Source organism: Gopherus evgoodei, unplaced genomic scaffold (assembly GCF_007399415.2).
Source record: "Gopherus evgoodei ecotype Sinaloan lineage unplaced genomic scaffold, rGopEvg1_v1.p scaffold_33_arrow_ctg1, whole genome shotgun sequence".
Lineage (NCBI taxonomy): Eukaryota > Metazoa > Chordata > Testudines > Testudinidae > Gopherus > Gopherus evgoodei.
This window is the reverse complement of record NW_022060005.1, coordinates 952,039-1,024,127: the sequence shown is the minus strand read 5'-3', so window position 1 is coordinate 1,024,127 and position 72,089 is coordinate 952,039. Positions and strand designations below refer to the sequence as shown.

The 72,089-nt window shown below is 44.4% G+C and overlaps 1 protein-coding gene and 5 pseudogenes across 1 annotated transcript; 2 read left to right on the top strand and 4 right to left on the bottom strand.

Annotated features, from left to right (window-relative positions):
• Positions 1-16,006: 16,006 nt before the first annotated feature.
• On the top strand, positions 16,007-17,945 carry LOC115641217 (annotated as a pseudogene).
• Positions 17,946-35,168: 17,223 nt separating this feature from the next.
• LOC115641225 (olfactory receptor 5V1-like) lies at positions 35,169-36,098 on the bottom strand. Its single transcript, XM_030544291.1, has one exon. The coding sequence runs from the start codon at positions 36,096-36,098 to the stop codon at positions 35,169-35,171; it is 930 nt and encodes a 309-aa protein (XP_030400151.1).
• Positions 36,099-43,675: 7,577 nt separating this feature from the next.
• Positions 43,676-44,830, bottom strand: LOC115641220 (annotated as a pseudogene).
• A 4,765-nt stretch (positions 44,831-49,595) lies between these two features.
• Positions 49,596-50,840, bottom strand: LOC115641219 (annotated as a pseudogene).
• LOC115641081 lies at positions 50,812-57,152 on the top strand (annotated as a pseudogene).
• A 1,332-nt stretch (positions 57,153-58,484) lies between these two features.
• On the bottom strand, positions 58,485-59,059 carry LOC115641079 (annotated as a pseudogene).
• Between the last annotated feature and the right edge of the window lie 13,030 nt (positions 59,060-72,089).

The following is a 72,089-nucleotide window of genomic DNA, read 5'->3' as shown; positions in this document are numbered from 1 at the left end:
TCCGTTCAGCCTGGACTCAGGCACCCAACTGCCTGCGAGGGATGGGGCTCAGGACACACTCCTCTCCTCAGCATCTCCCATTGGCTAGCTTAGGCAAGCAGCCGCTTATCTCATCTCTCCCCTTCCATTGCATAGGGAACCTGGGCGCCAAACTCCAGGTTTGCAAATCCAAGTGATTCTCTCTGCCTAAGCCTTAGATGTGGTGATGCAGAGCATTGCAATGCCCAAGTCCCTGTGTGAATCTAGCCCCCAGACCAAGTAATGCACAGCCCATTAGTGCACTTTAGAAATCACACCCCCTTAGAGCAAATTATTTCTCAGTGTAGACCAGTTCTCCAGCACCTAAGAACGGGATTCCCACAAGCCAGTACGCTGAGCGGGAGCCAGTCCATTAGCCAGTAGGAAATGATGAGCAGAGGGTGTGATCCCTGCACTCAGGATTCTCTGTCCTGAACACTCTGCTGTAGCTAGGCACCAAAGTCTCTCCTACCAGCCATTTTGTGGGGAGTTAGGTGTACACTACTACCATTCACCTCCTCACTTACACCAACTGAGTGAGAGGCGCATCAGGGCCTGTGACTTCAATGGGGTCACAGTGGTGCATTGGAAACTGTGTTAAAATTGGGAAGTGTAGGGGACAATTTCCTGGTGCAAGTGCTGGAGGAACCAACTAGGGGCAGAGCTCTTCTTGATCTGCTGCTCACAAGCCGGAAAGAATTAGTAGGGGAAGCAAAAGTGGATGGACTTTGACTCCCTCAGGGAACTGATAGGCAGAATCCCCTGGGATAATAATATGAGGGGGAAAGGAGTCCAGGAGAGCTGGCTGTATTTTAAGGAATTGTTATTGAGGTTGCAGGAACAAACCATCCTGATGTGTAGAAAAAAAGAGTAAATATGGCGGGCGACCAGCTTGGCTTAACAGTGAAATCCTTGCTGATCTTAAACTAAAAAAGGAAGCTTACAAGAAGTGGAAGTTTGGATAAATGACCAGGAGGGGTATAAAAGTATTGCTCAGGCATGCAGGAATGAAATCAGGAAGGCCAAATCACAACTGGAGTTGCAGCTAGCAAGGGCTGTTAAGAGTAACAAGAAGGGTTTCTAAAGGTATGTTAGCAATAAGAAGAAAGTGAAGGAAAGTGTGGGCCCCTTACTGAATGAGGGAGGCAACCTAGTGACAGAGGATATGGAAAAAGCTAATGTACTCAATGATTTTTTTGCCTCTGTCTTCACTAACAAGGTCAGGTCCCAGACTGCTGCACTGGGCAGCACAGCATGGGGAGGAGGTGACCAGCCCTCTGTGGAGAAAGAAGTGGTTCAGGCCTATTTGGAAAAGCTGGATGACCACAAGTCAATGGGGCCAGATACACTGCATCCAAAGATGCTAAGTGAGTTGGTGGATGTGATTGCAGATCCATTGAACATTATCTTTGAAAACTCATGGCAATCGGGGGAGTTTCTGGATGACTGGTAAAAGACTAATGTAGTGCTCATCTTTAAAAAAGGGAAGATGGAAAATCTGGGGAACTACAGGCCAGTCAGCCTCACCTCAGTCCCTGGAAAAATGATGAAACAGGTCCTTAAAGAATCAATTCTGAAGCACTTAGAGGAGAAAAAAGTGATCAGGAACAGTCAGCATGGATTCACCATGGGCAAGTCATGCCTGAGTAACCTAATTGCCTTCTATAACAAGATACTGGCTCTGTGGATGAGGCGAGAGCAGTGGACATGTTATTCCTTGACTTTAGCAAAACTTTTGATACAGTCTCCCACGGTATTCTTGCTAACAAATTAAAGAAGTATGGACTGTATGAAAGGACTATAAGGTGGAAGGAAAGCTGGCTAGATCATCGGGCTCAGTGAGTAGTGATCAATGGCTCCATGTCTTGTTGGCAGCCCATATCAAGCAGACTGCCCCAAGGGTCGGTCTTGGGGCCAGTTTTGTTCAATATATTCATTAATGATCTAGAGGATGGCATGGACTGCACTCTCAGCAAGTTTGCAGATGACACTAAACTGGGAGGAGTGGTAGATACGCTGGAGGGTAGGGATAGGATACAGAGGGACCTAGACAAATTAGAGGATTGGGCCAGAAGAAGTCTGATGAGGTTCAATAAGGACAAGTGCAGAGTCCTGCACTTAGGGCAGAAGAATCCGAGGCACTGCTACAGACTAGGGACCGAATGGCTAGGCAGCAGTTCTGCACAAAAGGACCTAGGGGTTACAGTGGATGAGAAGCTGGATATGAGTCAACAGTGTGCCCTTGTTGCCAAGAAGGCTAACAGCATTTTGGGCTGTATAAGTAGGGCATTGGCAGCATATTGAGGGAAGTGATCATTCCTCTCTAATTGGCATTGGTGAGGCCTCATCTGGAGTACTGTGTCCAGTTTTGGACCTCAGACAACAAGAAGGATGTGGAAAAATTGGAAAGAGCAGAGGGCAACAAAAATGATTAGAGGGCTGGAGCACATGACTTATGAGGAGAAGCTAAGGGAACTGGGATTGTTTAATCTGTAGAAGAGAAGAATGAGGGGGGATTTGAGAGCTGCTTTCAACTACCTGAAAGGGGATTCCAAAGAGGATGGATTTAGACTGTTTTCAATGGCACCAGATGACAGAACAAGGAGTAATTGTCTCAAGTTGAAGTGGGGGAGGTTTAGGTTGGATATTATGAAAAACTTTTTCACTAGTAGGGTGGTGAAGCACTGGAATGGGTTCCCTAGGGAGGTGATGGAATCTCCTTTCTTAGAGGTTTTTAAGGTCAGGCTTGACAAAGCCTTGGCTGGGATGATTTAGTTGGGGGTTGGTCCTGCTTTTGAGCACAAGGTTGGACTAGATGACCTCCTGAGGTCCCTTCCAACCATGATATTCTATGATTCCATGATTCTATGATATAATTGTTCCCCAACACAGCGGAAGATGTGCACTCGCTTATTTTAGCTAGATGACTACAAATTCACCACATAACACTGTGTGGAGCTCAGTGAAGGGAAGCTTATAGTCTGGGGAAGCTGGGAGGGAGGCTGCTTGGGGCAGAACCTGAACGCTGTTGGAGGGTTAGCTTGGGAAGTCGGTGAGGGTCACGGCACAGGACCATGAAGGAGGGCTATGGAGTCCTCTCCCAAGGGAAGCTGGGCACTGGGGCAAGGCCTGACAGAAGCGAAGCATAGTCCTAGGACAGAAGATTGGGATCACCCTGTCCCAAGGAAGCCAGAAGGAGGGCAGCAAATATAGGTAGAGGCCTTGGGGAGGAGAACTGGATCAGCTTGTGGCTACAGTGGGAGACAGTTCCTTTCCCAGGACCAGGGCCCATAGCAGAGGGTAGTGTTGAAGATTGGCCCAGGCACTCCCTTTCAGCCACTCACTGCCAGTGTGCCCTAAATCCCTGAGTGATTTAAGCTTTCAGAGCCTGAACAGAGTCCAGTCAGTGCCCCTATCATGTGAGTGTGGGTTTCCTCATGCTACCACCCTTGTAGAGGGTGCAGCAGCCCCTAATATTAAGGGGAGGAAGAGGGGATTAACCAGAACCCAGGAGGGCTGGAAGCTGAGACCAGGAAGAGATGGGCCAAAGGCTGTTGTGGGCCCATCACAGATTTAGGATTGAAGATTACTGTTTTCCTTTGGACTTTGATTGCATCAGAAGGGATGGGGCAGAAGGTTTAGCTAGAGGGGTGAGTCACCTCTGTAACTGAACTGTGCTAAAAGATGAGAGAATCATTGAAAACCCAGGAGGGAAACTGAGGCAGGTTGACTTCAGTGCCACACCATGAGGGGATGTGCTGCAGGACTGCACCCTGCTACAGGTCTCCTTGAGAATCCCAGTCTTGATGCCTACTCCATTCTTTGAACTTCAGAATAAATGCTACCTCGTATCAGGTAAGAAGGAAACAGACACCACAATAAAAGAGTTAGCTAAATAGGCAGACCTATAGACGGGGATCTGATCTCAAGCCATTGTCACGTATTGGATGTTGCAGTAAGTGCCCAATGGCTTTATAAACAAGAGGAGTGGAGCCCATCCCTAAGCCTTGCCTAGCGGATGACAGCAAACTCTGCCCCTATGGCCCTGAAATAAGGAAGGAATGCAAGTGACACTGCTTTGCCCAACAAAACGTATCACTTACCGGTCTGAACCTTCATACAGCTGTGTGACATGTGATACTTGTACCATGGGTGCTGCTGTCATATAAAGGCACCTCTTCAGCAGTGGGAATGGGGCAGTGAGTCCCAGTGGATGAGAAAAGGGGGGCTATACCATTTAATGGGCATTAGAGCCAGCAGTGGGTGAGGGATGGGGAAGTAAGTTAATTTATTTTGGTTTATACCTGCTCAAGTTCTGGTGATATACTTGAAAATACGGGAACTGGGACTGCTTGACATAAAACAGGAGGAATTCCATTGATGCCCATACGTTTACACTTGACTGTCTTGTAAATTAAATTGAATGGAAAATTAAATCCTAAAATTACATATGTGAATTAATGGGAATGTATGGGCGGGGAAATAAATGACCTCACATGTTTCAGTGGAAGGACAGGTGAAATGAAGTGTGTGAACCAGGGAATGATTGTTTTATTTGGTGGTGTACGTGCAAGGCCCTTTGTTTTCATATTTTAAAAAAATATATTGTTAAGCCTTTCCTGGAAATTTATCCGTTTATTATAAAAATTTAAAAAAGCAGCTGAAAAATCAATGCAAATAAATTAACCTCACAGTTTCTGGGTAAACATTGAGGTTAATATTGGAAGGTGGGAGAACTGAGAAAAACAACAAATAGAAGGTAAAAGCAGTTTAATGCTGTGATTTATTTCATGAACAGTACATACACAAATGCACATGCATGTTTTTGTGTGTGTGGATCTTCTACTACATTGCCGTAATTTAACAGAAACTAATGTATTATTAACATAAACATCTACCTGATGTAATGTACTAGAGTTTCTTGACATAATCAGTATTTTCACGTACTTGAGAGGTGCAAAATTCAGGTGAAAATTGGTAAAAAAAATAGTTTTTGGAAAATCTGGGAAATTTTCAGTAAAAATTGGTAAAAACTGAAAAAGAAGGCCCTCTGCATGTGTTAGAGTGATACTGTGTGTGGGGATCCTTATATGTGCACCTCTTTATGTGGATCGTGCGTGTGTGTGTGTGTGTATGTGCATGCTTATGTGTATTTCTGTATGTGTGTGTATCTCTGTGTCTCCCCCTGTGCCTGCATGTGTATCAGTGTGTGCGTGTTGGGAAACAAATGCTTGGTTAGTATTCATGTGTGACTGCTCTGTGCATGTGAATTGTGATTTGCTGTGTAACAAGCAGCTGAAGCCAGATTCTCAGCTGGTGTCAATGAATGTAGCTACACTGAGGACACCCAAGTTAGCTGGTGAAAATGAGTGTGATGATCTAGCCTGAAGTTCCAATGTCTCCTTGATTGTCTCCCCTGTACCTCTAATATCCAGGCACAATTGTGCTCCACAGTGCAGTAACTGCAACTGGCTGATGCTAAATGCACCTCTGCCTGATATATCCAGGGAGTCATCTGCATCACTGGCAGCAGCTGTGCATTGCCACTGTCTTAGAGCTCTGTCCAGGCCTCTCTGTGAATCACTTGGTGGTCTCAGTTTAATTCATAGCAGCAATGGGCCTGAATGAAGCTTCCTGGACTTCAGGAAGTGAGACAAAAGAAGCTTAGATCCAAACACCCCCAATAAAGGTGGGGAGTTTCAGAAACCAGAACTGAATTTCACAGCCCTGGTCATTCACTTGTCATTAGTTGGACAAGCAGTCACATGAAAACCACAATCCTGTGGACCAGTGGTTCTCAAACTACGGCTGCCGCTTGTTCAGGAAAAGCTCCTGGCAGGCCGGGCCGGTTTGTTTACCTGCTGTGTCCACAGGTTTGGCCGATTGCAGCTCCCAGTGGCCACGCAGCTCCAGGCCAATGGGGCCTGCGGAAAGCAGCGTGGGCCGATGGACATACTGGCCACTACTTCCAAAAGCTCCCATTGGCCTGGAGCGGTGAACTGCAGGCAGTGGGAGCCGCGATCGGCCAAACCTGCAGACGCGGCAGGTAAACAAACTGGCCCAGTCCACCAGGGGCTTTCTCTGAATAAGTGGCAGCTCTAATTTGAGAACCACTGTTGTGGACCACACCAACTGGCCTCCTTAATGGGAGGCTCACAAGCCACGTTAAGGGACAATAGGCATGGAGTGTGAGCAAACTTTTGGGTTCTGACCTATAGAAATGATCAACTCAGGGCACTTACGCAGCACACTGCATAACTGGGGAGGGCAGAGGTGAGGCCAGCGGGAGAGAACATTTGTACATGTATCCCCATTGATCTATCTAATCATCTCTTTATCTAACTATCCATCCATCCATCTGTATAATCATCTTTCCATCCATCTAATTGTCTTTTTTGCTGCCTATCTGTCCATCAAGATGCCTGTCCATTTTTTTCTCCTGCTCTTTGTCCATCCAGTTATCTACCCATTGGTCTGGCCAATTGTCTGTCTTCACTTCTGTGACTCTGCCTTGCACGCTGCTCATTTGTCTAATCATCTCTCCAGCCATCTGGCTAGTAGTGTTTACATTCCTCTTATCTAATCTACCACTAATAGACCCATCCTCATGGAAAGTGGACTTCAGTGGGCAGGGGCTGCTGAATGGGGACATGTCACAGTCAAAGGCATTACATTAAATTGAAAAATGTAGCCTGATTTTTGGTAACTAAGGAACATTCCTTCTCACTCTGTGCAGCTAATTTCACAGTCAAAGCAGGTGGGAATTGGAAGCGATGAGCCACGCAGTGTGACTAACTAAGGGCAGCAGTGACAAGGGGATAGACTTTAACAAGTGCTCTGTTGGTCCCTTGTGACTGATCAGAGAAGTAGCAATAAACAGTCTGTCCATGGTGCATAAGGTGCTTGACCTTAACGATGCAGCTGTTTTTATAGGTCTGCTCACAGATCTGTGACAGATGCCCCATTTGCAGGACCCCTGATCAATTTCACTTGGAACAAGTTAATTTCACCGATGCTTTGCTCAGATAAAAATAATAGAAAAAAAATAAAAGCTACTTCATTGTGTGCTTGTTAAAACCACCCCGATTAGCAACACACCTACTAAAAAGAAATCTCTCCAATTAGGCATGCAGCAGCTGTGACTCTATAGAGATGTACAGGGGGACACACAGGTCATTAAAACTTCACTTGCCTTAATCAAGCACTCTGAGGAATGTTAAACCCAGCTGAGAGCTGGGTACTGGCTGGAGATTTAACAAACCTCTCAAGGAATTATGAGCTAGTGGCAGAAACCAAGTTACTCATTATTTTAATGGGTCCCATCGAGGGCCATTAGAATGGAAAAGCTGCCGGGAAATGCAGGTCTCAGTGGAAGTCCGGTCGCGGCTGATTAGAAAAGAAAGTCAGAGGCATTGATTGAAGTTAGACAAAGGAAGGAATGGGTCTGTTCCCATGTCAAGTAGCCCCCGATGGTTAAAGTGAAAGGGGTCAAGCTGTTCATTCCCAGCCCCTGTGAACAGTGATCCCTTCCTTTGTAAATTCCATCAGGCCCTCAGGTAGTGAGGGAATGTAAGGGGGAGGGATGACTGCAATGAAACTGACATGTAAACAAACCTCAGATTCCCACTAGGTTAGCGAAGACAGCCTGGCCCAGGTGTGGTGAGCAAAAGGCAATTCCAGGTTTCTAGGTCTCAGTGACAGAGCTCAGGCAATGTACCTGGGTTGTGACAGGCATTGCTGTCCTGCCATGAACCCCAGCTCTGCCGATGCCCTGAATCCTAACCCACAGCCCCCTCCATTGTTCCATCTCTGGGTTGTCACACACACACAGGTCTGGTGATGCACCTCAATCCCAGCCTGCAGCTCCTTGTTATCCCAGCCCTGGGTTCCCCCCTGACACAACTGTACTCATGCACTTCAATCCTGATCTGCAGCACCCCGAGCTCCCCCCATCCATGCACAGTTCTGTCATTGTCCCTGAGTCCTGATCTGCAGCCCCTGTTATCCCAGCTTTGGTCTCTCACCCCTGCCCCCACATCTCTGCTGAAGTCCATTAGTCCTGACCCACAATCCCTCTGCTATCCCAGGATTGGCTCCTTTCACAGCTTTGGTGACATGCCTCAGTCCTGACTTGCATTACCCCTATTATTCCTGTCCCAAGCTCCCCAGCTTAGTCAATACATCACAGTAACGAGCGACAACCCTTCTGTCATGGCTGTCCTACCCCAAACACACACCTCTGACAATGCTCCTCAGTCCTGGCCCTCTGCTAGTAAAGTTCACACCATCCACACACCCCTCTTTGAATGCCGCAATCCTGAGCCTTGCAAGCCCAGGCCTGCCATCTTCAGAGCTCTGGTATTTCTACTAATTCTGTCCTGCCAGCCCAGTCCTGGGACAGAGCTGAGCTGTCTCAGTGCATCACAAAGCAGCTTACACTTTCCATCCCCTATGCACAAACACACACAAAACCTACTTCCCCCAACACATCAGTAACAGACAGACACACATGCACTCTGAAACACTCATTCCATGCAGCAGGAACACACACACAGGGAGAGAGAGAACAGGGCTGGTTACCACCATCAGGGCATAACACTGACACTCAGCGATTCCTGCACAGAGACGAAGGCTGATCTTGGGTTAAAGGCACTTGACTGGCCCTCAGAACCCTTAGCTCAGTTCCTGGCTTTGCCCCTGGCATTGCATGTGGCACTGAGACAGTGACCGAAGTTGAAGTTTACAAACCAAACATAATGGGACTTGTATCTCCAAACTCCACAAGCAGGCTAGGAAAACCTCAGTCTTAAATAGCATGGACCAGACTTTCAGCTGGTAGAAAATGAACATAGCTCCATCGGAGTCAATGGGGCCAGATCCCTGCTGGTGTCAATGGGCTGTAGCTCGACTGAAGTCAAACTCCTTGTGTGATTTACGTAAATCAATCAGCCCGTGCCTCAGTTTCCCCACTGGTAAAAAAGGGATAATTGCACTTCTCGCCCTCACAAGGGTGTTATGACATTAAAGTCTGTTCATGACTGTGAGATGTGCAGACACCACGAGGATAAGGCCTATGTAAATACCTAGAACATATAGCTCGGTGGATTTGCAGTATCTGAAGATCCAGTCTTCTGTGCCTCAGTTCCTCTCCCTTTAACATAGGGATAATTCCATCTCCCTACCCCACATGAATGATGGGAGGTTACATTTATCATTGGTTGTGGAGTGCTCCGAGTCTACCATGCTTGGAGGCATTTAGCTACCTACATAGATATTGTAGTCCGAAACAATGAGCCCCAACCCTACTGAGATCAAAGACCAAGCTCCCATTGTCCTCAGTGTTACCAGGACTGGGGCCTATGTGTGATACTTGCTGAGGAATTAACAATACAGAGGCAAATCTCTGTGGGTGCATGAAGCACTGCAATCTCATCCACATTTCAAGTGCCCCCAATATGGCTAACGAGCTGTTTTGGTTTAGCAATTTGACTCCTACTTTAGGGCCAGAAGGGCCCATCATGATCACCTAGTCTGACCTCCTGCACATAACAGGCCACAGAACCTCCCCTTTCCCCTCCTGTAATAGATCCATAACCTCTGGCTGAGTTACTAAAGTCCTCAATTCTTGATTTAAAGACTTCAAGTTACAGAGAATCCATCGTTTACTGTAGTCCAAATCAGCAAGAGACTCATGGAAGGAAGACGAAAGTGAGTGAGACCCACCCAGCTATAAGAATTCTTTGTAGCACTCTTCATCTAGTGTCCCATCTCCGGCCATTGGCGCTATTTGCTAATAGCAGTCACAGATGGGCCATATGCCATTCTGACCGATAGACAGGAAGCATTTGGAAATGGATCGTGACAGAAAAGTAAAAAGGAGACTGAGAGTTCGGCTTATATCAAAGAGATTCTGTTTGCTTTATATGATTGCTAGAGAGCGGCACAGGGTCAGAAATGAGAAGGAAACAGCATTATAGGAAATGGATGGAAGGAGACAATAATTGATAGGTTTTAAGGCCAAATGGGACCACTGTGATAGTCTAGATACCCACCTGTTTAAAACAGGCCGTAGGACTTCTGTGAATAAATTCCTGCTTCAAATACAATAGTTGTGATTGAACTAGAGCAGATCTTACAAAAATAAATTCAGAAAGAGGCAGATTGTCTGTGAAATGACAAAGATGAATATGAATAAAATACATTGAACATCACATTACTATTGTTAAAACAATGAGGAGTCCTTCTGGCACCTTAGAGACTAACAAATTTATTTGGGCATAAGCTTTCGTGGGCTAGAACCCACTTCATTAGATGCATGGAGTGGAAAATACAGGAACAGGGCCAAACTGGGCAGTCTCTATGCAAAAGAATAAATGGACACAAATCTGACATCAGGAATCATAACGTTCAAAAACCAGTAGGAGAACACTTCAAACTCCCTGGTCACTCAATAACAGACCTAAAAGTGGCAATTCTTCAACAAAAAAACCTTCAAAAATAGACTCCAACTGATTTGAAATTGCAGAACTGGAATTAATTTGCAAACTAGACACCATGAGATTAGGCCTGAATAAAGACTGGAAGTGGTTGGGTCATTACAAAACCTAAACCTAATTTCCCCAATACCAATTTCCCCCAATACTAATTTTCCCCTACTGTTAACTCACACTTTCTTGTCAACTTTTTGAAATGGGCCACTCTCATTACCACTACAAAAGTTATTTGTCCTCCCTTGGTATACTGCTGTTAATTGAATTGTCTCATTAGACTGACCTCATACTTGGTAAGGCATCTCCCATCTTTTCATGTATTTATAGCTGCTCCACTCCATGCATCTGATGAAGTGGGTTCTAGCCCATGAAAACTTATGCCTAAATAAATTTGTTAAGTCTCTAAGGTGCCACAAGGACTCCTCATTGTTTTTGCTGATACAGACTAACCCGGCTACCACTCTGAACCTGATTATTATTGTTGTTATGACCACTTTCTGCTCTTGATAGTCATCTAGTGAGTGATTTTCAATATTATAGTACCCAGAGGCCATAACTAAGATCTGGGCACAGTGAAACAGAGTTAGAGACAGTCCCTGCACTAAAAGGCTTACAGACTAAATAGAGAAAGCAGACAAATGGAAGGGAAGGGAAACTGAGGCACAGAGGAGGGAAGTGACTTGCCCAAGGTCACACAACCTGTCAGTGGCAGAGCCAAGAATAAAATCCAGGGTTCAAGTTTTAGTAGAGAAAAGTTTAGAATATAATTCATTTGAACATTATGGTATTGGACTGAAAATTAATAGGCGTGTTTATATTATCATTATCATCTTGCCTTATTATAGCCCCCAGATGCTCCAGTCAAGACTGAGGCCCCGTTGTGCTGGGTGCTGTACAAACACATAGTGAAAAACAGTCCATGCCCAAAAGAGGTTATGATTAGGCCCAAAAGGATTAGATTTTTATTAGTAATGTCGATAAATGTCAGTTTCACCGGACACACACAAATGGACAAAATATTTCCAGTTATAATAATCAACATTTGCAGATAGGCAAAATAAGAAAAATGCTCTTTGAGAACTTATTAGAGTTTAATTTAAGGCTATTTACTTTGTATAGTTTGACATGATTTCTTTACAATTTGTGTTGTAATGGTTATAAAGTTTTAACTTTTTGAATCTCAACGTCTAGGGTTGCTAAATAATTATTGTCTGACACCCCCCCAATGTGTGACCTCCCCATATAGTTTCCCTCAACTGTGACAATGTAAAATCAATAAAAACTGAAAAAAAAAAGCTTTAAAATAAGCATCGATATTTTCAGCCGAAGTTATTGAATAATCAAATTGTGCTAAGTCTACTTATGGTGGAAATAGACAAGACAGACAAAGGTGGGAAGGAAACAAAGGCCCAGAGAAGTTAATTTAATGAAGACATTTAAATACATGAGGAGTGATGGGAAATTTTATACTTTCATAGTTTCATAGTGTTTAAGGCCAGAAGAGAGAACTAAATCATCTAGTCCAGTGTTTCTCAAACTGGGGGTCCCAACCCAAAAGGAGGTCGCAAACCTATTATAGGGAGGTCACGAGAGCGGCGGCTGCTGGCCGGGCACCCAGCTCTGAAGGCAGCACCGCTGCCAGCAGCAGCACAGAAGTAAGGGTGGCATGGGCTGGCGGGGTCATCACTTTTGCAGGGGGGTCATCACCGCCTGAAATATTTAAAAAAAAAATCTACTCGGGTCATTGGAGATGAGAGTTTTAAATGACTTTATTCTTTCATGCAAATTGATGATGATCTTCATCAACACTATCTCTAGGCTAGCACTTTTCATCAGGGGACATCGAGGTGTCTGAAGAAACAGGGTAAATATCACCATCCCTCAATTTACAAATGGGGACTGTGAGGTTCAGAGAGGGAAAAGTGATCCATCAGACCAATGGAAAAGCCAAGATTGGAACCCACACACCTGGTCCCAGACTCCAATAGCTCATTAGTAAAATGTCTTTGAACAAGGAAAAGAGTTCAGCTGATTAAAAGAATTCAAAGTCACCTGGACTCTATGTGAGAATTGGTGCAGATGTGAAGTTATCAGCCTGATCTGTAGCTTTTAGACTCATATAAGTAGAAGCATACTCTGTCTCACAAGTCCATTGTGAAAGGACACTGAATGAGCATAACCCTGGATGAGCGAATCACTGAAGGGATATCAGCGATGGTAGACCTAATGTTTGCAAAGCCCTGATATGCCTACCCTAGGTAAGAGATTAAGAAACTCCCTTTATCTCATTGAAAGATGTGCAATTTATACCAAATAATGTCTGAGATAATCCCTGGGTTCCTTTGGGCATAGGTCCCTGAAAGTCTCTCATGTGTCACACTTATTTTCACTCAATAATTAATTAAAACATTTAACCTCATACACTTTTCAGGCCTAAGTAAAGCTCTAGGAAAGACATTATTTTATTTTATTTATACATAGATATCAGTGCTCAGATCCCCAGAGGGAGAAAATCAGTGTAGCCCCATTGACTTTGTTCTCTCCATGGCAGTCTGCTCCCAACTTAAACTTACCCATCTCTTGGTTTCACCATGTACACTTTACTGTGGTGTTTGCTGGTGTCTCTGTGTTCTGGGGATGTGAGAACTTCCTTGACACTGTTGGTTTTCTATATAGTGTTATGTCTACTCTTCCCCACAGGCATTAGGCACATGGATGCCACACAGTTGAAGGCTGTTGTATTCTCTGCTCATGACACTCATAGATTTATACTGTCTCCTATCTATGTTGTATATCAGGTCAGCTGAGAACGGGGACACCAGTGGACCAGGTCACAAGAGCATTTCTCAATATGGGACCATGCAAAGCAGTATTGTTAGTGGGTCTGTGTGTGTCAGCCTGTCACAGGGAATGGTTTCTCTCCTGCCTTCTTCCCTGCAGAAACTGAACAGAGTCAACTGGTTGCGCCTTCACCGGACCCTGTTATTTTAAGTTCCCTTCACCATTTCCACAACCACCCTAATGCATCAATCTATTTACAGCACATACAGCACTTTTTGGGCCTCTCCCCAGGACCTGAGATCTCCCTCCCTTGAGGCCTCCATGTAACTGAGCTCAGCCAACCCTGGCCTCTGCTCACTCTTCCTGTTTTGAACTTTCTTCCTGCCTTTTTATCAGCCTTGGACTGATGGGCTAATTGGCTCCTTATCCCATCCAGCCGGCCAGCGTGATTGTCTAATTACCCCCTCAGCTTTCTCAAGGGGAACTAATTAACATCCAACTGATCAGAGTGCAGGCTTACCTGTTCGCTTGCTGCACTCTGGTCACTCAACCCCCATCTTGCTGCCAGAAGAGATGGAACCTGAGACTTCCACAAGGAACACCAGAGTCAGTACAACCTTAGCTAAAGATACTAACCTAAATATATAACACTTTCTTCATCCTTTACAGACTGGACGCAGAGGAGAGGCATGTAATATAGACTGATAAGGGGCTTATAGACTTCATCTGAGCAAAGGAAGATCAACCGAGCCCCTGAAGACCACAACACTTCAAATCCCCACTTGGGTGATAAATGCCATTTGTGTGACACACCAGGGATTGAACTAGGGGCCTCCAGAGCTAAAAAGCAAAAGTTGCTATTGCTTGAGCGCCATGACCTGCAGCAGACCCATGCCTTCTGTAGATCAGGAGACACCTTGGCTGGAGTTATAGTCCTAGTAGCTTCTCAGCCCAAGTTTCCATAGGCATTAGGTGGCAGCTGGGATGTGGGCATTGTCTGTGGACTCCCAGGCCTGGGTTCAAGACCTGGGACATCATATAGGCTTCCTTAAGTTCTTTAGGAAAAATTCACAGATTCCATTTGTGAGACTTTTCAAAAGAACCTAAGGAAGTTAGGCATCTAACTCCTATTGAAGTCCAATGGGAATTTGATACCTAAGACCCCTTTGAAAACCCCCTCCAAGGACAACTAACTTGGAAAATGACCATGGATGTGATTAGGGGGAAGGGACTGCAGACAATGAAGGGTGATTCAATCCTACTAAAAATAAAGTACTCCCATTAGAGGAAATGGACAGCATCCCTTCCCTCAGTTACAGTAAAACCCTATTGCAATTCTCATCTAGAAAATACACAAAATCATCAGACTTCGTATGAAATGGTTGGCTGAGTGAATTTTGTATTGTTTTGGCCTAATTACTTCAAGGCAGTATTGTTCGTCCTCACAGGAATATCATAAGAATGTTCCTTCAGGGATTACATCCCAAAAGCCAGTGGATGGAATAAATACACCTCTCTTTCCTTCCACACATGCCAGGTACTTCAGAGGGAATGAACAGAACAGCACAATTACCTAGTGATCCATCCCCTGTCGTCCAGTCTCAGCTTCTGGCAGTCAGAGGCTTAGGGACACTCAGATCCTGGGGTTGTATCCCTGACCATCTTGACTAATAGCCATGGATGGACCTTGAACTTATCTAATTCTATTTTGAACCCAGTTATACTTTTGACTTCACAACAACTTTTCCAAGTCTTCCTATTTGGTCAAAATCTTCCCATTTGCCTTAAATCGTTCTATATAATGCACTTTGCACAGTGGGCCATCACTGTTTGCTTAGATTGTTTGATTTCCTTTTCTCTATTTGATTTCCAGTGTGTGTGTGTGTCCTGTTGCCTGCTGCTAGAAGGGATGAGCCCTGCTCTGTGTGTGTGAGAGAGACCCTGTTGCCCATCGATGGAGAGAAAGAGCCCTGGTCTCTCTCTCTCTCTCGCTCTCTCTCTCTCTCTCTCTCTGTGCGTGTGTGTGTGTGTGTGTTTTTCCCTGCTGCAGGGGATGTGCCCTTCCTTGTGTGTGTCTATGTGTGTTGAATATCCACGAGAATGGTCCTGTGGTCATGGCATATTTTTAGGTGTCAGAAGACCTCAGTTCCATTTCTGGGGATGCTGACTCACTGTGACCTTGCCCAAGTCCCTTTACCTTCTGACCCCCACTTTCTTCCTTAGTAGCTCACTACTGTTAGATGCGTTGCTTTGTGACCGAGACATTGAAGATGCTAAGGATAATTATCAATATTTTTTTATTTCAATTTTGCCTTTTCACTGTAATGTCCATTAGTATGAAATTCCTTCTCAATAAATAATCCTGAAGTAAATGTCTGCAGAAAAAGTATTTTCTTAAATTGTCAGATCTTTCTTATTGCAAGCTCCTTATAGCAAGGGTTTGAGACAAACATCCTCCATTGGTGTAAATCATCATGGTTCTACTGATATCAATGGAGCCATGAGGGTTTACAGCTGCTGAGGAACTGACCCTAGGTCTTCTTTTGTATAATGAGAGAACAAGGCAGTTAGGATGCTCTTGTGATAATGGCAGCAATGATTTAAATTCTTCTTTAATATTTAGGGAAGAATAATATATTTAGCACACCAAGGGCCAAAATCCTCCATTGATTTCAATATTCTTATATCTGAGATGCAGTTGACCCATAATGCTTTTAATACTTCCAAGGGCTTTAAACACAGTCCTTACTTATGTGAGTTACGACCTCAGTGGGAATACTTACATGAGTTTAACTCTTGTCATGATGAAGGCATGGATGAGATCAGAATTTTGCCTGCATTTTGGAAATTCTATTTAGTAAACATGGTTGTAGATAAAATATTCCCAAAGGCAAAAAGACTGGTCCCATTTTGAATTCTCATGTAGATGGATGGGGGGGGGAGATGGTAAATGCTCTGAGGCATAAGAATTAGATCCCCAGCTAGTGTAAATCAGTGTAACATCATTGCTGTCAGTGGGCTAGATCCTCAGCCAATGTACATTAGCATACTTTTATTGATTTCAATAGATCAATACCAAAGTTATTATTTCCTGATAATGAGGCTCAGTTGCATATTTATATACATAATGGCAGCAGCTTTTCGGTTGAAGGATTCCAACAGATGGGAAACTAGTACTAGTTGTATAGTTAACATTCATTTGAGGTTCTTCAGGTTCAGCTCCAGAATCTGTTTGTTACCCCAAAAGGGGACCCATTCTGAGAGAGACCCTGGCCAGAACCAGACCATCCTTGGTGGGGTTTTTGTACCTTGCTGAGCTGCATATTCTTCTATTTGTGGTGTTTCTAACTACCTACACCTCATCTTTCTGGTGGGAAATTTGTTCACTATCCTCCTGATAAAACTCAACCCACCTCTTCACACCCCCATGTATTTCCTCCTTGTGAACCTATCCTTCTTGGAAATAGAACAGGGGTAGGCAACCTATGGCATGTGTGCTGAAGGCGGCATGCAAGCTGATTTTCAGTGGCACTCACACTGCCTGGGTCCTAGCCACCAGTCTGAGAGGGCTCTGCATTTTAATTTAATTTTAAATGAATCTTCTTAAACATGTAAAAAACCTTATTTATTTTACATACAATAATAGTTTAGTTATATATTATAGACTGATAGAAAGAGACCTTCTAAAAACGTTAAAGTGTTTTACTGGCATGCAAAACCTGATATTAGAGTGAATAAATGAAGACTCAGCACACCACTTCTGAAAGGTTCCCAACCCCTGAAATAGAATATCAGGCTTGGAAGGAACCCCAGGAGGTCATCTAGTCCAACCCTCTGCTCAAAGCAGGATGAGTCCCCAACTGGCCCCCTCAAGGATTGAACTCAAAATCTTGGGTTTAGCAGGCTAATGTTCAAACCACTGAGCTAGCCCTCAGATTCTGAGTCACTGCCTGGTGGAGCATAAGAGCATTTCCATGGCAGGCTGCACAGCCCAGATGTATGTTTTCACCATCCTGGGCCTCACTGAATGCTGCCTCCTAGCAGCCATGGCGTATGATCATTATGTGGCCATATGCCACCCCTTGCACTACACAGCCATCATGAGTAGTTGGGTGTGCAGGCAGCTAGCAGCCACCTCATGGGTCATCAGCATCTTGGTGGAAGTGGTTCAGAGCAGGAGGATCTTCAATCAGTCCTTCTGCGGCTCCAACCGCATCCACCATTTCTTCTGTGACATCCCACCAATGATGAAGATGGTGTGCACAGACATGTCCAAGATCAAGATTGTTTTCTTGGCCATGCCAGTGCTGTTCATCATGAGACCTTTCCTGTTGATAATCCTGTCCTACATCGATAAAGATTTCTCCACCTTCTCCTCCCATCTCATAGTGGTGACTTTATTCTATGGAACGGCCCTAATTTCCTACATAAAGCCCAAGTCCAGCTACAGCCCAGAGAGTGATCAGATGATTTCCCTCATGTACAAGGTTGTGACGCCAGTATTTAACCCAATAATATACACACTGAGGAACAAAGAGGTGAAGGAAGCCTTTAGTAAAACAATAGAGAAGAGCATCTTTTCACACAACTGGAGAAATTAGAGAAAAAAAAAGGAGAGTTAGTCAAAATGGGAAGAATAAGAGAAATCCAGCAGCATTTTCCTGAATTTCTCCCCCCTTGCCTTCTTTTCTTCATTGACATTTGGCTATGGGGGAGGGGAATGACCTGTTCTATACCTGGAGGGAAAACGGGTAGGGAAAATTGTGCTTTTTTCAAAAATCCACTATTTTAATCAAAAATTTAAGGATTTTTTTATCCAACTTCTGAAATTCAAAATTTTGACCAGATTGCAAGTTGATTGAAAAACAAAAGAGAATATTTAGTAAAAGTGCTGTCTCCAAATTCTATCTTCAAAATTTGAAATGTTAGAGGAAAAAATATACATGTGGTTGAAAAGGTGAAATATTTCATAACATTTCCACCTTGTGTGTGTAAACCTAACAATTTTCATCAAAATTTCAATAATGTAAAAAATCCCACCAGTTCTACAGTGAAGTGCAATCGGCTGCCTCTTTTCCTGCTCTATCACTCTAGTGCAAACATGTTTGGCTGTCTCTTGAATGCATTTCCCCAGACTCCCTGACCTATTTTCAAATAACAATTCTCAGCACTTGTGAATGACTTTCTGTTGAATACTCTGATAGAGCTTTACAAACCTACATTGCGTTTGCCACACAACGGCTCTGTGAGGAAGATCTTAACTTCTATTATGTTCTGTGCAGGTGCAGGTGTCTATGCTAGGAGCACTGATTATAGCGTCAGGATGTATATCATATATTCCTTGATTTTTAAGGCCATAGGAGACCATTATGATAATCTAGTCTAACCTCCTGCTGAGCACAGGCCAGCGAATTCAGTCCAGTAATTCCTGCACTAAGTGTGCACCAAATATACTATATATTAGATATGTAAAATAATAACTGTGTTAAATATTCTTCTATAACAACTTGAGGGTCCGAGTATAACAATATTGACTAAATAACTGTGTACATTGTACATATTTCTATAATAATTATCTCTGTGTATTCTGATGTAGATATACTCTTTTGAGGGCTTGTCTACCTATGTTACCACCTACATGTAACAAATATACATTTAAAACCTATGTACCTCACTGAGCATTCATGTGTATCCCTAAAATGAATTCATAAGCAGCTTAAAACATACACCCACATGAACAAACTGAGGTGAATTGGTATTAAGTATATGATTTTTTTTGTATTACTTGTGGCAGAGCTCTGACCTTGCCCCCATGGATCCTGCACTTCTAAGCAGTTTATGCTAGCCTCAGTGGCTCACTGTGACCCTCCATGTAGCCCTTCTCTCTCTAGGGCCAGCATTACAGTCTACTGAACCCTTTTCATCATAGGCCAGCAAGGAGGTTGGTGAGAGAACTCCCACAGTCTCTGTTGCCCCTGGGGGTTTATTTCAGAACAGTTTAGCCTCCTGTCCTGACAGGGGCCTGACTTCCCCTCCCAGGAGATGTTCCTGTAGTGGTGGGTTGGTGGGAACCCAGGCCCACCCTCTAGTCCGGGTTCCAGCCCAGGGATCCTAATGGTAGCAGCTGTTGGCAGCCAACCTTTCACTATCAGAGTTGCTACATTTCCCTGGGCCACTTCCCCACAGCTCTCCTGCTTCTCCCTTCTTCACCATTACCTTAGAGCTCTCTTAACAATGGTTTGAGGATGTCTTCATTAACCAGCCACACTTCTTCTCCACTGGATCTCCTCTGTCTGACTGGAATGAGTCCTTTTTATAGTATCAGTGGGGTCTTAATTAGAGTCAGGTGGTCACATTAGCTTAACAGCCTCACCTAACTCTTTGCAGGTTAATTAAAGTCAAGTGTTCTCATTAGCTTGGAGCAGCCCCTGCTCTGGTCAGTCAGGGAACAGAAAACTGTTAATCCAGTGGCCAGTATATTTGCCTTTTGCTATTCTGCTGTACCCAGCTGGTCTGGGTCTATCACATACTATACACTGAAACAAGATAGTTTGAGGCAGAATTATTAGTCTATTTGAAATTCTAAAAGAAAAATAAATAAATATTTATAATAAAAAGCTATAATAAGAAAATTAATATAAAATACTTGGGTGCCTTCAATTCCCATTGAAGTAGATATATAGATAGATAGTGTGTATAGTGATGGACAGACTGATAGAGTGAGAATTTCAAAGGCACCTATGGGAGTTAGGCACCCAAGTAATATGAAAGTCCACAAAGGGGTCTTAGACTCATCATTGCAATGCTTAATGTTTAGGCACCCTGCTGCCTAATGGATACCACAACCCTGAGTGAGGTGCTCAGGCTTCCTATACAATGCAAGGGGAGAGTTAGGTGCCTAAAAAGGGGATCTTCTAAAGTCCGCCAGATGAGTCGGGAGCTGTGACCCAGGGAGTCCTTAGATTCATAGCTATGAGCCTTTCCTGGAATTAGTCCCTTCTCACAAAAGAACAGAGGAAATGCATTCCTGAGCTTTACATGAATAAATTGTAACTAGTAAAGATTTCTGAACTTGGCTCAAGAATAGAAATAAATTGTGAGCCACCGGGCCAAATGTTGAGGTGCTTACTCAGTCCCTACTCATAGAAACTGATGCAGGAGAAGGAGTAAGACCTGTGTTTGAGGAAGCACTGTGCAACCAATGAGGATTAGGCCTTCATCTGGTATATATTAACTTGACTCACATAGACTAGTTCAGGATTGTCCCTACCTGCGGGTATATGGGATCTTGGGGAGCAATTATCACACAGGTGGGGTGCCAATTAATTTCTTTATTAAAGGAAAAAGGAAGTGGTGGGAATTTAAGAATGAAATACGATGGGATGGGGTGTATAGGGTGTTTACAATAGACAATGATGGGGGGGTTCTTCTTATTGAACAGTGTAGGGAGTTCTAACAGTGGGGTACAGTAAGTGGGGTTCAGCACAATGGTATACAGTACAGTCAATAAGCGTATCAAAAAAAATGCAAAATAAAATGGTAGCTTCTATATAGAATGGTCAACAATCTTAGATAGAATGTATTAAGTGGTTGGTGGCCTTATACACAATGTAACACAATGGTACCAATGCAAATACGACGTATGTTAGAAAAGTGGAAGCAACCAAAGGGGTGTTATAATTACAAGTAAAATGTGAATATAAGTGAACTTATGCAATGTAACGGTATAAAAGAAAAGTAATGACTTAATTTGTGAGGCTAGGATAGCAGATAATCTGTCAAGGAACAGGAGAGGGGAGGGGAATGAATGATTAGTGGCAACTGATGAGAGGAGAGTGCGGCTGGAAGCAGCAGAAAGACTCTGAAGCCCTGCAGGGTAAGGACAATGGAGCAGCGTGATGGTGATCTTTGGTAGGGGAGGGGCAGCGGAGAAGTGTAAAGAAGGGCTGGAAAGAGGTTTAAGCAACAAGCGGACACCAAAAACAAAGGAGAAAAAAATAGCAAAGGGTTTGGGAAGTTTCACAGGGGGAGAAGCAGCAAGGGGTTAGGGGAGTTCGGAGGGTGATGCAGATGCGGGGGGGGAGCAGCAAGGAGTTGGGAGGTTCGGAGAGAGTGCAGATGCGGGGAAAAAAGCAGCAAAGGGTTTGGGAAGTTTATACAGGGGGAGAAGCAGCAAGGGGTTTGGGAAGTTCGGAGGGAGTGCAGACGCGGGGTGGGGGCAGCAAGGAGTTATAACAGGGAGACACGGAGAAGCACACAGAGGGGGAGATTGGAGAGGGGGAGAAACAGACACGGGAAAGTTCAGGGAGAGATCGGGACAGCAGGAAGGCGAATTTAAAGCAGCAAAAACCTTATCTATCTTAACCAACGACTAGGCAAAACAACAAATATCACAATTCTAAGCAAAAACTATAACAAGCAACTATTTGGAGCAACAAAACAGTAAACTATAACAAGGCAGGTGAAGTTACAAGCTTTACAATCTTAACAAACTATGACTTATTAAACTAAAAAAAAAAAACTATGATGCACCTTATGCTATGGGAAAGTCACAGAGGGCAGAGTGGTATATGCCCAGGATACAGCTCCCAAGGAAGCCAAGGGATGGTGGCTGAAGCCAAGGGATACAGCTGAAAGCAGAGAGCCCCAAGGCAAAGCCAACAGGAGCAGAGCTGAGCAGTGGCACAAACTTATTTTTAGCAGCAAAGCGCCCCGGAGTTTAAGAGAGGCTTTAAGACACAAACCAAGGTTTAGCTTGAGTCTGTGTGCTGGGGAAACAGAGCCAGCAGCTAAAGTAATAAAATAAAAGTAGGGAAAGTTTCACAGAGGGATTCTTACCAGTCCCCAAGGCAGCAGCAAAGGCAGAAGCAGCAAGAACATCAAAAGTCTCGGTACAATCTCAATAATCAGGAGATCTCTCAGGTAGCAATTTGTTCTTCGTGGAGGGGGATCAAAAAACGGGGGTATGCTCAAAAATAAAACTAGAGCGGAGAAAGGATCCCCCAAAACCCCTGGCTGATCAGACCAGGCAGCAATGCAGGAACCTTTCTGATGTTGGTTTCAAAAATGTCTGTTTTAAAGGCAAACTCCGGCATTTTCCCGCCAGTAATCCTGATAGGCTCCCTCTGTCACAGGGAAAAACCAGGCAGGTGAGCACAGAAACATGTCTGGGCAGAGTCCTGTGCAATAGGTGACTCAAAAGCACATGAGGCCTATGACTCATGCCCAGGATCTTAAAAACACAATAGGTCTTGCAGCTCTGGACATTGCCTGCCCTACACCGAGCCCAGGTTCAAAGAGGTGATAACAGGACTAACCCTTTGAACAGGGCAGTGGTCCCATTTAGCACACAGCACAAGTGGCCATCCCTTTGAGAAGGGCAGTGGCCCTGGTAAGCAACTTAACAGCCAGGGAAGGGCAGCCACAGGAGGAGAACAAAAACAAAATGGAGTATGGGGACAGCTGTAAGAAACAAAATGGAATAGGAGGATAGCTGTAACAGACAAGGATCTGACCCTGAGTAAAGACCTAAGGTTTGGCTTAATATTATCATTTCAGCTGCACTATTATGTATGCATTTTTGGCAATTGCAGGATGGTAATGGTGTTTCTAACTCTCCTGACTTTATTGCACCAGTAGGGAATTCCCTTCTGGCAGATCAGTCCTTTACAGGCTACATGCAGCTGGACACCAGAGCAATAAATTGCTAATAACCTAGGGAACTATTTTCAATGCCCAAATGACTCAGCTAAGTCTCATTTTTTTAAAAGTGACTCGAGCACTTAGGAACCTTTGTATGCTATGTTCAAAACCATCTAAGCAAGTTAAGTGCCTAACACCCAATGCAACCAATGCAACATAGGTGTCTAACATGCTTGGAAACTTCTGCAAATCCCACTGGGAAATATGTGCATCTTTAGTTGCCTGGATACCATTGGAAATCTGGCCCCAAGTCTTTATACCAGGATAGCTGAGTACAGTATGGAAAGGGTACCTTTATACCACTAAAACTGAGCCTTCTAGAGGGTGATCCAGTTAAACTATAATTATTTTGATTAAAAATATATATACTCCTAACTGAAATACTTATACCAATGCAGGGACTATGTGTCAACCAGGCTTTTTAAAATCAGGTTCCACACACGATGGTTGACAATGGTTGAATACCTAACATCTAAGAAACACAAAGGTGTGACTGAGGAAAAGCCTAATTTTTTTTCCCATAGCAATTTGTGGATGTGAATTGTGGGAAGTTAATGCTGCTGACCAGAAGAAAATTGAAGCTTTTGAAATGCAGTGCTGGTGAAGACTCTTGCTTACCTCATGGATGGAAAAATATGGAAAAAAAGAAAAAGAAATAAAGACAAATGCCTATGTTAGAAATTTTATTGGAGAGAAGCAGACCCTGGTGTCGGAAATCACAACTGCAAACTTATGTACTTTGGTTACATTAGGTGTCGAGATGGAAATAACTTTGAGAAAGTTATTATGGAAGGAATGGTGGAGGGTCATTGTAATATGGGACAACCAGTAGGGAGATGGCTGGATGGTATGTGGCAGAGCAGGTATGAGCTGCTGAGTGCTTGACGTTTGTGATGGATCTTGAAGGCTGATATCACTGATATTCAGACATGAAAAATGCACTTAAACACATATCAGACAGACATGCAGCAGTGGCACACGATGATAAAAATATAGGCTGAAGGGAGTTAGGCATCCAACCACCTTAAAGTTTGATAGGATATGAGTGCCTGATTCCCTTAAACTCCTTTGAAAGTGCCTAATTCCCTTAAACTCCTTTGAAAATCTACTATCATGATATCTCAATCTAGTTCATACTGGACAGAAGTGAAACTTAGACTGAGTCTCTCATTAGAAGTGCTGTAGCGAGGCTGGTCCCAGGATACTGGAGGTATAAGGTGGGTGAGGTAGTATCTTTCATTGGACCAACTTGTGACCCACCTGGTTTCTCTCACATTAGAAGATATTTTCTCCACCGAAGTACTTTTATCTTTAAGTCCATGTCTTTGATGAAAATGTTCTGGTTTTTCATATAAAAATAAAACTAATCCACTGTCAACTCCCTCCCCAAATTTTTTTTGTTTTATTTTTTTGGGAACCAAAATGGAAATGGAAAAAAAATGGGCAAATGAAAAAAAAAGTGTTTTGTTGAAATTTTGAGTGGGTAAAAGGACCATCACCTGACTACCTCTACAAATGTTCTTCTCTATCATCAAAATGAGCTGCTTTTGCTAGAAGTCAGGATAGTGACAAATACGGTGTTTTTCTTCACATAAATAGCTAGTGATGATTGTGTGGATTACAGGCAAATCAATCTTATTTCAGTTCCAAGTATATTTGTTCAAATACTATAAATACAATTATAAAATTGTATAATCCCACACCAGTTTAACCAGGTTCAGAAAAGAGGACAGTAGGACTGGGTGCTCAGTTGAAAGACACAGCTTCAGAGAGAGGAGCAGCTCAGCTGAGCCCAGAGTCCAGAGGTTGGGGCATCTGGGATAAAGTCAGGGCCGCCCAGAGGGGCGGGCAAGTGGAGTAATTTGCCCCAGGCCCTGGGCCCCGCAGGGGTCCCCACGAGAGTTTTTCGGGGCCCCTGGAGCAGGGTCCTTCACTCGCTCCTGAGGCCCCGGAAAACTCTCGAGGGGCTCAGGACCCCAGAGCTTCTTCCACTCCTGGTCTTCGCCAGTGGGGGGTCCTTCCACGCCGAAGCAGAAGGACCCCCCCCGCCACCAAATTACCGTCGAAGCAGGACCTGCCGCTGAAGTGCAGCCGGGTCTTCGGTGGCAATTCGGTGGCATGGGGCCTTTCCGTTCCAGGACCCGCCACCGAAGTACCCCAAAGACCCATGGCGGGGACTCCCCCACCGCCCAATTACCGCCGAAGACTCTCCACTTTGGTAGTGGACCCGCTTTGGTGGTAATTCGGCTGCAGGGGTCCCCAGGGAGGGGACCCCGCTGTTGGTATTCGGGGCACTTCGGCAGTGGACCCCCCACCTCCGAATGATCACCGAAGTGGGGACCTCCCATCACTGAAGACCCCAGGCCTCCGGAATCCTCTGGGTGGCCCTGGATAAGGTAGGTCTACCTTGGACTCCAGGTGAGATAGACATGTATGTAGACACATTGTTGTTTTAAAAATTATTTTCTCTTATGTTATGCTTCGTTCCCACTGTTAAGATTAAACAATATTTTGTCTTGCGAAATTTGTCTGATCACTGCATTCAATGCTGGCAGCAGCTCCTGAAGAGAAGACATGCAGGTGCTGAATTCGGTCAGATCTGCTGAGTAAACATGGTCCACTTTCTTGACACCACGGTGCAAATAAGTGATGGTCACATTAACACCACCCTATATCGAAAACCCACCGACAGCTATGCCTACCTTCATGCCTCCAGCTTCCATCCCGGGCACATCACACGATCCATTGTCTACAGCCAAGCACTGAGGTACAACCGCATCTGCTCTAACCCCTCAGACAGAGACCAACACCTACAAAATCTCCACCAAGCATTCTCAAAACTACAATACCCGCATGAGGAAATAAGGAAACAGATCAACAGAGCCAGACGTGTACCCAGAAGCCTCCTACTGCAAGACAAACCCAAGAGAGAAACCAACAGGACTCCACTGGCCATCACATACAGCCCCCAGCTAAAACCCCTCCAACGCATCATCAAGGATCTACAACCCATCCTGGACAATGATCCCACACTTTCACAGGCCTTGGGTGGCAGGCCAATCCTTGCCCACAGACAACCTGCCAACCTGAAACACATTCTCACCAGTAACTGCACACCACACCATAATAACTCTAGCTCAGGAACCAATCCATGCAACAAACCTCGATGCCAACTCTGCCCACATATCTACACCAGCGACACCATCACAGGACCTAACCAGATCAGCCACACCATCACTGGTTCATTCACCTGCACATCCACCAATGTAATATACGCCATCATATGCCAGCAATGCCCCTCTGCTATGTACATCGGCCAAACTGGACAGTCTCTACGGAAAAGGATAAATGGACACAAATCAGACATTAGGAATGGCAATATACAAAAACCTGTAGGAGAGCACTTCAACCTCCCTGGCCACACTATAGCAGACCTTAAGGTGGCCATCCTGCAGCAAAAAAACTTCAGGACCAGACTTCAAAGAGAAACTGCTGAGCTTCAGTTCATCTGCAAATTTGACACCATCAGCTCAGGATTGAACAAAGACTGTGAATGGCTTGCCAATTACAGAACCAGTTTCTCCTCTCTTGGTTTTCACACCTCAACTGCTAGAACAGGGCCTCATCCTCCATGATTGAACTGACCTCGTTATCTCTAGCTTGCTTGCTAGCACACATATATATACCTGCCCCTGGATATTTCCATTACATGCATCTGAGGAAATGGGTATTCACCCACGAAAGCTCATGCTCCAAAACGTCTGTTAGTCTATAAGGTGCCACAGGATTCTTTGCTGCTTTTACAGATCCAGACTAACACGGCTACCCTCTGATACATGGTCAATACGCAATGTGCTGCAGCCCAGTCTAAGAGGGAGAGAATCACAGAATTCTGCACCCGGGAGGTGGAGGCATGAAGCCTGAGACCTGAAGGGGTGCACTCTGTAGGAACATTTTTTCAACCATGCTTGGGTGGGCGGGGGGAGCAGAAAGCATCCTCAGCAGCTAGCCCAAGATACCAGCAATTCTAATTCACTGAAAAATGCATTTGGAGGGCACCGAAATTACTTTATTTGGGTCAAATTTGTCAAATAATTTTGGCCTAAAAAAGAAACTGAAAATTGTTGGGGGGCTGACATTGCCCTCTGGTGCTATCTGGACCAGTGATCTACTAGGTCACTCCAATTCTCCATTCTGGGAGGCAGCCTTACCCTGCTCTGCTGTGAGAACCCCCACTCCTGGGCTGTTCACACACAGCCTCCAGCATGTAAGCTGCTCCCAGCTAGGTGAGTGAGAACTTTTAGCCAGCAGCTGAGTGGATTGTGCAACAGAATGACACTAGCCAATATCTCCGGTCCCAGACACAACTCTAGGAACCTCCATCTTGCAATGTCCAGTTATGCCCACTGGACCCTGCAAGCTCATATGAGTTTGTCAATTTAACAAAGAAATTGATATGTGCCAGCTTTGTTATCCCAAGAGGAGTCACTGACATGCCTCAGACCAATGCACTGCTTCAGGAAGAATAAACAAACACATTTAGTAACTGCAAAAGATAGATTTTAAGTGATTATAAATCAAAGCACAAGAAGTCAGATTTGGTCAAATTAAATAAAAGCAAAACACATTCTAAGCTGATTTTAACACTTTCAGTACCCTTACAAACTTAGATGCTTCTCACCACAGGCTGGCTGGTTGCCCTTCAGCCAGGCTCACCACTTTGATTAGCACTTCAGTCGCTTGGTGGTGGTATCTGTAAATGGAGGTGGAAGAGGGAGAGCATGGCCAATATCTCTCCCTTTTATAAGGTTCTTCCTTCCCTCTTGGCTTTGCCCCTCCCCCTTCAGAGTCAGGTGAGTATTATCTTATCATAGTCCCAAACCGACCAAGGGAAGGTGGGTGACTCACTTGAGAGTCCAACTGATTCTTTGTTGCTGCCTAGGCCAGTGTCCTCTGTTCCTGTGAAGTTTGGCCGGGTTTGTCCAATACATGCCCTGATGAGGTTGGAACTGCCCCTCTGCTCCTGGAGAGTTTTGACTGCTCTTGTTTTAACATTTTCAACCTCGTAACTATATACAGGTAATTATAACCTGTACATTACTATAACAACAATGCTCAGTGCATCATGAGCCTTCCAAAGACATCGGACATGACAAACTTTGCATTGGAAGCCACACAATCATATTATAAGGATGAATATGGGGATGTGGTGTGTTCCCCCGAGGTACAGAGTGTCATATGGGGGAAATGTCAAAACAAGTCATTGTGACATTTTGGAAACGAAACCTTATTTCTAATCAACATTATATTTATGAAACAATATTTACATTTTCATAATGTGAACTTGAATCAACATGCAAAATGTTTCATTAGATTCCAATGATTTTGTTTTGTTTTCTTTTTTCATTTTGGTGAGACAACCAACCAACCAACTCCCCAACATGCAGTTTGAAACTGAAACAAACCACACTGAATCAAAAAATCAATAACTCACCGAGCTTTAAGCAAAAGCCATGGGGACTGGCTGTTTCATGAGAAAGGAGGACTGTAAACTTTGTTTCATGATTTTCAAAGGGGATACTTTCAAAGACCTTTGAACTCCCCTAGTCTCCTTTGAAAATCCCACGCTGGAATACCTGGCCTCTACCACTCAAGTGAAAACAGGTCTCCTTTAGACACTAGTAACTCTCTTGTTCTCTTCTGGGGCTAGCTTCTAGAGGGAGGCATAACATAGATATAAACAGAGCCATTATATCATCCTGTAGGCCACTCCTCTAGACTTTGCACCTGAAACAAGCATAATACCTCTTTGTGCACTAAAGGAAATGGAAAGTGAAGTGGGCTTTATAAGGAATAGCCAGCAAGTATTTGTCAAAAACAAATCATGCCAAACCAACAAAATATCCTTCCTTGACAGGTTACTGGGTTGGTGGATGAGGGGAAACAGTAGACGAGATATATCTTTATTTTAGTAAGGCTTTTGACACAGTCCCACATGACATTCTCCTAAACAGACTATGAAAATGCAGTCTAGACAAATTATTATAAGATGGGTGCACAACTGGTTGAAAGACCATACTCAAAGAGGAGTTATGAATGATTCACTGTCAAAGTAAGAGGACGTATCAACCGGGTTCCACAGGGTCAGTGCTGGTTTCAATACCATTCAACATTTTAATGAATTACTTGGATAACAGAGTAGAAAGTATGCTTATAAAAGTTGCAGATGATACCAAGCTTTGAGGGGAAACAAGCACTTTGGAGGACAGGATTAGAATTCAAAACAACATTGACAATTTGGAGAATTGGTCTAAATTAATTAGCATCAAATTCAACAAAGATAAGTGCAAAGTACTCCACTTAGGAAGGAAAAATCAAATGCACAACTACAAAATGGGGAATGACTGACTAGGTGGTAGTACTGTGGAGAAGATCTGGGGTTATGGTGGATCAAAAATTTAGTATGCTTCAACAATGTGATGCAATTGTGAAAAAGGCTAATATCATTCTGGGATGTCCTAACAGAAGTCTTGTATGTAAGACAGAGGAGTTAATTGTCACACACAACTTGGCACTGGTGAGGCATCAGCTGGAGTACTGTGTCCAGTTCTGGGTGCCACACTTTAGGAAAGATGAGGACAAATTGGAAAGAGTCCAGAGGAGAGCAACAAAAATGATGAAAGATTTAGAAAACCTGACCTATGTAGAAAGGTGAAAAAACTGGGCATGGGTAGTGTTGAGAAAAGAAAACTGGAGGGACCTGATAAGGATTGTTATAAAGAGTATGGGGATCAATTGTTCTCCATTTCCACTGAAGGTAGGGCAAGAAGTAATGGGCTTAGATTTCGGTTAGGTTTTTGGAAAAACATTCTAACTCTAAAAACTTGATCCTGCCTCATGACAGGGACTGGAACTGATGACTTCAGGAGATCCCTTCCAGCCCAACATTTCTATGTTTCTGTGATTTTGTTACTGTCATAAACAGAGAGTTAAGGGTTAAGAAGCTCAGCTAGCCTAGCTGACACCTGACCAGAGGAACCAATGGGGGGCTGAGATGTTTCAAGAGGAAGGGGGGAAGTTCCTCCTTTGTTCTATTCATTAGGTTCTGTGCCAGAGTGAAAAGATTCAGGAATCAGCTAGGATAGTGAGTATTAGAAAAGGAATGAATTAGCTTATGTTTATTTCCTTTTATGACTTTGTCTTATTTGCATTAGAGGGATAATCAAATTGGGTTTTCTTTTGTGTAACTAAGGTTTTTGCCCAGGGGAACATCCTCTGTGTTTTAAATCTGTCGTCTGTGAGAGTATCTTACATGCTAATCTCAGAGGTATTCCTTTCACCCCTTTTCCTTAATTAAAAGTCTTCTTTTTAAGAACCTGATTGATTTTTTCCCTTGTTTTAAGATCCAAGGGGTTTGGATCAGTGTTCACCAGGAAATTGGTGGAGAAGTCTCTCAAGGTTACCCAGGGAAGTTTACAGTACTTGAGAGAGAGATATTTTGAGGAGGAAGACAAAGTTTCCCAACTGACTCATAAACAGCTGTTTTAAATGATTTGGGTGGTGTCAGCATACTGATCTAAGCTGGTAATTAAGCTTAGTGGTTTTCATGCAGGTCCCCACATCTGTACCCTAAAGTTCAGAGTGGGGGTGAAACCTATGACAGTTACCCTGTTCAACAAGTGACCGCAAAGAGTCATCTAGCCCCACTACTGCTGTGGGGAGAGGGTCCCATAGCTGTGGCCAATTACCCCCTGCCTCTGGTGGAGTTTTAGTGCCGGGGTGAGTGCTGGAGTCCACAGCTGCCTGTGTGTCGACACAGGGAGGGCTTATGCCATGCCATGCTTCTCCATGGGTGAACTGGAGTGAGGCAGGCTCCTGGACTGTCTGCCTGGCACCATCCAGAAGAACTATGGGCGAGCTTCGTAAACTAGGCATGGGGACACTGTGTGTCACCAGACCTAACTTTTAGGTACCTAGATAACCACTGGGAGTCTGGGATGCACAAAGGCTGAGTTCAGATCTCAGGCTCCCTGTGCAATGAGTGGGAAGTGACAAATGTCTCAGAATGAGATTTGCAAAAGCCAGAACTCTGGTTGGGGAATCAGCTAAGGTAACCAATGGACACGACAAGGAGAGGAATGTGTGCTAAGCCCTGCCCCTCTCAGACAGTTCAACAACTAAGCTTTTTTTTGCAAGTGGGGGAAAGAGGCGTCCCCCATAACTTTTAGCCTAATGTTTATGAGGCACACCTGGGATATGGGAGACCTCAGGTTCACATCTCTCATGCTGAGTGGCAGAAGGGATTTGAACAGGGCTTTGCCACCTCTCAAACCACTGTTCTGTGGGATATTCTGACTGGGGGCTCACTCAATCCCTCCTGCTGGAGTCATTTCAGCGTGGATAAATAATGGAACTGGATTCTGGGTCTCCCAGCTGAGTGCTGTAACCACTAGGCTACAGAGGCATTCTCGTGCTTGGGCTCCCTCTGTCTGGCCTACCCAGAGGAGAGCGGAAATACTCTCTCTATATACATCTCTAGGGAAATAGCACCTGCTCAGCTGTAGGTCCCTTTTTTCCCCAAGGCCTCTTCTCCTATAGCAGGGATGGGATAGCCCCTCTTCGAATGAGTCTGAGGATACCCTCCCCACTCCTGGAAATTCTGTGCTCAGATCAGGGCCCCAGAATGCCAGAAGCTTCCCAAATAAAAATAGACCCATGTGCAATGGACAAACCTCACTGCCTTCTCTGAGCTATTAGTGAGATGCTCAGATACTATGGTGATGGGAGTCATATAAGTAGCTATAGATTCGTAGGCCAGAAGGGACCATTGTGATCAGCTAGTCTGACCTCCCGTATAACATAGGCCAGAGAATTGCCCAAAATAATTTCTAGAGATGTTTTTGGGGAAAAAAAAATCCCATCTTGATTTAAAAATTGTCAGTGATGAAGAATGTACCGCAACCCTTGGTAAGTTGTTCCAATGGTTAATTACTCTCAGTGTTAAAAATGCACACCTTATTTCTGGATGGCATACATAGGATAGATGAGATAGATACTAAAGAATAATATGGAATCAATTTTATTTTATGTAACACCCTTTTAGACAAAATATACCCCACACATTTTGCAGAGAAAAAAAATACATAGGATTAAATAGTACACAAAAGCAGAAAGAAATTAACATAATTAGTATAAGTTAATGAGAAATAAACACAGGGAAATGAGAAATACTATAACTGAACTTTTTGGTCACTTTGGCCTTGTTTATTACAGACTCCTGGCTGAGATTGGTGTGTCAGCAGAGCACCATACTGGCATAGCTACACCATCTGCCTGAATGACATAAGCTATGCCATCAGGTACACTCTTCTGTCAGCATAGTTCCTCTACATGATGGATTTTGGTGGCATAGCATGTCAGTGAGGGACTGTGACTTTTTTCACACTCCTAGCCCACATAGCTGTTTGGCAAACTTTGCCATGTAGACCAGACCTTCCACACTATTTCTCATCTAAAGATATGAAATAATTTTACAGACAGAAAAAGGTTGGGCAAGTTTTGTTTTGTTTTTTGAAGGAGGCTAACTCCCAATGGGAGATGGACACCTACATCCCTTTGGCTCTCATGAAAATCCAAGCCTCAGCATTTGAGGGAGTTAGGCAATAAGGAATATTCAATTCATCCACTACTAATATGCACCCATATCAGGGATGGAGCATCAAATGAAACATGGCAGAAGTGTTTACAGGCCTGTGGACTCTTACTCCCATGAGTGAAGGGATTCACATGCATTGGCAGGAGGGGAGAGGATGTAAGTCAATCCAACAATTACTTATGGCCATGATTTTCAAAGGGGCATAAAGGAGTTCATTGAAAAATCAATGGGAGTTGGGTGCCTAACTCCCTTAGGCTCCCTCGGAAATCTGAGCCCACATGCTTAAGTAGTTGAAGGACTGGCCCAAAATTTCATTTTTTTAGTCAAATGTATATCATAGAATCATAGAAATGTCAGGCTGTAAGGGACCTTGAGAGGTCATCAAGTCCAGCCCCCTGTGCTGAGGCAGGACCAAGTGAACCTAGACCAGACCTGACAGGTGTCTGTCCAACTTGTTCCTAAAAACCTCCTGTCATAAACAGATAAGAAAAGTGAATAGCACAGAAGTACTTTATATCTCTTTGACTGTAAAGGGTTAACAAGTTCAGTAAGCCTGGCTGTCACCTGACCAGAGGACCAATCAGAGGACAGGATACTTTCAAATCTTGAGGGAGGGAAGTTTTTGTGCTGTGCTGTTAGTTTTGGTTGTTGTTCACTCTGGGGTCTCAGAGGCATCAGATGTGCAACCAGGTTTCTCTCCAATCTCTCCAATACAGGCTCTTATAAGCTCAGACTAGTAAGTACTAGGTAGATAAAGCGAGTTAGGTTTATGTTTGTTTTCTTTATTTGCAGATGTGTATTTGGTTGGAAGAAGTTTGAATGTGTATTTGGCTGAAAGGAGTTCAAATTGGTATTTTGCTGAAAAGATTCTAATTTGTACTTGTATACTTAGACAGGGAGGGTATTCTAAGTATCTATAGCTGAAAGACCCTGTACCTATTCCATTTTAAATTTACAAAGCTAATTTTTACTGTTTTTCTCTCTTTAATTAAAAGTTTCTTGTTTAAGAACCTGATTGTTTTTTTATTCTGGTGAGACCCCAGGGGACTGGGTCTGGATTCACCAGGGAATTGGTGGGGAGAAAGGAGGGAAGGGCGAGAGAAAGGCTAATTTCTCTCTGTGCCAGGATTACTTTCTCTCAGGAAGAGTTTGGGAGGGGGAAAGAGAAGGAGGGAGGAAGGTGAATTGTCCTCTCTGTTTTGTGATTCAAGGAGTTTGAATCACACAGTGATCTTCCAGAGTAACCCAGGGAGGGGAAGCCTGAGAGAGGCAATGGTGAGGGAAAGGGTTTACTTTCCTTGTGTTAAGATCCAGAGGATCTGGGTCTTGGGGGTCCCCGGGCAAGGTTTTGTGGGGACCAGAGTGTACCAGGCACTGGAATTCCTGGCTGATGGCAGCACTACAGGTTCTAAGCTGGTAATTGAGCTTAGAGGAATTCATGCTGGTACCCCATCTTTTGGACACTAAGGTTCAGAGTGGGGAATTGTACCATGACACCTCCATTGATAGGGATTCCACAACCTCCTTTGCAAGCCTGTTCCAGAGCCAGGAGCAGCTCCAGGCACCAGCACGCCAAGCATGTGCTTGGGGCTGCAAGCCGTGAGGGGTGCTCTGCCAGTCGCCATGAGGGCGGCAGGCAGGGTGCCTTTGGCTGCATACCTGCGGAGGGTCTGCTGATCCCACGGCTTTGGCAGACCTCCCGCAGGTCCATGGGACTGGGAACCTCCTGCAGGCAAGCCACCAAAGGCAGTCTGCCTGCAGTGCTTGGGGCGGCAAAATACCTAGAGCTGCCCCTATCCAGAGCTCAACTCCCCTGACAGTTAGAAAGCTTCTCCTAATAGCTAAACTAAATCTCCCTTGCTGCAGATTAAGCCCATTGCTGCTTTTCATACCTTCAGTGGGCATGAAGAACAATTGATCCCTCTCATCTTTAGATGAGCCATTAACATATTTGAAGCCTGTTACCAGGTCCTCAGTCAGTCTTCTCTTCTCAAGACTAAACATGCCCACCTTTTTTCACCTTTCCACAAAGGTCAAGTTTGCTAAACCTTTTATCATTTGTGTTACTCTCATCTGGACTCTCTCCGATTTGTCCACATCTTTCATGAATATATGAAACATGTTCAAGGCCACATAGCAAAAAACAATATGTTTATAAATTAAGATTAATTGTAATGTTCTATTGTTGGATCCTTTCTCGAACCTTCCTAGTGATTAACCTTCACATTTAATAACATTTAGCACCCTATAAAAGCTTTCATCCATAGATATGAAAGCTCTTTGCAACAGTCCTGGGGCTTCAACTCTGCTGCTCCAACACCTAGACCCATTCCCCTGGAAGAGTCATAAAATGCAACCTAAGATCCTGACTCCCGGTGTCCCCCTTCTCTAACCACTAAAACCCACTCCCTTCTCAGAAAGCAGAATAGAACCCAGGAGTCCTGACTCCCAGAACCCATATGTTCTAATTTACTACATCCCATTCATGGAAGTAGATACCGATGCCAGTATTCTTCATTCTCTTAGAAGAACATTTTCCTCACAAGGACTTTTTTCATGGCTCTTTTCACATCCTTGTTCCTCAGAGTATAGATCAATGGGTTTAACATGGGGGTGACGATATTGTACAGCAGAGAGATTAACTTGTCATTATCCAGTGAGTAGCTAGAGAGGGGTCTGACATAGGTGAAGATACTACTTCCATAGTAGAGCAGGACTGCAGTGAGATGTGACACACAGGTGGAGAAGGCCTTGCTCCTCCCCTCAGGGGAATGTATCTTCAGTATCCTTGAAACAATGTACCCATATGAAAGTCCAATGCACAGGGTGGGGCTCCACCCCAAGAAGATGCTGGAGACCAGTATCATGGTGATATTGAATGAGATGTCTCCACAGGAAAGAGCCAGCAGTGGTGGGATATCACAGTAGAAGTAGTTGATCCTGTTGGCCTCACAGAAGGGCAGGTGGATAGTGAAGAATGTGTGCAAGGCTGCATTGAGTGCACCACTAAGCCAGGAGACTGACACCAGCAGAACACAAAACTTCCTGTTCATGAGCAACGTGTAGCGCAGGGGTTTGCATATGGCCATGTAGCGGTCGTACGCCATGGTGGCCAGCAACATGCACTCAGCACCCACAAAAAAGAGGAAGAAGTAGAGTTGTGTTGCACACCTTGCATAGGAGATACTGCTCCTGCCTGAGACAAGGTGCACCAGCATCTGGGGGACAGCGGTGGTGGTCAGGCAGACGTCTAGGAGGGAGAGGTTTCCCAGGAAGAAGTACATTGGGGTTTGGAGACATGGTTCCACCAAGGAGAAGAAGACGATGAGCATGTTCCCCAAGATGGTGAAGATGTAGATGATGGAGATAACCCAAGACAGTAGGAAATGTAACCCCTGAATATTATGAAATCCAAAAAGGATGAATTCAGTTGGTGTGGTTCGATTCTCCATGACCACATCTTTACCTGGCTGCAGCAGGGAGGAGAATGGTCTATAAACAAGGAGAAAGGAGTTATGTTACACGAATTTGCATATTTCCCTTTGTCACTGGCAGAACCAGGAGTCTAGAATTTCTTCCTACTAATCCTCTCTAACCATTAGATCCCATTTCCCTTTCAGATCCAGGAATGGAGGCTAGACATCCTGATTCCCTGACCCTGATCTGGACCCTAGAACCTGCTTGCCTTCTGGAGCTTGTATTCGACCCCAGGAATGTCACTGCTAGAGCATGCACCATTCCCAGGGCTGAAGAATGCTCGTGGCTTCTAGACCTCACCACTACAATACACTCCCTCCCAGAGCCTGCAATACAATCCATGAGACATGTCTCCAAGCCCCCTGTGCTAATCCACTAGACCCCACTCATCTGCCAAAACTTGGAATAGTAACCAGGAGTGCTAGCTCCCAACCTCTGCTTCTCTAACCGATAGACCCTACTCACCTCTCATAGCTGAGAATAGAACCCAGAAGTCCTGATTCTGAGTCTCCCAGATCACTGAACAGCAGAGCTCACTCCCTTTCTGAGCTTGGGAGAGAACTCAAGAATCCTTCCCTCATTGGTAGATCCACACGCCTTTACGAGTACCTGAAGGGGGACATAGGAAAGCTTCTGATTCACCATCTTTGATTTAACTCTTAGATATCAGTCTTTCTCTTAGCCAGGACTAGTGCTTGTGTATTGGAGAAAGTTTGTCCTTCCATGGACCATATCACACATATTCAAGTGATAAATAAAGGATTTTAATCTTCATGGACTGTAACTTTAGTACTACAGTCAGAGGCATGGTACTGTGAAAACAATGACAGTGGAGAGAAAGATTATTACCACTAGCTAGTAAAATATAAAAACAATCTAATCTTCATTTCTTTAGCTGCTATACATTTCCAGATTTCATTCAAAATAAACATTTTAAAAAAGGATAAAAGGATAAGTATGAAATGTATGTACCTGTCAAAGACATAGTAGGTTACAATGTCTTTCTACTAAAGAGCTAGATTCTATCCTTCACAACAACTGTAAATTTCAATTAACTCAGAATAAGAGAGAGAGAGATGCATGTAGATGAAGAGTGAATAATTTGGTGAGCTAGAATGATGAGTATAACTTATTTTTAATTAATAAAATATACAAAATATACAATCATTTTATTCTTTCTTTAACTGCTTTATATTTCCACCATGCAAAGTATGGCAGTCCACTTGGTATTGGGATCCATTTGTTTTCAGTTTAGCTAAATGACAAAAATTGCAGTTTCTCATGATTGCATATATGAAATCTACATTCCCCTCAATGGCATGGAAGGTTAATACAAGGCTTTACAGAAAAGCCATACTCTGCCTCCACAACACTGGAAAGTTTTGAATATTTCAACAGAGGGACAAATGGTTGGATAGATAGAGACAGAAAGAAACACACAAAAAGAGAAATGGGAAAATAATATTATGGCAAACGCTTGCTACCCACCTACTCTGATAGATTCGATACTGACTGTGAGACAGAGATGATGGTGATGGTGAAGATGATGATAATGAATGCTTTTATTAAAAGTATTAGTAAAAGATAGTGGTAAAATATAGAATCACCCTATGTTTTATTTTGATCTATTTTATGTTTCCAGGTTTTCAGCATACAAAGTGCCAAAGTCCAATTGATATCAGGATAAATTCTTTTTCTCCTTATCTAAATCAGAAAGATTATACTCTCTCATGTTTGCAAATTAGCTGTACATTCAGAAACAAAAGCACAACATAAATAAAGTGTTTATAATCAAAATTTCTGTGCCCTTCAGACACTACAGAAGAGTGAAATTGTGTACCCCATAGCACCAGAAAGTTTCATATAACTCACTAAAGCGAGAAATGGTGAAATAGACTAGATAGATGAAGGAGATTCAAAACATCCATGAAAGAATGAACATTCACAATCATTATAATAGCTATAGTAATATGTGAAATGCCTCTCACCTACTAATTCAAATAAACAAATGATGCTGGCTCTGCATTACTAAAAATGGAGACCTAAAAGGAGAACTTAAATATATATTCTTTAAAAGGACTCTTGAGAACACATCTCTAGAGCATTTCTGTTAAAAAATGAAGCTGCTTTGGGTGGAATTACAGTGGGGAGGAGGGGGAATGGGAAGGAGATATTGTCAATTTGTTCTCTGGTGAAATACCTGTAACTGTACTGTGTAATGGTGATGCAAATTGTATTTGGAAATAGTAGTGTTCATGCTGATGTACGTCTATACCCACTGATATCCAAAGCCAGATTGTGGCTCTTTGGAGTGGAGCATAGATCACAGCCACTTTTCTGGTGTCTTTTGCCAATTTCTGCAGAAATAAGCATCTAAGCCCTATGGATGGAAAATAAATTCTCCATATATGACCCTGATAGAGGACCCTATAGGGCTGTGAATGAAAAGAGGTCTTGAGCATCTACAATTCTTACGGGTCATTTGGAATACCCAGACTAAAATATCTGTTCTAACATCATTTAAATCAATGGATTTATGCCAGGGATGAATTTTGGTTCCATTATTCTCAGATAGGGTGGTAACTCTGAAACCTTCTGATGAGATATTGAACTACATTTTCAAACTTGGTTTCCCTAATGGTAAGGACTGAGACTAGGATTTTCAAAGAGGTCCAAGGGAGTTAGGAACCCAGTTAGCTTTGCACTATGTCCAATGGAAAGTGGGTGCCTAACTCCCTGGGGTCCTTTGAATATCCCAGCTACAAATCTTTATTTGAGCAAAAAATTCTATTTTGACCATTTGACAGCAGAAACTTTAAATGCTTATTGGATTTGGAGTAGAGTATGGTATTTTAGTTGGAGACTGGGATATGGGTGTGGTGTGAGCAGAGACATCAGACTCCATTTGCCTTAGCAAAGAACTAGAGAAAGCCCTGTTGCCATAAGATCCACAAATTATTAACTTTGTCCTACGGTCTATCCTAGGCTGCTCTGGAAATTGGAGGACCAAAATCTCTATGAATTCAAGTCACCTCCACAGCTGATCAAGCTTCAGTAGCATACCACCACCTTTCCCCATTCCAGATTGACTCCTGCCTCTCTTTCAGGAGGAACCACATATGCTTTAGGGAGTCAATAGGACTTATTTCTACCCTGTGATGTGTGACTAAATTATGATATGTAGATACAATAGTGCGAGGTTCTTTACAAAATTTTTAACTAGGGATGAATTAGAACCTAGAGAATTTAGTTTTGCCTTGAACCTGCAAGAAGGGAGTTACATCTCTTTAGCCGTGATAGCAGGGTTGACAGAAAGAATTTAATAAAGTTATAAGCAACTGAAAGCAGGGATGTAATGGGATTGGGGTTCTCACACCTAGTGAGGGCCCTTGGTTGAGTGTGTGCAGGCTTACACTTTCTTTCACTGTATCCCTCCTTGGGCTCAGGTCCTTAATTAGTCCTGTAATCTATCAATGGTCTTGGCCTTGGTGCTGAGCCTTACTCTCAGGGGTTTTCCACAGGAGGCAATGTCCTTGCCCTCTCTGGGCCACCAAGGTGTTCCATTCCCCTTCTGGGGTGCCTCAAAATCCAGGCTACTACTCCCCCAGTGGCTAATGGGGGTGGGGGGACCCAGGCCGGCCCATTACTCTGGGTCCCAGCCCAGGGACCCTGTTAAGAGCAGCCATTCACTATGTCCCTTTATCTAAATCATACTGCCGCTTTAATTCCCCAGGCCACTTCCCTGCAGCCCAGCAGCTTCTTCATCCTTACCTCAGGACCTTGTCTGAATAGGGTCCCAGCTACTAGAGCTCCTTCTCACTCCCTCGGCCAGCCACACACCATCCACACTCCCCCAAGTCCAGCAAGAAACAGACTCATTCTGGCCCTGAAGCTCTTCTTTTACAAGCCTGCTGGACCTTGATTGGCTGTGTCCCACATAGTCCTTCTAGACAGCTTGGAGAATCCTCCCCACTGCCTTTTTCAGGGGCAGGGTGTGGCAAGGCCATGAGATATTGAGCAGGGGGGCAGTTTGTAAAAGGGCAAATTCTTCTGTTGACCTAGCTACTATTTCTCAGATAGGTAGATTCACTACATCAATGGATAAACTCATTCCAGCGACAAAGTAAGTGTCTATGCAATAGCAACACTGCTGTGTGGCTGTAGTATTGACATGTGCAAATCTTCATTGGAGCAGGGAGTGAAACCTGGGTCTCGGGAGAATGCATTAGCCAATAGGCTATAGAGTTATTCCCACTCTCTCTATACCTTCTCGGATTCTACACAGCTAATTTCTAGGACATTCTCCTGGGATACTCGCATTTCACTCCCTGCTCCAATGAAGATTTCAGTACATACACAGAATAGAACAGCTTCAACAAAGGAGATTGAGAGACACCTCTGAGCACACCTACCAGATTAGAACCCCAAAGTGAGATAGTTGAGGGAGCACCAAGTTTGTAAATGCCACTGGGGAGTTGGCATGAGTCAGGGCTGAGCTGCCTAGTGGTGTCAATAATTTGATGGCTTCCCACAAGCAAAAATGTAGGCACCTCTGGGACTTTACTGGTGGAAACGTAGGCACCTGAGGACATTAGGCAACTATCGGGAGGGGTTTCATGACTGTTAATAGTGTCTAAATGTTGGCCTTAGGAACCTAAGTTAGGAAGTAAGGCACCTAAATCCCCCGGTGAAGATAGCCCTATGTCTACATTTAGAGGGTGTGGTTGCAAAGAAAACCTAGCAAATATGACCTGAGTGAAACCCCTGTGGCAATGTCTGCCTGAGTATGCAGAGAGCCTGAAACAAAGGCTTGGAAATGTGAAATGCCTCATTTATTACAATGGGTGTTGTTACAACCTGGCCCTGCCCTCCCCCTGGTCAGGCATCAGTCTTTTGTACTCAGACCCAGATTATGGTTCCCATGTGATTCTAACCCCTTTTGATCTAGATAGTGACTGGTCACTGTCCTTAGCTCTGGGTCTCTTTCAGGCATATTGCCAGGTGAAGACCTCATGCATGACACCCTTCTTGGGCAGTGGGAGTCTGCAATCCACCTGTCTTAGACCACAAAACAACTGACTCATTTCTCCCGCCCACCAGTTCCTTATACCCATTCCCCCTCACCTGGAAGTGAGACCCCAGACAAATCCTTTAGTGACAATGCAGCAGGAAAGCAAGAAACACAAACACTTTACAACACAACGCCAGAGGTACAGAACTTAGGAGAACAACATCCTCAAAGCACCCCTCTCAGTCTGATCTCACTACCCTTGGTTCTGGTCAGCATCCTTAAGTGATGCTGAGTCTCACAGCCACATCCTGTTTCCAGGTGCTTTTGCTGAGGGAAATTCCCAGCTCCAAATCCTACCCCTGTTTGATTCTGTGTAGAGAGTCAATCAAAGTCTGCAGCCCTGCCAGCAGAAAACCCATTGTTCCAGGATAGAAGAATCAGTACACATTGATGGCCAGTGATGGATCTTTCCCTGTGAGTGATTTCCAAGGCATCCTGCACTCTAGCAGGGGCACCAGTGCTCAGAAAGATTGATGCTGTCAGGATGGGCCACTTTTCACTAGCATCTGGATGTTCTAAACCAACAAGGAGGTTATAATGGAAAACAAAGGTCTCAGTGAAGGTGACAATCACAAAATTGCCAAAGCACACAGGCTTGCAATGTCACCAGACCTGTACAAACCTAACTCTGCATTCACAAATTCTTTGTGAGTGAATTTCCCAGGTGTTTTTATTTTTGTTTGTTTTTTTTAACAGAAAATGCTGTTGGTAGGAGATTAGAAGTCATTTAGACAGTTGTAGTTGTCAGACATTCATAGAAATGTAGGGCTGAGTGGGACCTCGAGAGGTCATCAAGTCCAGCCCTCTGTGCTAAGACAGGAACAAGTAAACCTGGAGCAGCCCTGCTAGGTGTTGTCCAACCTGCTCTTGAAAGCTCCAATAATGGGAATTCCACAACCTCCCTTGGAAGCCTGGTCCAGAATTTAACTGCCCTTCTAGTTAGAAAGATTTTCCTAATCTATAACCTACATCTCCCCTGCTACAGATTAAGCCCATTGCTTCTTGTTTTATCTTCAATGGACATGGAGAACAATTTATCACCATCCTCTTTATATCAGCCCTTAACATACTTGAAGACTGTTGTCAGGTCCCACCTCAGCCTCCTTTTCTTAAGACTAAACAGGCCAAGTTTTTTTAACCTTTCTTCCTGTCAGGTTTTTGAACCCTTTGATCATTTTTGTTGCTCTCCTCCAGACCATTGCTGCTCGGGGGGCAAGTGTGGCAATTTGCCCCAGGCCCCGGGCCCCACAGGGGCCCCCACGAGAATATAGTATTCTATAGTATTGCACCTTTTTTTATGGAAGGGGACCCTGAAATTGCTTTGCCCCAGGCCCCCCGAAACCTCTGGGTGGCCCTGCTCCAGACTCTCTCCAATTTGTCCACATCTTTCCTAAAACGTGGATGTAATAAAATACAGACCAGGCTTTAAATGTGACCTGCCCTTCTGGATGCTTCCTGAGTAAGCTGTCCCTTTCTGAGACCCTTCTCCAGCCCCAGGAGTGAACCCCTTCCATGTGGCCAGTTCATGCCTCTACTTCTCTCTGGGGTGGGATCCAGAAATCCAGCCACACTCCAAAGGGGTTGCCAGTTTCCCCCTTCATGGGTGCCAATCCCATTACTTCTCAGGTCCAGACGTTTTTGGACTCTGCCAAAGTTCCCCGTTGGGACCCTGTGGTCAGGAATAATTTTTAGTGACACAGAAACAGGAGTATTTGTCCAAAAAATGCACAGTGCTTAGAGAAGCAGATTTTTAAAATAACAAAAAACCCATTGTCTTCCTTATGTTTGACATTCCCCTCCAGCCCCTGGGTCTGGACCCTTGGTGTCTCCTGTTCTCTCTGGGCACCAAGTTACAGCTTGACCACTGCAGTTCCTGGCTCTCACTCTGTCTATCTTCACCCTGTTGGCTCTGGGTCTTTTTGTCAGGTTCCAGCAGAGCCAATCACTTCCTTTTTAACCCTTCAGGGTCTTTTGATCTCAGCCCTAGCCTTAGGAAGAGTAAAACATCCTAACATTGATGGTGCCAGCCAGACTGGTTCTTCCCCCAGTTGATGACTCAGCCCATTGTTGTCTTAACCATCTGAAGTGGGTACCTCAGAGGCTGAATTACCCTTCATGGATTCCTTAACAGCACACTTTATAACCTCCTTTGCTTTAACATTACACTGTCGTAGAATCACAGAAGATCTCAGAAGGTCATCTAGTCCATCCTCCTGCTCAAAGCAGGACCACTCCCCAGACAGATTTTTGCCCCAGATCCCTGAATACCCCCCTCAAGGATTGAACTTACAACTGTGGGTTTAGCAAGCTCATGCTCAGACCACTGAGCTATCCCCCCCCGAGTCAGATGCCAATATAGAACTAAAAAGGGAAACCAAATTATACATCATATTGTTAAGCAATAATACAGACATTTTCCGACTTTGTGACACCTCCTAAGTTGAGACACTTCAATGGGGCTCAATGATCAGAAAAAAACAACTGTATTTATGAGAACAAAGAAATGTTACTCCTGGTCAAGAATTTCCTCAGAGCCTCCTTGACTTCTTTGTTCCTCAGACTGTATATGACTGGGTTGAATGTTGGAATAATGATCATGTACAACAGGGTGAGGGCTCGATCGGTGTCCACAGAGACATTGGAACTGGGCCTCATGTAGGTGATAAAGGCGCTGCAGTAGAATAAGATGACTGTGATTAGGTGTGAGGAGCAAGCGGAGAAAGCTTTGTGTCTTCCCTCTCCTGAGTGCATCTTCAGAATGGTGCAGATGATGCTTGCATAGGAGGTGATGATTTAGATTAAGGGGACTATTGTAAACACCATAGTGAGAAAGGAAATAATGGCATTGATGATCGATGTGTCTGTGCTCACCAGCCTAAGAAGTGGGAGGACGTCGCAGAAGAAGTGGTTGATTTTATTCGGCCCATGGAAGAGTAACGTGAATATGGTTGCCGTTTGCTCACATGCTACCAACTTACCCACGATCCACACCATAGCTGCCAAGCTTAGGGTGACCTTTCTGCTCATGATGAGTGAGTAACGCATGGGGTTGCATATGGCAACTTACCGGTCATAGGACATAACAGTCAGCAGGCCACACTCTGTGCTGCCAAAGAAAATGTAGAAGTACATTTGGACTGCACAGCCCAGGAAAGAGATAGCCTGCTTCTGTGACAGGAGGTTGGTCAAGGTCTTAGGGACAACCACTGAAGTGTAGCAGATCTCTAAGACTGACAAGTTCCTGAGGAAGAAATACATGGGGATGTGGAGGCCCAGGTCAGCAACTGTGACAGTGATGATGAGGCCATTGCCTATCAGTGTGAAGAGGTAGATGAGTAAGATGAGGACAAAAAGAAGGGGCTGCAGATGCTGGAGGTCTGAGAAGCCCAGAAAGACAAACTCTGTCACTGCTGTTAGGTTTTCTTCCATAGCTCGGTTCTGTTGAGACCATATAGGTATTTAGATCCCTCTCAGGGGTTTGCATGGTATCTCATAATAGATAGAAAGATAAATTAGATAGAATAACAGTTACACAATCAGCTTCACCCCATCCCCTTTCCCATCTCTCTATGTTCACACAGCTCAGGTGTTCTATCCCTTGGATCTTACTCATCTCTAGTTGGCGATTCTGACACCCTGTCCCACACTCACCTCAGGAAGGGACATTGGTAGCTACTGTGTCCACTCCAGAGGGGCAGTTGGGCCACACCTGAGCAGTGCTGCGACCCCGTGCACTTGGTCACAATGCCTGGAGTGGAGGGCTGGGTACAGCCCCGCAGGACAGGCACTGCAGGAGTCACCACTGCAGGGTGTCATGGACACACACAAAAAGTCATGAACAGATGGGAAAATCACAGTGTTTGTGACTTCTTTCCCATTGTGACAGACATGCAGCCCTACGAATGATTATTAAAGAGCACCTCCACATGTGTTCCCACTTCCCTACCTCACACAGTGCCATCCCATTAATAAGAATGAGATACCAGAGTGTTGAGAGAATAAACACTAGACAAACCAACAACAAACAGCCCAGACACTTCACTGCCAGCTAATGTGGTTAGATTTACCTCTCACATTACTGGAACACAGCTGGACTAATTTCTGTTTTTCTTGACAGATAAGATTCTCCAGTGTGTCTGTGGGACTCTCAAATCTGGGTGAGATGAGAGAGAATCCTGTAGATGAATATATTTTAGGTGTCATTGAAAATGACATTGCAAATAGATAGAGTCGACAGGCAGATAGATGAGTGGTTCAATACTATTAGTTACCTTTATAGAAAGACATTATGCATAATACCTTTGATAAGACAGAGAGAACGAAATTAAGAACAATTCTGTAAATTTGATAGAGTGATTAGATGAGAGAGAGAGAGAGAGAGAGAGAGAGAGAGAGAGAGAGAGAGAGAGAGAGAGAGAGAGGTTGTCTATTTTTCCTTCAATTCTGGAGATAATTTAGGTGTTGATAGCTTCATAAAATGAACTTGGGGTCATAATAGTAAAGAAGGAAAATGCCTCAGACTGTCCCACAAATACCTTACTCTGAACAGTCAAACCTTCCCACTTCTGAGCAGTTCCATCATTTCTGAAACTGACTTATCTTGACTGAGAAGCTTCTCTGCTAGTGAATCTCAGACATCAATCCTTTCTGTACTGTTCAGTGACTACTGGGATAAAATCCCAAGGGTTCTTTCTAACTATGGGTGCCTGAGAGAATTTTTAATTGTATTCTATTTGTAAGCACTTTGATCAATGAAATCAACTCAGCAATAAACTACCATTAAATTCAGAGATGGTCCAATCCAAATTGCAATGTCAACTGTACTTGTTGATCAAGGTCAGGAATATTGGTTTACTCTCAGTTCTCCAAGCATTTACAGTAGACATATTCTTCATCATGATTAAGATGTGTTTGTTGCAATAAGGGTCTGAGACCTTAGAGCCTAGACAATTTATATAAGCTTCTCAGGAACAGGCTCCTGAAGAACATGTAACAAGGATGTATAAATTGTACCTACAAATGTCAAGAACAAATATAACTGATAGGTAGGCCAAAAGCTTTTAGCACTAACTGCAAGTGATCTCAACACCATAGATCTTGGCAGAACTGGCATGAGGTCTGACTAGTCTTTAAGGAGATATGGTGTTCACTTCATTATGATCCATCCAACTGGGAACAAATTGCCCCCATCTCCTCCCACATTGGCACTCTCAGGATGGAGCTGAGAACTCACTGGACCATGGGTAGTTATTAACTCCCCTCTTATCCCTAGAGTGACTTTTTAAAGACAGAGTTGAGGCACACTGGTCGAGAGTGTGTGTAGGGAAATTCACAGTGCCGTTTCCATGCTGTGATAGATCTACAGAAAGCCAAGGACAGCATCCTCCAGGGATGTCAGCTCTTCCCACCATTAATTTCTAAATCTCCAGTTCAGATCTATCTCCTGGCAGATGTGACTCCAATTTGTTACCACATGATGTCTGCTTGTTGTCTCATGTGACATGTATGCAGTGGTTTTCAGACCAGCTCCCAGCAGACAAGTCTCCATGTCTAAAATGCATTCACCAACAGCCTTGGAAATAATTTGCAAACTTCTTGGTAAGTTCATCGCGGCAGCCAAGGGCTAGTGGCGAAATTCACTCCAGTGTCATTCCCATTGGGGGTAACTTTCAGTGTAAACTGGACAATCATCTCCTTATGCTCCTTTGAAAATCCTGGCCTAAACCTGCAAAGGCCTTGAGTGGTGCACAGGCCTTGAGTGTATTTGACATGGAAGTGTCATGGACATTGAACTAGCCTGGGACACATGGATGCAGGCTCCCCAAGGCAGGGCTGAAGCAGGTTAGTGGGACAGTGTGCTGGAACTGTCAGTACTTCAGCCATAGCCTGAGCTGTTTGATGGGTCACTGGAGGAACTCTGTCCTCCTGTGCAGAGTTGCAATATTGCCTTTTTTTATAAGATTTTTCTTCACCTTCCTCTGAGACATCAGATCTTTGAAATTGACAAAGTTATGACACTGATGGCAACAATCTCAGCCTTTAGAGACAATCTTTTCTTGACCGTGATTTTCGCCAATCATGATTATTAAGAAGAGGTGATATATGAATAATAAAACCTCTGATTTATAAATATGTTTGTGAATAACATAGTAAGGACACTTCTCCAATGACCTGAGAGAAGTCTGTTCCAAGAAGATTGACTGTTTATAGCAGGTAGCTGAGCATCAGCTTTTCTGGGTTCAATTCCTAGCTCTGGGAGAGGAGTGGGTGTAGCAATTAAACTATGTTGGGTGGGCGGCTTGGGGGCAGATGGGAGTCAAGATTTTTAGAGAACAGGGCACATCAGGGAGCTGGTTCTGAGTATGTATGTATTTCATAATCTCTCTCCTCCTTCCTGTGGAGGCCAACTGTCTTCTTTAACTGACAGCTCTTCAGAGAAGGGACCAAATTTTCAATTATACCATTATTATGGGCAGATCAATAGATCCCCTGTCCTGTTTGGATCATCTGAGCATGGATATCACTCCCTACATGGTTGTAGACTTGCATTTTCAAAGGATCCTAGTGGATTTAGGCCCCAAAATGCAATTCAAAACCAAGGGGAGTTGAGTGACTGACAGTCTCAGCCTTTAATATTTTAGCCATATCATCAAGGTCTACAAAAATGACCGAATGACCATAGACTGGTGGACAGAGTCTGTGACTGGTTTCATTCCCCTGAAGAAAGTCTCAGTTTTCAACAGACTGGGAAGGACTAAAGAAAGAGATTCTTTTTTCTGGGACATGATTCCATTAAAACATGAAGGCGAAGATTCACAATCATCCAACTCCTATTGACTTTGAATGGCATTTGGGAGCTTCCTCAATTAGAATTTTGTGAAATTCCAAGTGGGCTGTCAATGTAGTTATGGAATACACATCTTGTACACTTTGACAAATTTCTTCACACCCATCTCGTCAAACTTTTCACACTCTAGATGTCAAAACTGGTTCTCACTCCTCAGTGCTGGTTGGTCAGGGGGCAGTGCTAAGGGGGGCATGATGTAGGTCCTGCACCTAATGAGCATCTGCTCTGGGGCACAGGCAGGAACTTTTGGTGGTAGTTCCTCCTCTCCCCTTGACGAATCAGCACTGAAATCCAGAAATCACAATTGTGAATATCTCCTGAAACCACGCTTCCCAGGGCATGCATTATGAGTGTTTGGTTTTATCTTCAGCCCCCATGACACCTTCTACATCCTGCCCACACTCTCATTTGTCTGTGGGTCTCAGTCTAGGGCTCCATGCAGGTCCCATGGGAACCTGAACCAATTGGTGGGGCCTTGTGGTCAGTGGGGCCCTCAAACCCCAGACCAAACTGAGAAAGTATCTAGTTCAAAATCCTGACCTCTAGTCTGTCAAGTGTTGACAACTTTTGCATGCCCAATCTATTTTGAAAATCACCACCTGAATAGATAGAGTCAATAGGTAAATAGATGAGTCATTTATTTCAATGACAAGTATCAGAGAGGTAGCCATGTTAGTCTGGATCTGTAAAAAGCGACAAAGAGTTCTGTGGCATTTTATAGATTAACAGACGTATTGGAGCATAAGCTTTCATGAGTGAATACTCACATGCACCTAACAAAGTGAGTTTTCACCCACGAAAGCTTATGCTCCAATATGTCTGTTAGTCTATAAGGTGCCACAGGACTCTTTGTCGCATATTTTGTTGAGTTAGCTTGAGAGAGATAATGATGCACAGTCCATTTCACCATGATTGCACCATCACACTGACACAATACGTGTACCCCATATTCACTCCTACATAACTGTCATTTAATTCATAGTCTTTAGTATTTATTATTCATATTTCAGGATCAGCTAGGATCCCCAGTAATAGACCAAGACAACATGGGCTAGATTCACAAAGGGACATAGATGTTCCATTGCTGATTATTGAAGCAGCTGACTTTTAGTACCTAGAAATTCACAGGGTTTCACAAAGCCTCAGTTTATGCACTCGGCTCCCTATACAATGAAAGGGGAAAGATAGGCACCTAAAAATGGGATTCACAAAAGCCAGCATGCTCAGGGGTTCCTCATGTAGGCTAGCCAATGGGAGATTCCAAGGAGGTGCCTATCTGTCAACTGTGAACACTTTCCTGGGGTAAGGCACCAAAGATGTTTTTCGCAAGAGGCCTGGGGAGTGAGAAGGATGCCTGATTCATGACTCTTAGCTCAGCCATTTGGGTACTCAACTAGGAGGCAAAAGATCCAGCTTCAATTTCCCCCTCTGCCTTAGGAGAAAAGGGATTTGAACAGGGAACTACCACTTCTTAGGAGAGTACTATAACTTAGAAGAGTACTATAACTATTACTCTTGTTTAATTTCCCCTTCTTTTCCCCTCACAAAACCCATTCAGAAGTTAATATGCTTCCTTGAGAAGTTCATGCTTCTCTTCAAGGCTGCCCTCAGGGAATCTTTCATCTGCTGGTTCCTCATGCTGAAGATGAAGGGGCTCATGAGAGGGATTACCACTGCGTTGAGCAGGGCCACCAGCTTGTTGAGCGAGATGTCGCTGCCCGAAGGCCGGACATACATGAAGATGCAGCTGCCATAGCCCATGATGATGATGATGAAGTGGGAGGAGCAGGTGGAGAAAGCCTTGTTGCGTCCTGAGTGGGATGTTATCCTGAAGATGGTGGCAACAATATAAGTGTAGGACACCACCGTCAGGATCAAGGAGCCCAGCAGGATGGCGGAGGAGGTCATGAAACTCAGCAGCTCCACAAAGCTCGTGTCCACACAGGACAGCTTGACCAAGGCTAAGATGTTGCAGAAGAAGTGGTCAATCTGGTTGGCATTGCAGAAGGGCAGGGTGATGACCAGGATGGTGGGGATGATGGTGGCCAGGAACCCCGTTGCCTACGACCCCACCACGAGCTGGAAGCAGAGCTGAGCATTCATGACCATGGTTTAGCGCAGTGGGTTGCAGATGGCCACATAGCGGTCATAGGACATAACGGCCAGCAGGACAAACTCACTGCAGCCCAGAAGGAAGTAGAAGTAGCACTGAGTGATACAAGCCAGGTAGGAGATGGACCTGTCACCTGTCAGAAAGCTGGCAATCACCTTGGGTAGGACAGAAGATGTAATAAGGATCTCCAAACAGGAGAGGTTCCAGAGGAAGAAGTGCATGGGGCTATTGGAGGTGACGGTCTAGAGGGATGATGGCAATGATCATGATATTGGCAGACAAGATCAGCAAGTAAGAGGCCAAGAAGCCAACAGCAATGAGGCATTCCAGAGGGTGGGAGTAGAGGAAGCCAATGAGGATAAATTCGGTCACGGTCGTTTGGTTCCACATGGCTACATTGGATCTATCTGTGAGGAGTAGAGGGAGGATGGAGGGAATAGAAAATAATGTGTTAGATGAACAGGAGAAAAGAAAAGTAGAAAAACAGAAGAGTAGAGAAGAGGAAAGAAAAGATCAGAAGAGAACATAAAAGAAAAAGGAAGAGAGATAAGGAGGAAAAATGATAAACTGTAGAGGAAGAAAGCAAGGGTGAAATAAGAAAAGTGAAGACGACAAAAGAACAATACATCAAATAAAAAATTATCTTGTGGGCAAAGGATGGGATGGGAAGAACAAGAAGTCAATGTGAGCAGGGAAGGAGAGACAATGAGAAGAGGAAACAAATGGCAAACAGAAGAGGAAAGAAAAATGGAGGAGAGAAAAGCTCAAAAAATAAAGAAGAGCAGAGCTGGGTGGAATTGTTTCCTTGGGCAATTTTTTTACTTTTTTTGTGTGGGGGGGGAGAGAGGGGAAGAAAAAATAAAAGTTTTCAGCTGAAAACTCTTCAAAATTTCTGGTTTTTATTTTCTTAATGAAAAGTCAAAAATTGTCCACAGAAAGCAGACACCTACCACAAAGGTTTTAGTTAAAATGAAAACCCATTTTTTTTTGTCAAAAACCAGTTTTGATAGAAATATTTGGACTAGCCTTAAATATAAGGAAAGAAAAAAAAAGTAAAAAGAGTGAGTGAGTGAGATTCTGTGGCTTGCATTGTGCAGGAGGTCAGACTAGGTGACCATAACGGTCCCTTCTGACCTTAAGTCTATGAGTCTAAAAGAAAGGAGAAGTAAAATTAAAATAATGGAACAGAGAAAAGCAATAAAGGAAAGGAGAGAGTGAAAATGAGATGAGAGAAATGAAGAAAGAGAATAAGAAGGAAAGGAGAAAAATGTAGGAACCAAAAAAAAAGGAAGGAAAGAAAAAGACAAAAAAAGAAAAAAAGATGAGTGAAAAAAAAGAAGGGAGAGAAAGGAGAAAGGGAAAATGAAAATATAAGAAAAAAAGTTATCAAAACGGAGATAAAGGATATTTAAAAAAAGAAAGAGAAGAGAGAAAAGAAAAACAAGAAAAGGAAATAAATAAACAGAAAGGGGGGCAGAACAGCTACTAACATTAGTGTACGTCTGTGATGTTAGGAAGGTACTATAAGGCCAAGCCGGCTACACACAGATTGAGCCCTGTGCCTCAGTCATCACCAACTACTGTAAAACAAATTCTTGTAGGGTAATTTTTTAAATTCTAGTCCCTGCTCTTTTGGATTAAATACTAAAGTAGTTTATTCTGAACTTCTTTAAAGACTGAAAAGTAGTAATCATTCTGATTTTTCTCTTCATGCCAAGCTGTGAGAAGCCCTCAAACAGCTCCTACAACATCAAGATCTTTTGACTAGTCCAGCGGGTATTGTCACATCTAAGCGAATTGTACTTTCATATGTTGACTCTAGTTCTTCTGGTCTCACAATCTACTTGCCATTCTCTGTGAAGTAAGTCTGCCTCAACTGGGTGAGGCTGATTAATTTTAATGATCGCAGGTACCGCAGGGGATCCACTCACTGGAGAATCCCAGAGCCACTTTTTGTGATGTACATGGAAAGAGAAAAAATCATGACACTTTCCAAGAAATTTTAACTAGGTTACCATCTGTGAATCCAACTACTGATACCTTTCAGAGTGTTTTAGCCTTTGCCCATATGTCATAGACTCACTTGTGATGGCAGAGACCTTTAATGTGCAATTAATTCATTCATGTGCCTCCTACCATATAATTATTGTGCTCCTTACACTTCTTTGGTACACAGCATAATCCAGTGGGTTATGCACTGGTCTGGGAAACAGGAGATGCTCATTTCAAATTATATGTATTCCATTTGCTCAGGGCAGGTCCTTTAGCACTAAGACCCAGATCCAGAAAAGCATTTAGGTGCCTAACTACTGCTGTGACAATTGGGCCCATCATTTTTGCCTGCTTGGGAATTAACTATGGAAAGTTCACTAATAAATGTTATAAACAGGTTAAGTCCCAACCATTGCTTCAAATGAAATGAGATTGGAGGGACTTTAACAACAATAACTCTAGCCCATCTCAACTACTTTCTTCACTTTCCCTCCAAAGAACAGTTATTACCGTCTTTGATGCCATCTAAGAGACTGACAGATGAGGGTGGTTGTTTTTTTTTCCCTTCTAAAACTCTCTTCAGCTAAAGGGACAGGGAGCGAGGGACGTTGTTAACATGAAAACCTTATTTAATACCTTACCTTTCAAATGCTTTCACTGTGCTTTCTTCTTTTCTTTATCTTTAATAAAAGGTTAAAAGGATTTTAATGGTGTGTTTGCCATGGGATTAAGCAGGCTGAGGCCTGTGTGTGTCAAACCCTGAACTTTATTTAACATTGTTTGATGTTGGACAGTGACAGGGTTATGGTAACACCTTTGACTTTTTGGGCCCACATATTCCATCTTAATTAATACAACACTAGTACTTTAAACACCTATGTTCAAAATTTAGGCAGCATTGAGATCCTCCAAGCCCCCAAGCCCCCACTTAGCTGTTATCTAACCCTGTAAGTACCTTAATTCACTCAATGCCTAAAGTTTTGCTACAAAAGTCCCCTTAAGTGCTTATGTTTCTGCTTCTAGGCATGCACACTGCTGCCTCACTTGAGGTGCCTGGTTGCCTCTCAAGTCTGAGTCCCAGTCGGATCCTCAAACCAAGTGAACATAGGCATTGCTGCACTTCTTTCTCCTGTGGAACTTGATCTGGTCGGTGGGTTCTGAGCATGCCGAAATCCACACAAAACAGTGGAGGGAGGAAGGAGGATTTCCCTCATAACTAGGCTAGGAGGGATTCAATTTTTATTGGTGAATATTAACAACACCCACAAACCGACGAAAAAATATTGCCATCAATAATCAAAACTGACAGATAGACAAAGTAAGAAAAATGCTACCTGAGAACTTATTACAGTTTGATTTAAGGATATTTACTTTGTATATTTTCACATGTGATGTTGACAATGTGTATTATAACATTTTATAAAGCTTTAACTTTTTGAAAGTCAGCATCTACTGTCATTAAATAATTATTGTATGATCCCCTCCACCATAATTTCCTGCAACTGTGAAAATTTAAAAAGATAAACATTGTGATGATGGGAGGGAGCTTAAAACCCTTGATTTTGCAAAACTCTGAAATCCTAAATCATTAAGAATTGTGGGGAGCTTAAAAATAAACATCAATAATATTGCTCAAAATTTCTTTTTTTAAGAAATCAATTCTGCCAACTCGACTCATAACTTGTAACCCAGGGGTAACGAGACACAAATGAGGGATGAGGGATTCTATGTTCCTAACCTCTTGTTTCTGGTTTTCACTGAGTGGCCAAGGCCCAGATCCACAAACAGACGAAAGCATTGCAATGTGTGGCTGTTATAAACAGATAGTTAAGGGTTAATGTCTCTTTTACCTGTAAAGGGTTAACAAAAAGGGACCCAAACACCTGACCAGAGGACCAATCAGGAAACAAGATACTTTCAAATCTGAGTGTAGGGAAGCCTTTGTTTGGGGGTTTTGGGTTTGTGCGTTGTTCTCTCTGGGTCCTGGAGGTGCAACCAGGTTTCTGCCAATCTCTCTGCTACAGTCTCTTATCTATTCAGAATAGTAAGTAAGTACAAAGGCAGTCATAGTCTTTTAAGTTGTTTTTCTTTATTTGCAGATGTGTACTTGCTGGAAGTAGCTTAAATTGTGTTTCTGCTGGAGAAAGCTTCTTTCTATTGTCTATGAGCTAAAAAACCCTGTATATTTACCATCTTGATTACAGAGACAATTTTTATGTTTTTTCCTTCTTTATTAAAGTTTTCCTCTTTTTTAGAACCTAATTGATTTTTTGGGGTTATCTTTTGTAAGACTCCAGGGAAGGGAGTCTGCACTCACCAGGGAATTGGTGGGAGAAAGGAAAAGGAGGAGGGAAGAAAAACCTGCTCTCTGTGTTATCTCTGTATCTCTCTCCGGGGAAGAAGGGAGGGAGAAGGGAACATTCCTTTCGGGTGGGGATTCAAGGAATTGAATCACAGTGGTCTCCTAGTGTACCCAGGGCAGGAAGGAGCTGGGAGAAAGAAAGGAGGGGGAAGGGAAATGGTTTATTCCCCTTTGTTTTGAGACTCAAGGAATCTGGGTCTTGGGGGTCCCCAGAGAAGGGTTTGGGGGGACCAGAGAGTATCAGACCCTAAAATTCATGATTGGTGGCAGCGCTACAGAATCTAAGCTGGTAATTAAGCTTAGGGGAATTCATGCTAGTACCCATATTTTGGACGCTTAGGTTCAGATTTGGGAATTATACTATGACAGTGGCAACACCTAATTTTAAGACACCAAGACAACCAGTGGAATCCACAAGTCCTGATTAGGCCCCCAGGCTCCCTATAAAATGAATGGGAAGAGACAGGCACCTAAGAATGGGATCCACAAAAGCCATCATGCTAGGCAGGGAGATGCTTAAATTAGCCAAAGCCAGATGCCAATGAGAGGGATGTGTCTTAAGCCTGCCCCTCTCAGCGAGTTCAGCACCTAAATCTGGGCTGGAGGTAGGCACCTAGCTTTGTTTGGGATTTTCAGCTGTGAATCCTCTCCTGGAGTTAGGTACCGATGTCATTTTTTGCAAGACATGCCCGGGGGAGAAGAAGCAGTGCTTTATAGCTTTTAGCCCACTTGTTAGGACATTCACCTGGGACATTAGAGACCCCGAGAGGGAATCTGAACCAGGGCATCTCACATCCCAGGTGAGCACCCTAACAATTGAGCTAAAGGTCCCCTGGTGTCCCCTGTGTGGAGTTGGGCTACTTCAGATCACTCCTACTGGATCAGACCCTGCAGGTGAGATAGGCTAAGAATTGCCACTATGAATGACAATGAATAATCATTGAACCAGGGACAAGATCATGAGGATGACTCTAAAGCCTAGTGTTTTGAGCATTCACCTAGGATGTAGAAGAGCTAAATTCATGTCTCTGTTTATTATTTATACATAGTGGAGCAGCTTCAACATCAAAGACTGAGACAGAGCCCTACACCAGACCATCCCATAATCCAATGATTAGGGCTCTCTTTTGTAGTGTGGAAGACCCAGCTTCACAGATCTTCTCCACATGAGGTACGAGAGGAACTGTTGGGTTTTCTATAGCACATTATGGCCAACACACTTGGTTTGGGTCAAGCCTTTGTTTGAACCAAAAGCATTTCTTGAGGTTAACAGCCACTGTTAAAGCAGTAGATAGTAACAGATAGACAGAAAAAGGTTAGGACCAGTTACCTCTCTGAGGAAGCTGAATCAGGAACTCTGTGTGGAGAATTGGCTCTGGGCCATGGGAGGGGGAATCTCAGAGAACGGGGCCTAGGAGCGTTTGTGAGGTGGAGGGTTGTGAGAGGGGAGGAAGGGGATTAGGGGCTGGGAGTTTTGTTTGGGGGTCTGAGCTGTGTGAGGCAGAGGGAAGGAGACACCTGGGGACTAGAGTAAGAACATTCAGAGGGTGGAGGATGCGGCAGAGGCTGGAGTCAAAGGGTCTGAATCTCCTCTCCCTGAAACTAGACATACACCATTGTAACACCATGGACTTACGTTGAGATGAGTGACTGGGAAATCAGCCCTATTGACTCCAGTGGAGTTACTCCTGATTTACACCAGGATGAGTGAGAGAGAATTCAATTGACTGCAGTGAAGTATTTCTAATTTTCTTATGTTGATACATTTGGGTGATGATTTATTGTGCATGGCTAGAGATCAAACCGGGCCTCAGATCCTCACACCAGGGACTTCAAAGCTCAATAGAGTTCAGTCCACCTACTCGCCCTCGGGGGAAATAAAGTGACAGCGTTATCAACCACAGTGTTTAGTTCTCATTTAGGCATCAGCCTTTGAAGTGGTTGGAGTCACACCAAACAGATTGCACTGTGAATGTGCATAGTGAAAGGAGGAGCTGGTTGAAAGCTGTTTCTGACTCACAGCCCCATAGCTACTGAAAGGAGAATGTTCTGGCCAAAACTGGAGAACTTCCTATCAGAGGAATACCATCTCCTTTTATGGCTGCCTGGCTCAGGCTTACTTCCATTTCCTGCTGGGCATTTCAGAGAATGTCTTGTTGGCCATGATGTCCTGCGATTAATATGTGGCCATATGTTACCCACTGAACTATAGCAGCATCATGAATAGAAAGGTCTGCATATGGTTGGTGATGGGATCATGTATGTGGGGATTCTTCTCCATCTTGGTCCCTACCATGATCAAACTTGAATTGCCCTGCTGTGGCCCCAACATCATCAACCATTTCTTCTGCTACCATGCCCACTTGTTATATCCCGCCTGTGCCATCATCGGGCTGGTGAACCCATCGACATCATTATCTCGCTGTCTGTGTTGCTAGGTTCCCTGCTGTTGATGGTCATCTACTAAATGTATATTATCTGCACTATCATTCATATCCCATCTGCCAAGGGCAGGGAGAAAGATTTCTGCACCTGTGCGTCTCATTTCACTGTGGTTACCATTGGCTACAGCACCTCCATCTTCATCTACATCAGGCCCTCACAAGTCCCCTCTTTGTGTGGCTTGTCCCCTGTCTGGTACTGAGAGAAAACCAGATGTGGTTTTGTCCAGTATCACGGACTAGGGAAGCATACAAGGTCACAGTGGTGGATGGGGCCACAGCTTTCCCAGAAGTACCAGAATGTTCGGTATTCTGGGAAGGCATCAGTGGCAAACCAAGTTGAGGGCAGAGTTGGGGAACATTTTCCAAGCCATTGACAGATCGTTTAACTCAGCTAAAAACATAGCAGCATTTGTCAATGGCAGGGAAATGATTGCGATACACCCAGAAAATCATGGCAGGTTGTCCGCACCACATGCTGGAGAGGAAAGGGAACCCCCCCTAAGGTCTCTGCCAATCTGACTGGGGGGAAAATTCCTTCCTGACCACCGCATGATGATCAGTTAGACCCTGATCATGTTGGCAAAGTACCAGCCAGCCAAACACCCGAGAGAGAGATAATGGCTAAGTACCACCTCAGAGACCTGGCACATCCCACCCAATTTTCCATCTCCAGCTAGGGCCACCCTGATGCTTCAGAGAGTAGGAAAAAAACCTCCCAAAATACATGTGATGGGGGGAGAATCCCTTCCTGATAAGACATATGCTGCGAGACCCAGAATTGCTGAACCCTGCCCTCCACCATCAGAAGCAGCCCCTTCATACAATCTCACTCAGACATGTGTCCAACTCTCTCTTAAAATGAATTTGGTCACTTGCCCCCCACAACTTCTATTTGGAGGCTGCTCCAGAACCTCACCCCACTGGTGGATAGAAACCTCCCTGTAATTTCTAGCCAGTCTGTCCATCACTCACACAACCAAATGTACATGTAAGCCAGGCTGACACAGTGGCCCCAGTAGCTCCATTGGAAGCAGTAGCTCAGATGCACAGATGCTACAAATTGCTTTACCTCCACCAAAGTCAGTGGAATTACACAGATGTGTTGAGGATCTACCCCAAATGTCTTCTCTCACCGAGACCAGTGTTACATCTGTCTGACTCCTCAGGTACCAATGAAGCCACTCCTGATTTATACACACAAGCACACAAGCAAGACAACTCCAATCATTATTTTCACTGGCCATGGAACACGTGCTAGTGGCCAAGCAGTGTAACAGGTATTGTTTTCGCACAGAATGAAACTCTGATTCCTTTTGTGCACAAAATTTACACCCATTTAACTCCACAACTGGGCCAGATTTTCTACTGGTGAAAATCACCCCAGCAGCAGTGATATCAGCGGAGTTAATCTGGATTTGCATTGGTGCAACTGAGATCAGAATGAGACCCGGTTGTGTGCAAGCTGTTTGGTCATGGAAATAACCTACATTAATGAACAAATACTACATAAGCAAACTTTTATTCTTGGTGAATTACCTACAACCAGTCAGTCTTCTCAGGGCAGCTTTCATCTCCTTGTTCCTCATGCTGTAGATAATTGGATTCATGATTGGTGGCAATACAGAATAAAGAACAGCCATGGCAAGATCCGGAGCAGATGGGGAGCTGGAGGTGAGTTTTAAGTAGGCAAAGATGCCAGTGCAAACAAGCAAGGAGACCACAGGAGGTGAGGAAGGCAGGTGGAGAAGGCTTTATGCCGTCCCTGCTCAGAGGGGATTCTGAGCACTGACTTGAAGATCTGAACATACGACACAATGATAAAAACAAAGCAGCCTAAGACTAAACATATACTAAAGGTAATAACCCCACTATCACTCATATATGAGTCAGAGCAGGTGAGCTTGAGTAGCTGGGGGATTTTACAGAAGAACTGATCCACCATATTGCCTCCACAGAAGGTCAATGCAAACGTGTTCCCAGTGTGTAGCATAGAGTAGAGAATACCACTGATCCAGGTACCAACTGCCATTTGGACACAAGCTCTGCTGTTCATCATTGTCTCATAGTGCAGAGGTTGGCAGATGGCAACATATCAGTCATACGCCATGACGGTAAGAAAGGAATAATCTGCTCCCAGCAAGAAGATGAGGAAAAAGATTTGAGTAATACATCCAGCATATGAAATGGACTTGGTGTTCATTGGGAATTGGCAATGGATTTGGGGATGGTGATAGAGATGGAGCCAAGGTCTACGACGGACAGATTCATCAGGAAGAAGTACATGGAAGTATGAAGGTTGTAGTCGAGGACTATAACGATGAAGATGAGAAGATTCTCCATCAGGGCTGCCAGGTAAATCACTAGAAACACCGCAAAGTGCAAAATCTGCAGCTCCCGAACTTCAGAGAATCCCAGGAGAAGGAACTCAGTTAAGGCGGTTCGGTTCGACATTTTCTTTCTCAGGTTGGGGAACAGAGCCCCACTGACTCCAGTGGAGTTACTCCTGATTTACACTGGGGTGAGAGAAAGTAGAATCAGCTCAATGTACTCCAGTGGAGTTACTCCTAATTTAGAGCAGGATGATGGAGAGGAGAATTAGGAACAATTGCTTTCTAAGGTATTTGTATATCTCTGTCACCAGAGGTGGGCGAACTCTGGATAACAGTGTATAAATGTTACTACCCTCAGTTTACCGAGGGGAATTGGGGGTCTGGCTGGCCATATTCTGCTGTCAGGGCACTGCTGCAAATGTGGGTAATTTCACTGCATGCTATGGAATTACTCCCACTTTATGCTGCTCTAAAATGGAGCAGCATCTCACAAGGAGGTGATAAAGAAAACTAACCCCAGGCCCAAAAGCCAGGTCTTGATCAAGCTAATAATTACATCAAGGCCATAGGCCTCAATCATACTAACATATAGAAGAGTAAGGAAAATAATCAATCACTAACTCGCCTAAGGCTCACTCTCTGATTTAATACACTATCATAACACTATTAAATGCTACTAACACTACAGTGACCACCAAATGCTGCTAAACAATAAAAATGCTGCTATAAGGGGTTAAAAAACTAACATAAAATCCCTTAAATAACCCATCCATCTCTGCCGGAATAGACTAACAGCTGCTAGGTCATTGTGGTTTATTAAGTAGCTCATGCAAGCATAAAAGATAACCCGTAATAACTTGGCCAAAGGAACAAACATGTATTTTTGGACCCAAGTTCCTCAAAATTCGCTTCAAAACACAGCTGCTGAAACCGCAAGTACAAGGTAACCAAGTGTCAAGGTCTTGGCAATAGCAAAATCTTCCTAAGAGGAAGTAAAAAGGGACAAGCTTTGCAATTTTAGCTCTTTTTGCAATATATAAAAATAATTAATAGCAATTGTTTTAAAAAAATGTCATATGTTAGCCAAATAAGGTAATGACAGCTGTGTAAGCTCATGTAATAATTTGCGGTTTTAGGCTTTATAAGCACAGGTATCACTGCTGTAAGGTAAAGCGACTTACCTCTTGCTAGAGGACCTGTCATCTCTCCATGCATATGCATGTATTCTCTGATTAATCAATAAAAGAGCCTCAGGCTGTCTGATCAACTCAACTCGGTGGTGGTCATTTTCCACGACAATTTGGTGCACTGGCCGGGAACCCACAAGAGGGCTTCTCCTGAAGCGGGGGACCGCAGGCCGTCTCCTTCCAACCCCAGGGCCCAACTAAGGTAAGAGACCTTTTGAAATCTCTATTGGGGTTGGCAGAGGACTGGTCTGTGGGCTCCGGTTTGGGGTAGGTCACAAGCTGGGTTCGAATTTTTAGCCATCAGACAGACCTGACGCCCTTTCTCTAGGGTTTCCAGGTAATACGAGTCTCTGAGGTGTAAAAGCCTTTCCAAAGGCTCCCGAGGTTTTAAAGGTACCGCCGGCAGCCCACGGACCACGCTCCTTTCGGTCCGGAGAGTCCTGATCCGCTCCTGGGCTAGTACGCCCAGGGAATTGATTGGGGGTCCCCTTCCTACTGGGTCTGGTGGGGATCCGGGTTCTACAGTGTCTCGTTATAAAGTGCCTGTGTCTGTGTGTGTGAGGGCCAAGCGGCCAGAGTAAATGCAGCTGTGGGAAGATGCATCGAGCCTCCTGCGAAGCAAAAGCTCGTGACCGGGAGTGTCTCGAAAGCAAGGCCCACAGCTGAGCTTTGTGTATGAGTGTGGAAAGATCGTGAAGCTTCCCAGCTGGCAGGCCTTGGTAAGTGGCTAGCCTGCTGGGTGCTTGTGTGTTTCCCCGTCTTTTTCCCTTCCCTCCATGACCTATGACCCTGTGACCGCTCCTCAAGCACTGTTCTTTCAAGACCGCAGGGTCCCTTTTCTGCCCACTGGAGCCATAAGCTCCCTTCCCTTCTCGGAGAGGAGGGAAGCCCCCAGGAAAACCGTACCGCTGGGTTCGTAGCTTCAGAAGCATCGTTGGCTTAAGGCTGGTGCTCTGGGCTGACGACAGGCGTGCGGGGACCGCGGGTTTCCCGGGAGGAAGCCCATCCCATCCTTTACCTCCTTCCTTGTAGGTACCTGCTGTTTGGCGGGTCAGCGAAAGCCTACTCTTATATCCCCTGCCCAGGGCAGGTAAAGACGCCATCGGTGTTAGAACCGTGGTAATCCTGATTAGCGCTCCCCTGGTGTGAAAGGCTTGTGTGAAAGAGGGCTGAAGTGAAAATGGGGTCTAGTCAGTCTAAAGGGATTCCAATCCCACCAAAAGGCACTCCTGCTGCTTATATGTATGTGCACCGCGGCCCGTCGACATGTAGATATTTGCAAAAGTGGAATTGGTATACTAGAGATGACCCAAAACTGCAATTTCCTGTGGAGGGCAGTTTTGATCTTGATAGGATTGTGCACCTCAGGGGTGCCCTTGTTGCTAACTCTGTAGGACAGGGACAGTTTAACGCTTATTTTGAATGGCATGATGAAATGGGTAAAAGACGTCAGGAATCCCAAGTTAGGGGGTTAAAAGATACCCAAGAGAAACTAAAAACTCAACTTAAAGAGGCACAGGAAAAATTAAATAGTGCTCAAAATTTGCCCAGTCCCCCTTCCTTAAACGTGGTTCCCCTCTGTCCGTCTCAAACGCGCCCAAAACCGACTGCCCCGAAAAGAATCTACCCTTCACCCCCCTCCGATGAGCTAATTGATCTGTTCTTAGACTACAGACAGTGGCCCGATAATCCTGTTCCCATCCCTAATAATCCTCCCGCCTATAGCCCGGATGCTCAGGCAGGGGGTGGGGCCAGATCTGGAGACAGAAGTGAGACAGAGGACAACCGAGGTGACCATCCAGACACCTCATCTCCCTCGGGTTCTGGTAGACAAACGCCTCCCATGACCCCTTCAAGTGGGTCCACGCCCCGGTCTGCCATGTCTGACGACTTAATAGAAGCTCTAGCCTTAGTAACAGCGGGGGAAAAATTTATAAACGATTGGCAACAGGCGTCACGTAAAGAAAGCATAGACTGGGAGTGCAGAGAAATTAACTGGGAAAAGGTATCTCCAAATTCGCCGCTACGGCGGCTGTCGGGTACTATAGCCGAAATGAAGGAACTCATAACATCGCCAAAATATGACTCCCTTCTGAATCTTCGCCGCTCTCCGGTCTCCGACGACCCTGATGTGGTGGCTTTTCATACCTGCCGTAGGGAGTGGCTGCGTAAGGCTAAGAAAATCCCCAACCCGCCTAAAACCGTTGCTAATTTTCCCCTCCGCCAGCTGCCCGCAGGCGCGGGAGGGTTAATGACAGTGCATGCTCCCTGGTCACCTGGTGTTCTTTATAACCTTATTGAAAAGTTTCCAAAAATCAGGGAAGATCCCGTTAAATTTCAAGAGCAATTGAAAATGATAATCAAGTGTTATAACCCCTCACATGCTAATATGCACCAACTGTTATCAGCTATAGTGCCCAGAGAGACCCTTACGCGCCTCTATGCTAGGGCAAATTGGCCAGCTGACCTCGGCCAGATGTCTAAGGCTGACTTTGCCCAAAAAAGAAATAACCTGATTAATGAGGTTCTCAATGTATGTCCAAGGAAAACGGACTGGGCCAAAATAAATGCCTGTAAGCAAAGTAAGGGAGAAAATCCGGCTGATTATATGGAACGTATAAAGCAAGTGTTTGAAAGGCATTCGGGGATTAATAATGCAGAACAGACAGCCACGCAAGCGGTAGTGGCGGCCTTTGTGCAAGAACTCTTGCCAAAGGTAGGAGAGCAGTTAAAAGTTAATTTAGTGGATTGGGAAGGCAAAAATCTGGAAGAAATTCTGGCAGCAGCACAGCATTTCCACCGCCAGTTAGAAAGGAAAAAGGATGAAACAGAATCTAAACTTATGGCTTTACAGATCCAAAGTATACAAAACTCCGCTGGGAAAGGGCCCAGGCAGAGACCAAAACAGGCTGTAACTAAAAATCAACCCTTTGCTGGAAGTAACCCCCTGACTAATCTTGGTTCCACAGCCTGCTTTTCGTGTGGGCAAGAAGGACATTGGAGAGCCAATTGTCCCCAGTTAGGGAAAGACCAGTGCAGGTATTGTAAAAAGGAGGGACACCTTATTAAGGACTGTCCCACACGACCTCCTAGACCGTTTCCAAAGCAGGAGGGATTGCCTTTTCCTGCTCCACCAGCCCCAGCTCTTAACTACTAGGAATGCCAGGAGACTAATAACGTCGTCGTTGCCCCCCTTGTTCATGTGGATCAGACTGGTCTGACTGTTTCTTGTCTAATAAATGGTGTCCCTACCCCTTGCTTGGTTGATACAGGAACTTCTAGGTCCACCTTAAGAGCACGAGGTTTCTCCACTGTACCCCTTTCCTCTGAGGTCGTAACTGCTGTGGGGGTAGGAAACACTCCTATTCCCCATCCTGTGTCATCTCCCCTATCCATATCTATCGGTCCTCTTTCTGCTGACCATGCTTTCCTCCTCAGTCCGTGCTCCCCTGTAAACCTTTTAGGAAAAGATCTGTTGTGCAAACTCCATTGCACTATCTTTTGCTCTCCAGACGGAGTCTTTTTGGAGGTCCCAGACCCGGCTCATAATGAGGTTTTAGGTCCCTCCAGATTGATCCAGCCCCAGATCAGGAGCCCGACCCCAGTCCTTCCTTGTTGCAACAGGAACTACCGGCAAAGGTATCCCCCTCACTGTGGGCTGAGCATGCTAACCAAGTAGGACGCATTTGTTCTGCTCAACCTGTCAAAATTCGTCTCAATCCAAGCAAACCTCTTCCTAGAGTCCGGCAGTACCCCCTCTCTCAGCAAGCTGAGGAAGGAATTCGCCCGGTTCTTTCTGCTCTGCTTAAACAAGAAGTCATAGTCCCGACAGTAAGTAAATGTAATACTCCCATTCTGCCTATACGAAAACCCGGGAAAAACACCTGGCGATTCGTACAGGATTTGCGTGCTATTAATGCTGCTGTCCTCCCAACTTTTCCGGTAGTTCCCAATCCTGCTACTATTCTCTCTTGTATACCTCCCACTGCTCAGTATTTTTCTGTAATAGATTTGTGTTCTGCTTTCTTTTCTATTCCCATTCATATAGATAGTCAGTTCCTCTTTGCTTTTACTTATCAGGGTGCTCAATACACTTGGACCAGACTACCCCAAGGCTATACTGAGTCCCCTACTATCTTTTCTCAAATCTTAAAGAAGGATCTGGATGATATCTCATTTCCAAATGGGTCTGTCCTAATTCAGCATGTAGATGATCTGTTGCTTGCTTCTGACTCTCTGGAAGCTTCAAAAGCGGATACGTTGGTTTTGCTCCAAGCCTTAGCTCAGAAAGGTCATAAGGCTTCAAGAGAAAAGTTACAACTCTGTCTCCCTGTAGTGCATTATCTGGGCCATGATATCTCTGCAGGAAAACGCGCTTTGTCTTCTTTGCAGGTACAGGCAATTCAAAAGATCCCCAGGCCAATTACAAAGAAACAGCTTAGAGGATTTCTGGGAATGGCAGGCTATTGTAGGCAATGGATTCTGGGTTATGTGTCTCTTGTGCGGCCCTTACAAGATTTAACTCTTAATAAGATCTCTAACCCTATTCCATGGCCTGCGGAAGCAGAGGAAGCGTTTCAACAAATCAAAATTGCTTTAACCAAAGCCCCTGCTCTCGGTCTACCCGATTACAAGAAACCATTTACTCTCTTCTGTCATGAAAGAGAAAGCTCAGCCCAGGGTGTTCTCACTCAGACTCACGGAGAAAAACACAGACCCATAGCTTATTTTAGTTCCTCATTAGACCCGGTAGCAGCTGGGTTACCCCCCTGCCTCCGGTCTGTTGCAGCAGCCACAAAGTTAACAAAAGCCTCAGCCTCTCTTGTCCTTGGCAGCCCTCTCACAGTGGCTGTCCCTCATACTGTCACCGCTCTCTTAACTAAAGGCAAAACACAGCATCTTTCAAATTCCAGACTTACCAAGTATAAAATGCTTCTTTTAAATGCTGCAAATGTTACTTTGGTTAGGTGTCCAGTATTAAATCCTGCTTCCCTTCTCCCCACGGCAACCGATGGGGAACCCCATGATTGCTTATCTATAACTGCTGAATTATCTGCTCCCAGACCTGATCTGCAGGATATTCCCCTGCAAAACCCAGAGTTAATTTATTATGTGGATGGTTCCTGTTTAAGAAATTCGGAAGGACAGCTGGTAGCAGGCTATGTAGTGTGCAACCAACAAAGCATTGTAAAAGCATTCTCCCTCCCTTCAGTGAAGTCAGCCCAAGTTGCTGAACTGTTTGCCCTTACTCGAGCCTGTTGCTTGGCAACCGGTGTGTCTGTTACTATTTATACTGATTCTAGATATGCTTTTGAAGTAGTGCATGATTATGGGCAGTTGTGGAAATATAGAGGATTTCTTACTTCTACCGGAGCACCTATTAGCCACGGCCCATATGTTAATGCTCTTTTATCTGCCTTACAATTACCCTCTGCTATTACTGTGGTAAAATGTGCAGCCCATAAAAAACCCCACGACGATGTTACTTGAGGAAATGCACTGGCGGACGCCTCCGCCAGGCAAGCGGCCCTTTCCGGGTCTCCGGCTTCTACTGAAATATTTACTCTTTGCATGTCCCAGCCCTTCTCTTTAGTTGACTCTTTACAGGATCTAGCACTTACACAGGAGTCAGCATCAAAGGATGAGAGAGACTGCTGGAGACAGTCCGGATGTTCCAAACATCCGGAGGATGCCTTGTGGTATGCCCCAGACGGCCGCCTGGTAGCACCCTTGGCTCTGCTTCCCCACCTTGCCCGGCTAGCACACGGGCTAGCCCATGTAGGCAAGGAGGGGATGATTGCTTCTGTACTTAAGTATTGGTATGCTCCAAAGTTTACGAGCATTGCCCAGCAGTACTGCCAAACATGCCCTATCTGTTTGGCGTATAACAGTGGGCGACCGGTTCGAACCACCCAGGCAGCACACCCGCCGCCGTGGGGACCATTTGTAAACATCCAAATAGACTTCATAAGTATGCCTAAGTGTTGTTCGTATAAATATGTACTTGTGTGTGTGTGCACGTATTCTGGGTGGGTGGAAGCTTACCCATGTGCTAAGGCAGACTCAACCACGGTGGCAAAAAAATTGCTCAAGGAATTTATTCCTCACTTTGGCATCCCTGTCTCAATTAACAGTGACAGAGAAACCCATTTTACAGGTCAAATAACTCAACAAATCTGCAAGACCCTCCATGTGGACCAACATTTACACTGTGCTCACCACCCTCAGAGCGCGGGAGTGGTGAAACGGAAGAATGGGGATCTGAAAAACAAGCTGGAAAAACTGTGTGCGGAAACAGGCCTCAAGTGGCCAGATGCACTTCCTCTGGCATTAATGCAAATAAAAAACACTCCCATGCGTAAACATGGATTGTCTCCCCATGAGATTCTCATGGCTAAACCAATGAGAATGCCAATGTCCCTGCCCCTGCCCCCAAACTCCCAACATTTGCAACTCTGTGATAAAAATGTACTAGAATATTGCAAAGCGCTAATGAGACATGTTAAATTTATTCATTTTCAGGTCCAGAGTGCCCTACCGGATCCAGCTGAGATTGCATGCCATCCGTTGGAGCCTGGTGACTGGGTTTGCTGTAAGGTGTTCCAGCGAAAGTCTGCCTTGGAGCCCAGGTGAAAAGGTCCGTTCCAGGTCTTACTGACTACCCATACTGCAGTGAAGTGCCAAGGACTCCCAAATTGGGTACACGCATCTCATTGCAAGAAGGTAACGCCTCCTTTGGATCCCACCAGTGCCCCGTTTGTTCCACAGCCTCTGCCGACAGCGTCAGCGGGTGAACCTAAGCGAGAACCCAAGTATCACCTTCGAAGTCGGCAGGTTATATAAATCATCATGACTGATCCACAGACCAAGATTAAACAGACTGCACGAGTGCGGAAATGGCTGATGCCCTCCGTCTGGTTCATCTCCACTCTGATGTTTTTTATGTTTCTTCTAAACATTTATGACTCTTTCCTGTCTCAGCTGCTGCTCAATAGACTACTTCATTGTGCCTCCTGGCGACAACAAAACCGAAAGCTACGACAACCACCCCACGCTATCCTCTGTGTGGAGTAAACGCTATCGCTGCTGGGAAAAGGGAAAGGTCGACTCCTCGTTCTGCTTCATGTGGTATACAGACCCGTGCTGCCGAACAAAAGGGAAAGGCAAGAAGGTCTCAAGAAGCCTCTACAGTTAAACCAAAGACTCTTACTATTGAGGATGTTAAAAATTGGCCGTGGTATAAGAGGCGGTACATAATGTGGTATCAGGGAGGAACCTGTGGTTACGCAAAATGGTATTGTGGGATACACTGGATATTGGGATTTATCCCCAGTGCAGCTGATTGCCGCCCAGGTCAGGTCCCCTGGCCATGTCAGATTATTCCAGAACTACTGGACCATCCCCACACCTCCCCTGCTCCCCCCATAGTCCCCCCTTTAAGTATCCCTCCCGTAGTAACTCCATCCCTCAATATCTCAGAAAATCATACCCGTCCCGAGCCCCAATCAGACCCATATTTACCCAAGACCTCGACCATTATACAATGGCCCAGACCCTCTTCCTCTAGTAATTTGTTTTCTTATTGTCTATCCAAGTTAATCTTCTCATTACAGGGCCAAGTGTATGAACGGTATGTTAAATGAAATGCGTTTGGTATGGTGTATCTTAGTTACCGTAATATAACTTCTTATGTTACCTACACAGAAAAACCTGACCAATCTGAAATTTTCATAAATACATGGGACACTGACCATAATATAGACCTTGTGCTAGTCCCAGGTACGTGTTGGCCTCTTACTAATAAGGGTCCAGAATGTTTTGTAGCTACACATGCCACCAGGACTAGTGTCACTGTTGAAAGAATATGTTTAGCCACTGTAGGATTTGTTTGTGCCCAGAACATTCCCATTACTGCAAATCTTTCTTGTACACTACTTCAATACACTCCTTCACATTCAATTAACACCACATTGGCCAAAGAGGGCATTCAGGTTCAAAGCCAACAATTATGGTATGAGCCTAACAAAAAACCTCACTTATCAGGATTCAAGTGAACAATTCTAAATGCTACTTTGGGAACCGTCCATTTCTCCCTACCCCTCACTCACTTTCAAATTACCAGCACTTATTCTAACTGCTCTAAGGGTGCGGCTATACGCCTAATGAAACAGCAAGCTCGACTTACAGAAAGCAGGAAAAGGAGAGACATTTTTGACACTCTGCTGCATGGTGCTAACACTGCAGCATCAGCATGGACTGTTTACAAAACACAGGAACATGAGGGTCACCTGGGACAACTAGACCAGGCCGCGGGATTTGTCTCTGGGGCTCAGATTACTGAGGAGAAGGCCGGCATAGGCGCACTCCATACTATTTCGGCACTAAGCATTGTTACCCAGGACCTGCTTAAGCAAATGGTCCACCAGGTTGCTACGTCAGGAAAGGCATTGCAGTGGGATCAAGCGTGTTCAGAAGTACAGGATTATCTTAACACTATCCTTTTTTCCTTACGTAAGGACCTCGAACAGCAGCGTTGGCCCACTGCCCTTACTAATACATCTGGCATACCCCTCGATTTGTGGCCATGAAGGCATACGTGGAAGTTCTCTAAATGGAAGTGTTGGTGCTCACAGTGTTCCTTCCGGGCTTATGGACCCGTGAAAGGATTTTGGGCCCCCACTTACCGTATTCTTCCAGGTCCTTGGGGTGGTTGCTTGTGGGACTGGGTAATTCATCGAGATGTTTGGGAAATTAAACCCCCTGGCGGTCCTAACCGCTTCTTAATCTGTGCCCCAGCTATAACCCCTGACCTTTGGATAGGTCTAGGTGATCTCTGGAGCTATTGGCCTTTACAGCCCCCACAGCTGCAATGTTTTAGAAAACTACACCCAGGTGAGGTGGTAACTGTTCATCACCGAGTATGTTGGGAGGGTCCTGGTAATCTACAGGACCTAGCCTCCCATATCCTATTGTCTGCTAATGGCAGTTGCGTTCATGTTAATTCCTCAATCATACACAATGTGGCTTTTAATCTCCACACCAGCTCAGGTACTCATAACATTTACTGGCCAGCAGAAAAGGATTATCAGGTTTATTTGGAATTTCAGGTTCCTTTTAATTGGACCTCTGTTGTCCCCGACCGGTTCCATTCATTATTATCTCTCCTACCAGACATTCAATCTATTTCACACTTACAAACTCAAATTCACTATTTAAAAACTGTTTACCAGGAAGCTTTGAACGCTCTCCAAAGTGTTCATTTAGTTTCTACCCTCTGTGTTAAAGGTGATGTTCTATGCCAATTCACAAAGTTTCCAGTCACCCCCAAAACACCCTTGGTATGTATGGCTTCTTTTTGCCATTGGTACGGTTACCTTTGTATGCGTTTGCTGTTGGTGTTGGTGTAATTGCTGGTCACATTGTACTTGCCCTAGTACAACTTCCCGTTCCTATCCCCCACCACAATTGGTCTCTATTAACCCTGTTAGACCCGAACCATATTACACACCCACCAATGCCAGTGATGATATTTGTGTTACTTTCAGAACTAGCCTCCCTGCTAACGTTCAGACCCCTTCCAACACTCCCCAGGAAGGTAATCCTGGCCAAGGAACCAGGATCAGGAAACAATTGAACAGATTGCATAGGAACTCATGAATATTCCCCTTTCAGATATTAATAAAGTGTTTGCTGCCGGGTTAAATCCGGCAGCAAACAAAGAAGGGAATTGATAAAGAAAACTAACCCCAGGCCCAAAAGCCGGGTCTTGATCAAGCTAATAATTACATCAAGGCCATAGGCCTCAATCATACTAACATATAGAAGAGTAAGGAAAATAATCAATCACTAACTCGCCTAAGGCTCACTCTCTGATTTAATACACTATCATAACACTATTAAATGCTACTAACACTACAGTGACCACCAAATGCTGCTAAACAATAAAAATGCTGCTATAAGGGGTTAAAAAACTAACATAAAATCCCTTAAATAACCCATCCATCACTGCTGGAATAGACTAACAGCTGCTAGGTCGTTGTGGTTTATTAAGTAACTCATGCAAGCATAAAAGATAACCCCTAATAACTTGGCCAAAGGAACAAACATGTATTTTTGGACCCAAGTTCCTCAAAATTCGCTTCAAAACACAGCTGCTGAAACCGCAAATACAAGGTAACCAAGTGTCAAGGTCTTGGCAATAGCAAAATCTTCCTAAGAGGAAGTAAAAAGGGACAAGCTTTGCAATTTTAGCTCTTTTTGCAATATATAAAAATAATTAATAGCAATTGTTTTAAAAAAATGTCATATGTTAGCCAAATAAGGTAATGACAGCTGTGTAAGCTCATGTAATAATTTGCGGTTTTAGGCTTTATAAGCACAGGTATCACTGCTGTAAGGTAAAGCGACTTACCTCTTGCTAGAGGACCTGTCGTCTCTCCATGCATATGCATGTATTCTCTGATTAATCAATAAAGGAGCCTCAGGCTGTCTGATCAACTCAACTCGGTGGTGGTCATTTTCCACAGCAGAGGTGACCCAACCCAGTCATAATTACATGGTAAACTCGAGTTAGGAATACAGCCCAGGAGCTCTGATGCTCCATCCCATATTCTAGCCAGATTTCCACTCTCTCTGTGAGAGACAGACGTTCCAGTTCCCTTCTGCTTCTGTAACCACTCAACTAAACTCCCTCTCAGAGCTTGGAAGAGAACCCAGGGGTCCTGACTCCCAGTTCACTCCCTGCACTAACCCAGTAAATCCAACACCCCTCCCAGAGCTGAAAATCCTGGCCAGGAGTTCTGGCTCTACCCACTGGACTCAACTCCCTCCCAGAGCTGGGAACAAAAGTGACGTGTCATGACTCCCAGTCCCCTCCTCTAACGACTGCATCAGACTGTATCTCATCCTCTGTCCCAGTGACTCTCCATTGCCATCAGGAATGACTGCTGCGTGTGACAATGGAGAGTCATTGGGCTAACAAACGCAAGTGAGAATGAGTCTCCAGCCTGGTACTTGGGGCACTCACCTGTTATCTGGAAGAGTTCAAGTCCCTGCTCCAAGTGACTAATTATTCATAAAAAGTGGAGCGGCTTCAACAGGAGAGACTAGGACAGTCTGATTTCAGAACAGGCCATAGCCTGGCGCAGGGGTTGGCAGCCTTTCAGAAGTGTTGTGCTGAGTCTTCATTTATTCACTCTAATTTAAGATTTCGCGTGCCAGTAATACATTTTAACATTTTTAGAAGGTCTCTTTCTATAAGTCAATAGTATAAAACTAAACTATTGTTGTATGTAAAGTAAATAAGGGTTTTAAATTTTTTAAGAAGCTTCATTTAAAATTAAATTAAAATGCAGTGCCCCCTGGACCGGTGGCCAGGACCCCCTGAAAATCAGTTTGCGTGCCACTTTTGGCACGCATGCCATTGGTTGCCTACCCCTGGCCTAGTGGCTCAGTTACCCTCCTGTAAAGTGGGAATTCAAACCCCTTCTCCTCATCAATCAGACAGAGGGATTGAACCTGAGTTTGTCACAAGCCAGCAGAGTGCCCTAACCACTCAGCTTCAAGTTGTGAGGGATACCCATCCCAGAGTCCTTATGAGAGACAGAAATAGAACCCCCAG

Excerpts from the sequence above, each read along its gene's own strand:
- LOC115641225 (XM_030544291.1), bottom strand. The coding sequence starts at position 36,098 with ATGGAGAATCGAACCACACCAACTGAATTCATCCTTTTTGGATTTCAT.